Source organism: Cavia porcellus, unplaced genomic scaffold (genome assembly GCF_034190915.1).
Source record: "Cavia porcellus strain 051 isolate PalLab524CR breed Dunkin Hartley unplaced genomic scaffold, mCavPor4.1 scaffold_12, whole genome shotgun sequence".
Lineage (NCBI taxonomy): Eukaryota > Metazoa > Chordata > Mammalia > Rodentia > Caviidae > Cavia > Cavia porcellus.
Window position 1 is genome coordinate 40810268 of NW_026947495.1, and position 64289 is coordinate 40874556.

Below are 64289 nucleotides of genomic sequence, written 5' to 3' on the forward strand. Positions count from 1 at the left end.
AATAAAAACTGACTCATTAATATTTGGGGCACTAAATATATCACTTATAATAATTTTATGTCACATATTCCTTTCATTAAAACTCATTTATCCAACTCTGAGCCTCAAAGCAACTCTTCCACGTCAGTTACAGCATGAATCCAGGTAAATGCATTTTATGCCGTATCCTCCATTTAACAAACTTGTATTAGCATATGCTGGTTGTACCTGTTCTCAGTCTAAAGATCTTCCACTTCGAATGCTTACCTTTATCTCTTCCTGTCGTAGTCAGAATATCACCAAAATATCACAAAGGTAACAGAGTCTAGCAACTGAACAAAGAACTACCCCTTCAAGCAATTAGGGTCAAGACCAGTGAAATGGTATCTGAAATTGCCAGCTCTGGGATTTCTCCAAAAACTAATGAAAAGTCTACATCGAGCATACATTCCAGGGATTATGAACTCATTTTGGCTCATGCACTTTAAAAAGGCCTACAGCTGCATTCAAAACATATCCAGCTCATCTGCAGTCCTGGGGCCTGACATGAAGCCAGGAGCCCCAGCTGGGACATACAGGCAGGAATCAATTTAAGCCTTTCTGGCAGGACGTGGGATGGTTTGCCATAATGAATGTTAAGGAGGAAAACCAGACCATGGAGAATTAGGTGTTTATCTTTTCTGAGTATTAAAGAAATGATAAATTGATGGATAAAAGTATGTAGAAGACTCTCAGAAAGCTATCGTTCATGCTGGGTAGGTGCTATGTCAACTTGACAATGAAGACTTAATAAAAATAAATCAGGATTTGAAGGTTGAAGAAGTCCCAGCAATACTGCTGAGAAAAGAAAGACCACCTTGGCCCCTTGGGCTTCCATCCCAGACTTACCAACAGAAAAGAGAAGGCATTCATTTGTAGACACCTCTACTTCAGCATAGCAATAAAGCTCTCAAAGTTCCATTTTTATTAGCAGTCACTAACAAGGGAATTAGAAACTGCATTGGAGAACCATAATTCAACAATAGAAGGGTAGAAGAGGGAAATATTTAAAGCCTGAAGTCAATTTTATAAGTACCCAGTGAAGTAATCTATAAATATAGTTATAGCCCAAGATGTGCCTATTCAGCTTACAAGAATTTAAATTTATGAAGCATTTTGTACAATATTCTTTATTTTGGCTTCTGAAACATTTTGTCCCATTAAACAATTTGCATTCCCTTTACCTTCTATGCCTCAAGCAGTCACCTTTGCAGACGTGCTTAACTTATATTACATTAACTTCTCCTCTCAGAGAACTCATAGTTTGCTAATATATAGCAGGAGAAATACTCAGGCAGCATGCTGTTTATGACTTCAGCATGTCCAGTGTGACATCATGTGCGTTTTCTTTTGAGCTGGATTTTTGGTTATTACATGTTTCTTTGGTTTATAGTAAAGTTCATATTGTACAAAAAAACCTACAATAGTAATAATATTAATAAGCAATTTCTAAGCACTGTCAATGTATGAGGTACTGTGGGAACCGTTTTGAAAATTTTTCTTTATTAATTCCTATACAATTCTACAAGGTAGTGCTATTGTTATCCCTATTTTTCTGCAGAGGAACTGAGACACAAGATTAATTTAACTGAGGTAATAAAGTCAGTAAGTGACAGAACTGGAATATTTTGTTTTTAAGGGTAGTCTTAAGTATACTATGGTAAGAGCTACGAAGGTGCTTAAAAGGAATAAGTTAGCAACTACTTTCTAATTAAAGGGAAAACATCTTATGAGGGTTTTTCATAACTTACTTTAGTAACTATTAAAATAATTCTGCCTAATTCAATGGTATATTATATGTTTCAGTGTCAGTTAAGCAATGCTCAAAAAACACATAAATTTATAAAACATGCAAGATCTGAAAGCTGAAAATTGGAAAATACTAGTTTTAAAAAGTCACAGACAACTAGAGAAACATATTTTTTAACATTGAAAATTTTGACATAATAAATTGTCAATTCTCCCAAAATTGATCTATAGGATTAACAGAGTTTCTATTAAAAACCCAGCAACATTTTTAGAGACTTACATAACTGATTCTTGAATTCAACTGGAAAAACAAAAAAAAAATAGAGAATAATTAAAATACTTTTTAATATAGTGGCAGAAGTCATTATACTACATAGAGGTACAGTAGTCATGAAAGTTTCCCCTGGTGGAGGAAAACATATGGACTAATGCAACAGCACAGAGACAAAGAAATGATCAATGCAAGTACATTATGCCCAATCGATTATTGACAAAAGTGCAAATGCAATTCAAAGGAGAAAGGATGACCTTAACAAATGCTAGACAAAAAAGACCAAATATTTAATATAAGTATCAATAAAAATGGATCAGAAATTTAAAATCTAAAACTATAAAATGATATATTCATAGAATATCTTGAGGGCTACAGCTAAGCAAAGTGTTTTCAGACTTGATCTCAATAATGCAATTCATAAAAGAAAAAATTGATAAATTGAACTTAATAAAAATGTAGAACTTTTGCTTTACAAAAAGCTCATTTAAGAAAATAAAAATACAAGCTACAGATTGACAGAAAATATTTGCAAACTACACATTGACAAAATGCAAATATCTAGAAGATAAAAAAAGACCTCTCAAACTTAATAGTAGGTGTAGGTTCCAGGAGGAGAAACAAGAAACCAATTTATCTTTCTTGTGGGCTGACTGGCATGCAGGCTGGGAGACAAGAACACCATCCCTCACCCCACTGTACGACTGATTAGGAGGAATGCAGGCTGAGATCCAAAAACAACTTAATGCTTGTATCACTTGATTGACTTTGCAGGTCTCAAACAGATAGTCTGGGCATCTATTAAGAGGATAACAATATGCAATATAGCAAATACGAGGAATTTCCTTCTGTCTTGTCTTTGAAATCTAATATTGCTCTCACTACACTGTTTTGTCTCATTCTATTGTTTTGTTTTATTTAATGTTCTGTTTTCTTTGTATCTATTCTGCTCTTTTTTGTTTCATTTTATTATGTCTGATGATATGGGAAGCAATTCTAAAGATAACAAGAGGCATTATTGTAGCCATTATTGATTTCCCATTGTCTTGTTTTGAAATCCTGTATCATTATCACCATTTTGTTTCGACTGGCTTTGTTTTGTTTGATTTTATTCTCTTTAGAATAAAATCTTGAAAAACTCAATAGTAAATGCAAACAAAAAAGCAATACGATTGGAAAATGGGCAGAAGATACAAAAATATTTATAGATGAAAGACACAAATAGTAAACAAACTTTCAAAATTAATTCAACATTGTTAACAATTAAGAAAATGCAAATTAGGAGCAAAACATGGTATCATTACACACCTATGAGAATGACTAAAATAAGAGGGACAAAACCAAATTCTAGCAAGTATAGCAGAGAAATTATATCATCATTACATTGCCACTAGGAATGTAAAATGATACCACTCTAAAAACCAAAGTTTCCTAATGAATTACACATTAAACATGCACATATCATGTGACCCAGCAATTTCACTCTTGGCATTTAGCCCAGAAAAATGAAAATGTGTACCTGGATGTTCATAAATGCTTTATTCACATCAACAGAAATAATCCAAACATCCTTTAATGGGTGAATTACTACATAAATTGTGATACACTCATACATGGAATCGTGTCTAGTAATAAAGTGAAACATGCTGTTGATGTGTGGAACAAGAGAATTATGCTTATGATAGCATTCTTTCACTGGGACTAAATAGTCAAAACAGCTTAAAAGGAAGAAAGCTTTTATTCTGGTCCACAGTTTTGGAGTTTCAGGCCATAGCTGACCCACTGCTTTGGGCCTTACAGTGAGGTACAATATCATTGTGGGCATGCATGACAGCAGAAACTGTTTCCTTTCTGGAATCCAGGAAGCAGAGAGAAAATACAAGGGGCTGGAATCCCAACATCCACTTCCAGTGCACACAGTGATCCAATTTACCTTCCATGAGGCTCGACTTCAGCAAGATCCCATCTACTTCCCGTAGCACCAGAGGATGGAGGATGAGCCTTTGACACATGGGCCTTGGGAAAACACTTAGCCAAACCATACCAATGCTGAATGAAAAACAGAAAAAAAATCAGATCTCAAAAGGCTACATACTGTATGCTTCCATTTATACATCAGTGAAATAACAAAACTAGGGAAATAGAAAACAGGTTCATGACTGCCAGAAGTTAAGTTTGGTAGGGTATGGTGATCGGTGTTTCAAAAGGACCAAATGAGAGTCTTGTAGTGATGGAGCAGCCTTGTATATGAATTATGATTGTTGTTCTGTAAATTAAGGAAAATTGCATGCAACAACAGGTGCACACATACAGAGAGAGAAAAAAGTAAATGCACAAAATGTGTTCCAGTGTCAATATTTTAACATTGGGTTCCCACTGGGGGAAACGGGGTGAGGGTACCCAGGATCTCCCTTCACATATTTTGACACTTCCTATCCATCTATAATTATTTCAAAACAAAATATAAAATTCCATTGTTTCAATAATTAGTAATTATATTTTTTAATTTTATTGAAAAAGCTAAAACAGAATTTCATACTACAATAATAGGAGAATAACAAAAGTTAATACAATATATATTGTCATCTTCAAAGTTGTTACTCAGAGTGCAAGATATGAGCACAAAAACTTCTATAATCACTAATAGCGCAAACCTTTCTTTTCAATGATCTAAGAGATACTAATAGTATAAGTAACTGAATTTTATCCCTTTTCCTTTCTTTCCTTTTTTCCATCCCCCCTGTTAGTTCCTTTTAAACAATTTTGTCCTGTTTCACAGTATCTATTGTACATTTTTACTCTTTCAACTTCTCAGTTATTTCACATCAGTAAAACAATATGATATCTACACTAGAGTCTGATTTATTTTACTTATAAATATGGTATCAGGTTGCATCTGTTTACCTGAAAGGTCTCAAATTTATCCTTCTTTATGGCTGACTAGTACTCCGTTGCATGAAAATATTACATCTTTTATACTCATCCTTCAACTGAAGGGCATTTGGGTTGTTGACAAAATTCAGTTATTACAAATTGTGCTGCTATAAACATGAGTGCACATATACCACTATGTTATTGTTTTTAATTCTTCAGGGAAGATAACCAGGAAGGTAAAAGAACCTCCATTCCTAGTTTTTTAAGGAATCTCCACAGTGATTTCCACAGTGGTTGCACCAGTCTACACTCCCATCTACAGTGGAAAAGAGTTCCATTTTCCAATCACCCCTCCAGCATTTGTTACTGGCTGATTTTTTTCAATGAAAACCATTCTTTCTGGAATGAAATGGAATCTCACTGTTGTTTTACTTTGTATCTCTCAAATGACCAATGATGTGAACATTTGTTCGTACATTCATTTGCCACTTGCATTTGTTCATCTGAGGAGTGTGTGTTCAACTCATGCCCATTTGTGGATTGGGTCTTTGAATTCAGGGGTTTGAGTTTTTCAATTCTTTATATGTTCTAGATAGAAGTCCTTTGTCTGAAGAACAAATGGCTAAATTGTTTTCCCAATCTGTAGGCTGTCTTTTCACTCTGTTGGTGATTTATTTTGATGTGTAAAAACTTTTTAATAAGATGAGATCCCAGTTGTTGATTCTTTGATGTGCTTGCCATGCAGTTTGGGTTTTGTTCATGAACTCTTTGTCTACCACTATGTCAGCAAGATTTCTACCTATTTTCTCCTCCAGTAGATTTAGTGTTTCTGTTTTAATATTTTGATGTTTGATACATTTTAACTTTAGTTTAGTGCATGGTGATACACAAGTTTTAATCTTTTAGTCTTTGGCCTGTAGAGAGCCAGTTTTTCCAGCACCACTTATTACAGAGGCTATATCATTCATCCAGTGAACATATTTTCCCCCTTCATGAAAGATAAGGAGGCAGAGTGCCTTTATAGTTGTGCTTGCATCTTCTAAACTGTTACACTGACCATCCGGTCTTGTTTGGTTTTGGGGGGTTGTTTTTTTGTTTGTATTTGGTTTTTTGTTTTGTTTGGGGGAGGGGTGTGTGTGTGTGTGTTTTGTTTGTTTGTCTGTTTGCCAGTTCCATGCTGTTTTTGTCACAGTAGCTTTGTAGCAAAATTTCAAGTTGGAGATGTGATGCCTCCTGTCTTCTCTTTGTTGTCCAAAATGCCTTTGTTATTACAAGTCTTTTCTGTTTCCAGATGAATTTTAGGAATGTTTTATCTAGTTCTGTGAGGCATGCTAATGATATTTTGATCGAGATTGCATTGACTCTGTATAACAGTATAGGGAATATGGCCATTTTAACTATGTTGGTTCTTCTTATCTTTGAGAAAGGAACATTTTTACGTTTTCTGATATCCTCTTCAATCTCCTTTTTCAGAGTACTGTAATTTAAAATATACAGATCTTTTACTTACTTTGTTAGATGGATTCCTAAGTATTTTGCTTTTAGAGGATACTATTGTAAAGAGTGTAGTTTCCCTAATTTCTCTCTCAGTGGGTTTATCATCTGTATACAGGAATGCTATTTGTTTTTGAGTGTTGATTTTGTAAATGGATATGCTACCAAATTTACTTATTAAATCTCTAAGTCTTTTAGTGGAATTTTTAGGGTTCTCTGGGTATGATATCATGTCATCTGAAAATACTGATAATTTTAGTTCTTCCCTTCCTATTCTTAGTCGTTTTATTTCTCTCTCTTGTCTAATTGCTCTGGCTAAAGTTTCCATAACTATATTGAATAGGAGTGGTGATAGTGTGCATCCTTGTCTTGTTCCTGATTTTAGACTGATAATTTTCCATTTTTGTCATTTTGTATGATGTTGACTTTTGGCTTTTCATGAATGATTTTTATCAAATTGAGGTAAAGACTTTCTGGAGGGTTTTATCATGAAAGAGTATTAGACTTTATCAAAAGCTTTTACTGCCACTATTGAGATGATAATGTAATTTTTGTATCTGACTCTATTGATATGGTTCCTTTAGTATATTACATAATATCCTTGCATTCCTGGAATGAATCCCACTTGGTCATGATGTATAATGTTCTTGATCATTTGCTGCATTGTGTTTGCTAGCATCTTATTGAGAATTTTTGTATCTATATTCATTAGGGAGATTGGCCTGTGATTTTCTTTTTTGGTTGGGTCTTTCTCTGGTTTGTGTATCAGTGTAATACTTGCCCAAGAATAAGTTAGGGATTATTGCATCCCTTAATTTCCATTAAAGAGTTTGAGGAGTATTAATATTAAATCTTCTCTAAATTTCTTGTAGAATTCAACAGTGAATCTATGAAGACTTGGGCTTCTCTTTGTTGGTAAATTTTTAATTACATTTTAAATTTCATTAACAGATATTGAGTTATTCATAATTTTTATATTTTCTTGATTCAGCTTTTGTGGCTCATACATATCTAGGAATCTGCCCACTTCTTTTGAGTTTTCCATCCAGTGCAAGTAAAGGATCTTTTAAAGTTCCACAGGATCTATAGTAATTTCACCTTTTTCATTCCTCAATACATGATTTTGAGTATTTTCTTTCCTTTTTTTGACAAAGTTGTTCAGGGTTGTATCAATTTTATTTATTTTCTCAAAGAATCAACTCTTCAATTCATTAATTCTTTGTATTGTTTTCTTAGTCTCAATTGTGTTCATTTCTTCTCTCATCTTTATAATTTCCTCCCTTATATGGACTTTGAACTTCACTTACTCTACTTTTCCTAAAAGTTTCAAATGCAACATTATGTTAATGATTTATGATCACTGTATTTTCCTGATGTGAGAATTTACACTATAATTTTCCTGTCGGACTGCTTTCATTAATTCCTAGTTTCTAGTATGTTGTTTCTGAATATTTGTTCAATTATAGGTATTGTTTAATTTCTTCTTTAATTTCATTTGTGATCCATCGCTTTTTCAGGAGGCCACTATTTAATTTCCATGTGTTCATAGAGTTTTTGCAATTTATTTTGCAATTAATTTCCAATTTTACTGCACTAAACTCAGATAATTTGCATGGAATAATTTCAATTCCTTTACATTTACTTAAGCATGTTTTATGGGTTAGTGTACTAGGCCTATGTGCAGCAGAGAAGAATATGTATTCTTAAGTTGGGTGGAAAAATCTGTAAACATGTACTAAATCACTTGTTCACAGGTTTGGTTCAGTTCTGATATTGCTTTGCTGATTTTTTGTCTAGTTGTTAATCTCTTTGTGATATTGGGGTATTAAACTCCCATTAAAATTGTGTTATTATTTGATTTTTCGTGTCTATTAATATTTGTCTTGTATAGTTGGGTGCTCCTGTACTTGGTACATATATATATTTACGATTGTTATTTCTTCCTTTTGAATTTATTCCTAAAAAGTATCTTGACTTTCTTTATCTCTTTTGATCATTCTTGGTTTGAAATTCACATTGCTGCAAACAAAATAGTTACCCTTGCTTTTTTCTGGGTTTGTATTACATAGAATATCATTTTCCATCCTCTGACTTTCAGTCTATGAATTTATTTTTGTGTTAGATGTGCTTCTTGTATACAACATAATACTGGGTATTGTTTCTTGGACCATTCTGCCAATCTGTTTCTTTTGATTGGTGAATTGAAGCCATTTACATTGATGGTTATAACTGATACGTATTGGTTTATATTTGTCATTATATTTTCCTACTGCTAATTCTCTGCTTTTCTCCTCTATTCAATTGCTTGCTGCCCTGACTGGTGGTTTCTATTTGTTGTTGTTCTTGGAATCATGGTCATTTTTATCTGTCTAGAATATCTTTCAGTGATTTTTGTGGGATTGGTTTGGTAGTCATGAATTTTTTCAGTTGTTCTTTATCATGGAAGCATCTTATTTCTCCATGAATCTTCAAAGATAGTTTTACAAGGTACATCAGTCTGAATTAGAGGTTGTTTTCTTTCAGGCCTTGAAATTCCTCACTCCAACCTCTTCTTGATTGGAAGGTTTGTGTTGAGAAATCTGCCATGACTCTAATGGACTTTCTTTATGGGTAATCTGTTTCTTTTTTCTAACAGTTTTTAATATTCTGTTCTTGTGCTAAATTTCTGTGATGTTATTATATGTCTAGGTGTAAGTTTATTTGTGGTCAAAGTTAATTGGAGTTCTTCTATATGTCTCACTTATCTGTATGTCAGATTCTGTTCCCATGTGTTGGAAATTTTCTGTTACTACTACAAATAGTCTTTATGTCATTTTTTTTACTCCTTTTTCATTGACATCTATCAATTACATCATCTTTCAGCTGTTGAATTGTTATTTCCTGATCCCTTGTTATTTTTAAGAGGTCTTTCCTTTCTCAATCACCAGCTACAATCCTATCTTTAAGATCTGAAAGGCTATCAAGTGGTTTTGCCAGCTATCGAGGCAAATTTTGACTTCTTAGATATCTGTCTGACTCTGTTTTATTCATTACATTTCTTTCCTATGTTGTTTATTCAAGGTTTCCATCATTTTCCTATGCTCTTCTATTTTTTAATCTATGTATATTCTAGATTTGCTGAGCAAGTCCTTCATTACAATTGTCATTTCTCTTTCTTTTTCTTTTTGCTTTAGAATTTCTTTGTGGAAGCTGATTAAGGATGGCGGATAGGTAACAGCTGGCTACAGAAGCTCCCTGAGATACTAAATTTAGAATTCAACATAATACAGTGTGGGGAGCCTTGAACAGAGGGAGATGAATTCTCTCGTCCCAAGAAGAAACTAAGGTGAAAAGAACCAATCAAGCATACAGTCCTGGTGCTATTATCGGAACAACTAAAGGTTTAGTGCTCCCGCCACAGCGGGCGACTTGCTGAGCCATCCAAGGTCCCGCTGCTTTGAATCACTGGAGGCACAGTCACACAGGTTGGGGGTCGGCCAGCTGAACAGAGACCTGAGCTGGTGGGGAGCCTGCATCGACCTGTGGTGAGTGACAGGAATGGAGACATTCCACAGAATGGGGGCCTCTGGCAGAGGACATTCTGGGAGCAGGCAGGACTGGCAAGTACAAGGGGCAGTAGTGACTTCAGTCAGTTGTTCCCTTCCTGAATGGGATTGGTGGAGTGAGATAGGCCTGGGCCACATGACTTGGCTGAGACCCAATAGGTTATTCAAAATCAATTCCCTATGGAGGCAGCACACACTAATGCAGTGAAGCCTCAGAAGTTTGACTGACCTAGAGGGGAGGCACTGCACAGTAATACAGTGAAGGCCTCAGCAGCTTGATTGATCTGGAGGGGAGGGGCCAGCATATGCTGCCCCTGTTTGCAACTCACTAGCACACTGCAGTGGGAAGGGTCACCTAGCCAGCACACTTCAGAAGAATTGTAACCAACAAAGAAAGAAACTGGGGCCTACTGGAAGAACAAAAAAGATGGGAAGAGGAAGCAACAAGAAAAAGTCCCCAGGTCCCAACCCTGAGAACACTGACCCAAGACAGGTAAGTACAAAGGAGAAGGAGAACAGCAAACACGCAATATCAGACATGGCACCAGTGAACATAAAGAGATATATTCAGGACCTCATAGATAAGTTCAACAGTGAAATATTTAGCCAAATAAGGCAAGATAAAAGAAGATTAATAAAAGAGATGCTAAGCATACCTCAAGCAGACACAGACAGAAAAAGAGAGGAACTCAAACAAAGGAGAGAACCATTTGATGAAGAATGTAAAGAAAATATAGAATACATGAAGCAGATTCAAAGAGATCACCAAGAAATTAAAAACTCTAGAGAAAGATGGCAAATCAGTTTGAAAGAAACTAAGGATAGACTGTCCAAAGTGGAGGACAGTTTTGCAATATGAGATTATGAAAGAAAAACTTTTTAAAAATAACAAGGAAACAAGGAGTAACAATACAAAGGCTAGAAGATGACAAGAGGATCTACAACTTGAGAATAAAGAATGTGAATGAAGAAGCAGGGGTACAAACAAAGGAACTAAAAAGGCTATTCACAGAAATAATTCAGGAAAACTTCCCAAACATAGGAAGAGGAAATGATATTCTGATACATGAGGCATACAGAACCCCAGCCACCTACAACCAAAACAGAGCTATACCCAGGCATATAATAAACAAGATCCCAGAAATTCAGTATAAGAACAGAATATTAAAAGCTGTTAAAGACAAGCAAGAGATAACCTATAAAAAAAAGCCCATCAGAATAACGGCAGACTTCTCAACACAAACCATCAACTCAAGAAGAGCCTGGAGTGAAATATTCCAAGCTGTGAAAAGAAGATAACCTCCAACCCAGATTGATATGCCCTGCTAAACTGTCTCTAGAAATTAATGGAGAAACACGATGCTTCCAACACAAAGAGGAACTTGGGAAATTTGCAACCACCAATCCAACTCTACAGAGAATACTGCAGTGCATTCTAGAGAGAGAGAAAAGTACTATGATTCCAGAAACAGTGGCAGAGAGGCCTCAATGAATGGAACAGAAAGCAGAATGAAGAAGATAAGCAGACAACAGATGACAAAAAGAGCATAACAGTAATGAGGCAGAGAAGGTTGATTATAATTTCTAATATAGATGGCCTTGATACACTAAATTTAAAAAAAAAATAGAACCACAATGGAGTAGATCAGGAAGCAGGGTCCACCAAGATGCTATTTATAGGTAATATAATTAACATGGACTGAAAATCAAATATGAGAAAACAATGTTTCTTGTGACAGAGAACTAGAAAGTAATAGGGGCAACTAGACCAGTATTTTTGGATAGATTGGAAAGACACGCTTTAATAGATAAAGGAGATCAAGTCCAGGAGAGAGAAGGTTTGGAACTACCTAGGTAAATAGCAGGTTGCCTTCCCCTGCCACCCCCAATTTAAAACCAAGGGGCTTGGTCAGACCCAAAAATGCACAGTGTAGCCTGAGGAAGTGAAAGGGGAAGGAGAGTCTTAAAAAGCATGGCAGAAGATACTGTTAATAGTGTATCAGGATTTTAAACCCACATTACTTGTACCATTCTGCTTAGATAGATTCTACTCTGTCCGAGTTTGTCTACTTCATTAGATTTGAGGGCACACACAGCTATCCCAAAAACATCAGGATATAGCACAGTAATCATCTTTAATTTGCTATTGTCTTAATCTGGAGCCCTGTATGACTTATATTGTTTTATCATGATCTTAGTTAAATCTGGTTTGCTTGATTGCTCTTTGGTATTGACAGATTTTATTTAAAACTGGTATTTTACTCAAAATGGGTTGATAGTATCAAGTCTGAGAGTATAGGCAACTACACTGAAGATGACATGACTCTAAAATACACATTCTGGTTTCATAACTGCCGGTTTTTGAAGGTTTATACTATATACAAAGTTGTGTTTTTATTAATACTGTTATGTACTGATATATTCAATTGTACTATGTCTGATGATATAGCCAATTCTATTGGAGATAACAAGAGACAACACAAGAACCATGGTAGAAGTCTTTGTACAAGGGCCTTATAGGTTTATTTCATTTCATGTGTTTGTAGGAATATGTTTTGTTTTTCCCTCTAATATAGAAAGGATAGAAATGCATGTTAAGACTCATGCATGTGTAGAACCTATAAACAGTTTATGAGAACTGATCTTATGATACATGATGAAATGAACAAATACTCTGAAGAAAAAGACACACTAAAGTACCCAGCGCTGATCCTGGAGTGTCATAATGTGAAATCCAGAAACAGTACTATTCTTTGTTCGGAGTGATGTTAGCCTGCTTGGGTTTGTTCAGTCTCAACATAATTGAAGATATGGATAACTACATGTATGTTTAAGTGTATAGGATTGATAACCAGATTTCTAAGTTTTTGTTGAATAGTTGAACAGAACTGGTTGCAGTCTCACTGTTTGAATCCCCACTTTATATGCTCCACTTTGCTATCTTGAATAACTATTTGTAAGAGGACAATCTCTAATCAACTAGTAATTTCTACTGTTTATTTTTTTGTTTGAAAGAATATATTATTCCTATCCATTTTCTGGTTTGTTTCGTCATTCTTTTTTTTTTAATGGATTACATATTGCCATCTTAAAAATAATTGTTCAAGTCACAAAACTAAAGCTTGTAGAGTGGACATTCCAACAATGATACTGCAAACAGTTCTGTTCAATGATCCAATAAAACTCTGTGATATCATTTTCTTTCTTATACACTAAATATACATGCAGTTATATAGTTTAGAGCACTTTCTTTTCCTCTCTTTTGTACAATGACTATTACACATTTTGGGTTTCATTGCTCCCACAGTTCTTACTGCTTTTTTGGAAGAGAGTAAAACCAAATGAGACATAACAGGACAGAATCGGTCAAGTCAAAAGGGTGGACATAATAGATAATATAAAAACATAATACAAGGTGATCATCAATGGTTACCATAATGCCTCCCGCTATCTCTAATAGAATTGCCTATATCATTAGTTATAATACAATCGAACAAAATAGTAAAGAACAAAACCGACAAAACCAAAACATTGGAGACATTGTAGGTCTTCAAAAGTAGATAAAAGTCAACGAGAATGGGCGTTATAATGAATCTCATTATCTTCTCAGCTGATGCCTAAACTTTCAAACCTGGTACTATCCATCAAAACAGAATAGGGGAACATCAGTCAAAAACAAGATGGTGAGAGTAATACAGGGCTTCAAATCGAGATAATAGAAAGTCAAAGTGGGTTACTATATTATATCCTGCTATGTTTTTCCCTTTAATTAAACGGATAAAAATAAAAAAGTAAATAACGGAGCGGAGGTTGAGAAAAAAGGGGGGCATAACAGCAAAACAGCGCAGATGAAAACATAACCATTTAAGCAGAATAGTGTTTCACCACCAGATAATTCCGACCTAAAAGTAGTTACCATATTGACTCTTTCCTTGAAGTCCTTGAGTACAACTTCATATACTGTAGCATTAAGTATATCAAAACAATGTAAAACCATTTAAGAGAATGACAGCGTTACAGAGTATTTAGAATCGACTAATGACCGGAGCCGCGGGAGACAGGAGACCAAACTCGAGCAGGATCAGCTCTCAAACTTTATTGCGTACAGCGAACCGGACCTAACAAGGTCCGCCACACTCAACGTTGGTTCCTCTTCCGCCCGTTGGGGGCAGGAACAGCCTCTTATAAGGGGAAGCAGTATCCAATCACAGAGAAGCGCATCTAACAAGCTGATAGGCTAGTGTCACGGGTAACTGGGCAGACATGACAATTTGGCGGGCTTGTTCAGGCCAGGAAGAACCCAGAAGCAGGAAATGGGCGCCATCATAGGCGGCTTCCCACAGACTAACAGAAAATGAACAATGGTTTCTGTATAATCTCCTTGTCTTTAAAAGGTTTTTGCTTATACTATCGTACATAATAAAATCCAATAAGATACAACCTGTTTAGACCATTGGAGACAGAAGAACAAAAGCTAGATGAGACTTCAAAACAAGATGATACTAAATCAGTATTACCTATTAAGATGTCATTTTCTCTAAAATAGCTGTTCCTATCATCCAATCTTCTCTGTCTCATTTCTGTTGAGCTCTTTTTCTGTCTGTAGCTGTCAGTTTGTCTTCTTCATTTTGTTCTCTGCTCCATTCGTTGTGGCCTCCCCGCCACCATTTCTGGGTTCTTTGTATTTTTCTTTTTTTTAGGATATCCTGCAATACTTTCTGTAGGGTTGAATTGGTGGTTGCAAATTCCCCCAGTTCCTCTTTATCCTGGAAGCACCTTGTTTTTCCATCAATTTCCAGGGACAGTTGTGCAGGATATCTCAATCTTGGCTGGAGATTATTATCTTTCAAAGCTTGGATTATTTCCCCCCACGCTCTTCGTGATTTGATGGTTTGTGCAGAGAAATCTGCTGTAATTCTGATGGGTGTTCCCTTGTAAGTGGTCTGTTTCTTGTCTCTTACAGCTTTTAATATTCTGTTCTTGTATTGAATTTCTGGAATTTTTATTATTATATGCCTGGGTGTTTCTCTGTTAGGGTTGTAGGTAGCTGGGGTCCTATATGCCTCAAACATCTGAGTATCTTTACCTTTTGCTAAATTAGGAAAATTCTCCTGGATTATTTCTGTGAGTAGCTTTTGTAGTTCACTTGTTTGTGTCCCTACTTCTTCTTTTATGTTCTTAATCCTTAAGTTATGGCTCCTCTTATCATCTTCTTGTCTTTGTATTATTGCTGTTTGTTTCTTTGTTATTTTTAAGAAGTTTTTCATTTCATTCTCCCATATTACAAGTCTGCCCTCCAGCTCAGATAGTCTGTCCTTAGTTTCTTTCAAGCTGTTATGCCAGTCTTGGATAGACTTCTTAATTTCTTGATAGTCCCTTTGAACCTGCTTCACGTACTCTATGCTTTCTCTGTTTTCTCCATCAAACAGTTCTCCCGTCTTTTTCTGTTCTTCCATTCCACCATCTGTTTTTTCCTGGGTGGTGCTTAGCATTTCTCTAACTATTCTGCATACTTCTAGCTTCAGGTCGTTGATAACTTCATTCCTGAATTGGTCTATGAGGCTGTCTATATGGTGCTTAATGTCTATTGGTGTGGTGTCCGCTATTGCCTGTTTCTCAGAATTGAGGGCCGAGGAGCCTTTCTTGTTGCTTCCCTTCCCCATTTTCTCTGTTCCTTATAAAATTCAAGCTTACATAGGAGGCCCAGCTTCCCTGCCTGTCAGCCACAGCCTGATCAAATTGCACTGGCTAGGTGTTCCCGCCCACTGCTGCGCACCAGGGAGTTACGGACTAGGCAGCCTACTCGGGAGTCACCCCTCCGGGCCACCGTCAGGCTCTGGGATCTGGGTTAGGCCAGCCTACCAAGTCCGCCCGCAGCGTCACGCAGGCCAGGCACTTTTCACCAATCCCGTCCGAGAGGGGAATGTGTGGCTGGAGTCGCCACCGCGCCCTGCTCTTACAGGACTGCCCAGAAAGTCCTCCACTGGAGTCAAACTGTGGTGGAGTGTCAGTTTCTCTCACTCACCTCGCCACCAGTCAGTGTACGCCTCCTTGTCCGTCCTGTTTTCGACTCCGTTCGCAGACTCCCGTTCCCAGAGCTTCTGCGCGTCTCTCCTTGCCGAGCCGCTGTGGAGGCAGCCAGCCGCTGAGCGGCGGGAAATCCAAACCGCGGTTTCCAATAGCGCGGGGTCCAGCCTCCACACCGAGACTTTTCTGTTCCTATTTTAGCACCAGGACTGCATTCCAAGTTGGTTTCTCTCAGCCCAGTTCGTTCCTGAGTCAGCAGAGCATATCTCTACCAGCTCATGTCTCCTTAGTCCGCATCATTCCTGATTTCTGAGCCGAGCCTTTCAGAGAGCCTCCGGTAGTTGCTGTTATCTATCCGCCATGTTCTCCCGGAAGTCTGTTTAGTCATTCTTTAAAAATAAAATTTTAAAAAAGAAAAAATACACTATAGTACCCAGTGCTGATCATAGAGTGTCACGATGTGAAATCCAGCAATACTATTATTCTTTGTTCAGAATGACTTTAGCCTGCTTTAGTTTGTTTAATCTAAACATGAATAAAGATATGGATAACTGCATGTATGTTTAAGTGTATAGGATTGACAACCATATTACTAAGTTTTTGTTGGATAGTTGAACAGAACTGTTCTTGCTGTTTGAATTCCCACTTTATATATTTCACTTTTGTATCTGGAACAACTATTTGTAAAAAGGACAGTATGTAAACATTAACTAGTGATTTCTTACTGTTTTTTTTTCTCTGAACATATATATTATTTCTACCCATTTTTTATTTTGTTTTTCTTTAAATAAAATTTTTAAAAAATCAAAAAAAAGACATTCTTTCTGATCTGATTTCCTCTAAGGAAGGATTCATTTCCTTATTTTGATTGCTATCATTTCAGAAATTTCAGATATGTGTCTTCCATTTTCCTCTGTCTTGGTGTCTCCTGGACTTATTCTGGTTGGGCTAGATTTCTCAGATTGAATTTTGCTTCTGAATCATGTTATTTTCTATTTCAAAGATTTTTTCTTTTGTTTTCTGTGTTGATCCTTGTAAGTTTTTATAGTATGTAGCTATATCACTAGCTTCAAGAAATCTCTAGGAAAAGTCTGTACTTTGGTTATGTCTTCTGTGTGTAGGAGATTCTCAGTTTGTGTCTGTCTCAAGAGCCTACCTTCTCAATAAACTAAGAGTGGGATGTTGGTATCTATTTAGCTCAATCCCCAGGCCTTCGATGTTGAGTTATGGTGAGGTTACTACCTCTGAGCATCCCAGTATTTTTACAGAAGGCAGAACCATTGATTAAAATGGATATGATATCCTGACTAATGTAGTATAATTAGCAATGACAATGCATCAAGCACAGTTTAAAAGCTGACAAACTGTAATAACCAGCAGTTTTTACCTTAAATCACAGAAGCAATATCTGTTTAATTATAAATTATAATATATAATATAAATTAGGAGCTTATACAAAGTGCTTTCCCTTGGTAGATGATTTTACTCTGTGCTAGGGAAACTTAAAAAGGATAGTGGATAAAACAAAATAACTGAAAAGGAAGTAAAAGTAAGGATGGAGGGCAGAGGATGATCATACAAGCTTTTGGAAAATACAGAAGAGATCAGAAAAGAAAATGAAGGAGTAAGCAAGGGGCTGGCTGAACTTTGTCTCTGAGTTTGAGGGATGGGATTAGTTTTCTGTGACTGGATTTCTCCCCAGTCATTTAGAAAAGAAAAAAGATAAGAAAGATGAAAAGGAAAAGAAAAAAATATAAAAATAAATTTAAGCCTTCTACTGCAGCAATTCTTGAAAAGTAGCGGCCCTGCCCTCTCTTCTTATCCAGCCATGGCTCTGCACTCTACCTCAAGGCCATGGGCCTCAACAAGAACCACACATTGATGAAGAACATGAGCAAACCAAGGCACAGTTGCCACTGCAAATGCCTTATCATGCACTCCAAGATCGTGTGGACATGATCTTTGAAGTGGATGGCTTTACCCCCCATGAGTGGCACGCCATGGAGATGCTCAAGGTCTCCAAGTACAAATGGGCCCTCAAGTTCATCAAGCAAAATTTGAGGGCCCACACCCATGTCAAAGGGAAGCATGAGGAGCTGAGCAACATGCTGGCCACCATGGGGAAGGCAACTACCAACAAGGACTGAACCCTGTGTGAGAAATAGACCTTTGCAAAAAGTTAAAATAAATAAATTTTAAGAAAGGGGTAACCCTACTCACCTACTTCTATTGCATGTATCTTTGTCCCCAAGTATAATGTTGGATCACCTAACTTACCACCTGTTGGCTCCTATTGTTAATAGTGCTTCAAACTTTTCCACTCTGCTATCTCATCTGTCCAACATGTGATGCCCTCACCAGGATTCTCCTGTGTGGCTAGTGTTCCCCTGGTTGCCTGGTCCCACTGATACAGCAGGGAGGAGCCAATCACCTGGATTCCTTCTGCCAGACCAGTTGCCAATTCTGCAATGTAATAATGTATCTTTTATAGATTTCTTTCATATATTTCTTACAGACTATGACTTCTGGAAGAACACTGATCATACAATCTTTGCCTCTGATCATGCTCACAGTAGTAGCTAGTGAAATGCACAGGACTCATGCAGAAGCTACCCAGCATGCAGAGGCCCCCATTCTGAAGCAGCATGGTGGCAGGACACCTGTGGGGTCGCTAGCATCACTAGCTTCATCTCCATCAAGAGAGTGGTAATTATACTTTTTACTTATGATGATTTAATCGTTTAAATTTTTTAAAGAATGAAATTCCTTTGTAAAATAAAAGACTATTCAGATAAAACAAGCAAGTAAAAATTGTTCATTTCCTTTGAGCAGAATCTTCTCTGGAGAGGACTAAGACACAAAGTACGTTGTGCACTGAGTGTCCTTCCCTAAAGCAACCACATCATTGACCATTTTTAACACCAGAGAAATCAAAATCTATTCGCCTGATGGAAAAGCTTGAGGAGAAAACAAGGCACCAAAAGACAACACTCAGGCTGGGAAAAATATTTATTCAGAATCAAAAAAAAAATCTTGAGGTAGTGATATACACATATAATCCTATCAGACAGGAGGCTGAAGCAGAAGGACTGCAGTGAGTTTGAGGACAGCCAGAGCTCCACACTGAGTTCAAAGCCAGCCTGAACTATGTAGCAAGGCACTGTCTCAAAAAACAAAAACCAAAACAAGCAGAACAAAAAAATCAAAGATAAAATTAACTGTAGGACAAATTTAAAAATCAAATATACTCTTATAAACTTCATGACAGATTTCTGTCTACATATATCTATACTCATATAATTATACATCTATTTATTTTTACTTGGCATATTCCAACATAGTTTTTTAGTTTTGTTTTGTTTTGTTTTGTTTTGTTTTGTTTTGTTTTGTTTTGTTGTTAAACAGATGATCTGGTTTCTTCCACCAGTAAGAAATGGTGGCTTGAGATGGGCAAATCCTTGAAGAGTTTATGAAAATAGAATTGAAAATGACTCCCATATGTACTCTTGCTTTTAATAAACATTGTTTGAAAGATTAACAGTTAAAGAGCAGAAACATCAGATCACATTTACCACTGAAATTCATGTGAGCATAAAAATGAAGACAAATTTAGCAAAGCTGGAGACATTTTCTCAATGGTTTGGGGCATGTATAAACATCAAGTGTGTCTGGAATTTTTTACTGAAACTTTGCTCTGATGCATATCGTTAGTTTCCTGAAAGATGGTTTCAGAACTTGTAATAATTTGAAAATATATTAAAATCAGAGTCCTCTTATATTTCCCATAAAATTAAAAAGAAACAACTTGCTCCTGGAGCCAACAGAGACAGCAGGCAACAGGCCTACCCGTCTCTACACCTTCCACTCCAACGCATGACCCAGTGCAGTCTAGGCTGGTTTGCTATGTCCAGCATTCATTTGGTTTCTTTGTCATCAAACCCAAAGCGCTCCACCATATGGTGTCATTTTTGAAATGTTAATCTGAATGGAGCTTGCAATGCCAGTTAGGTTCCCAGCTGGTCTCTGTATTGGCTATTTCACAGACATTAGCCCTGTTTTGAATTAAACTAAATTAGAGAATAAAATGAGATATTGTCATGCAAAGTCAGGCAATATTATCTGACATCTGCACCATCTACAAGAGTTCTATTCAGTGGTTATTTTTAAATGTAAACTAGAAAGGAAAGAATATATAAACAAGTTAGGGATAGATACTGGCAGCATACTGGTATGGCATCTTAGGAGGTAGTAATAATAGCCATGTTACTTGATGAGTGACCTCCAGCTACACACATCTCTAATTGGGCTAGATAATAGGAAAGAAATGGCTGTTTAAGGCATTCAGAGATCCAAAGCATCAGTTTTTCAGCCTCAGAAAAAAGCATGAGATAAATGTATGTGAGTCAGAAATGCACCTGTTTGCTTTTTTGTTTTTCTCCTCCTCTTGTCATTTGGAAAGAGTGCTTATTTGAAAGTAGAAAAATGAATAAAATGAATTAACTCTGCTTAACCAAAAACTATAACACACTAATACCTCCAGAAGAGATGAACTTTAGTAATAACCATGTGGTGTTGGAAGTTCAAAGGGAGTGGCTAAGCATTTCTCACTGTCTATAACTTTAAACTGGCCAGAAGCCACTGTCAGTAGCACCTGTGCATATGTGCATTTTTCCCACACACATGAGTGCACACCCACACTATGTTACTTGTTGGAAAACTAAAAATGAAAAGTTACTATCTATAATTTTTACTGGAAACAGCCCTTGCAAAGGGAATGCTGGAACTCCTTTCCAGTAACAGGTTTTAGACAGGACTGGGCAAGTAGGAGGTCATTAAAAACTATTCTGTCATAGCCACAAATCCCTGGTCTTGGAGGGAGATGGGTTTAGTAGACACAGTCTTACGGTGATTTGATTTGATTTTTCAGTATGGAGAATTGAACCTAGGGTCTTCATCCTGAGCTACAACTACATCCTTTTTACTTTGAGACAGGGTCTGACTAAGTCTCTAAGTTGTTTAGACCAGGTTCAAACTTACTCTACTCCGACTTCGGCTTCTACAGTGCTGCAATTAAAAACATGCTCCACCATGCCTGGCGTAGCCCAAGGAGTTTGAATAAAGACTGTCTCACCTACCAAATATCCTAAAATAAACATAGAATCAGAGTTGAGAGATTCCGTTCTGTTCTACCAAAATTATTCAACTTACTGGTGTGCCAAATAAAAGTGCAAAATTAATTTTCCAGAAAGAATAACAACAGCACTAAAAATATCTATCTCCATTTGTTTGACTGTTTTTCAACCTAAGGAATCCTGGCAGTGGGCAGAATAGTGCAGTGGCTGAATGATGTCATCAGGATCCACCCTTTCCCTATCATCTGTTCTCCTGTTCCTGGTGCATTATCTCATAAACTATCAATGAAAATTCCTGTTTCTCCACCATACTTACAAATTCCAAGCTAGACAAAACAAAACTGGCAAATAATTGAGCCTGGTATACCAAATCAATTTCACCAGAAAAGGCAAAGATCAGAAGAACTGTCTGTGAGGTCACATTGCCCAAAGCTTCTTCGCTTTACATCCTAAGTCCTAAAGAAAACCAGGCATGTACGCAGTGAGCTTTCCTAGTCTCCATCATAGGAAAGGCAAGGGAGCAAGATGTTTGGAATTGAAGCATAGACAGAAATTCTGTAATATCTGTCTTTGCCTTGTCTTAAATGGCAGATCAGTTATCACTGGCTTGTGTCATGAGTTAGGTAGAGAACAGATGATACCCAAGATGATTCTGAGACCCATGGTCAAGGTTCCATAGCATGGCCCCACCTGGATTCTGAGGAGTGATAAGATACAAGGATGTAGTAGGATTCAGGCTGCTGGGAAGATAGGCTGGGATTGTGACAGAAAAAAAAGAACACTGACATGATCTTTACTCTAGAAAGTCCTAAATTGTTGGCAATTCCTTGGACAACTCTCCCTGCTTCCCCACATCAGGCCAGTAAGTCTTTCTAAGCACTATGAATCTATGGTTTAGTTTGTTAGGGGTGCTGTGGGCCTGAGAGGACTTCTAATGGAAAATGCATCCATATGGAAATGCAATCCGAAAGCATCAAGGGGCACAGACGATGCATTATTGCAACCTTAGTTCATTCTGTAAATCAGCAGAAGTGTATATCACAGTAAATTAAAAATGACTAAACAGTAGCCTTTTTGCTCATTTTAAGTAATATTCTTTAATGACCTTAAATGAAACAGAAAATTAAAAGTCTGTGAGATGAAGAGAAAAGGAAATTGAAATACTTACTCAAATATGTTACGGAGGCAGAAAAACGTTAATACTTATTGCTATGTTTAGTACACTAATGAAAAAATGAGTTTTTATAAGTTCTTTACAATGTTACAGCATGAGTGGTATTTTTATGTACTCTTCCTTTAGAAGTAGAATCCAAGAGAAAAAAATAAGAAAGTAATACAGAGAAAAGAAATGACTCGGTATGATCCAGGTCATAACTTGATACATAAATAAGTGTAATTGAAAATTACAGCGAATGTTTAAATTTTTAAAAATAATAATTACAGCAAAAGACACATTTCTATTAATCCCTCCTCAAAAACTCCCCTTTGCTTCAAACACACGATTTTGCTCTTGCCACTTTCTGAAGCTGTTCTGAAGTGCTCTGTCGTGGATGCCTTTACTTACACTGTCATGACGACTTCTATGTCCAGAAACAGGTTAAAGTGTTTACTTTTCCCGATCACTGTGACACTGGGGAAGAACCAGAAGTTGCACAGTGCTAGATTTGCTGAATAAGGTAGATGAGGATGCACTGTAGGGTTCTGACCAGCCTGCCTTTCCATTGGGTGGCACCCAGCAAGTCCACTCTTCGTATGTTTTTATTACATCTCAGAAACACACAAAAGTAGACTTTTAGAGTTGCTTCAGAAAGTGGCAAAATGACGTTAAAATGTGATTGAATCAAGAAAAAGTGTTTTCAGGGAGGTTAATGGCAATGTATTCTACCATGATAAATGTTTGTGTTTAAGTATTTCCTATTTGGATTGTCTCACAAGAAACTAGCTTCTTCAAGAAGAACAAACATGAAATGACATTTTAGATCACAACATTCTTCATACTTATTAAAAATATATCAGACAAATTTTTTCACATAGTCACAATGGAAAATTCAGATAGTCACAAATGTATATTCAGTAACCAGTTTATTCAACAAATCTATGTCTATGTCTACTTGTACCTATTTTTTAATTTATTTGCTTGAAAGTATGCATGTTCATTTTTAAGTCAGATAGTGTTAACAAGTTTTTAGGAAACATTATCAGTAGCACACCAATATTATTCACAATACCCCAAAGCCAGATGTCCATTGATAGACAAATAGATAAACAAAATCAGGCATATTCACATGTATTAGCTTCCTCATTGCTGGAAAACAATGCTCATCTCCAGCAACCAAAGAAGGAAAGGTTTACCTTGGCTCATGGTTTTAGGAAATTTAGTCTGTGCTTGGCTAGCTTCAAGGCGTCAGCATCATGACAGAATGGCACGGCAGAACAAAGCTGCTTAGTTTGTACCAAATGGGAAGTGGAGTAGGGGAAGAGTGCCAGAGATGCAGGACCGGACATGTACTCCAAGACCATGCTTTCCTGACCCACCCAGACACTCGCAGAAATGTCCTCCACCTGTCTCTCAAGTGGATCCCAAAGATACTCTTACCCTAACCACCATACCATATGATAGAGTAGTATTCAGCCTTAAAAAGAAAGGAAATTCTAAAGCATGCTACAACTTGGATGCAATTTGAGGACAATGAAAAAAATAAGCCAGTCATGAAAAGACAAATATCATATAATTCCATTCATTTGAAGAACCTAGAATACTGCACTTCATAGAGACAGAAAAAAAAATTGTAGTTGCCAGCATTTGGAGAGTTATCACTAGGGAGTTAGAGTTTAATGGCCTGGAGCTTTTAGTGTTGAAAGACAAAAAATTCTGAAGATGAGTGATAGCAATGGTTGCACAACGTGCATATACTTAACTAGACTGCTTTCTTATGGTTGTCTTGGTTTATTTTCTCTTGTTGCTGAGACAAAATACTTGATTTCCAAAATTAAGGTAGGAAAGGTTTATTCATTTCACAATTTTTGGAGGTTTCAGTCATATTTAGCTGGCTCCAAGGTGGGGTGGTGTGGCTAAGGGGCAGCTAGCTGTCCATGGCCAAAAGCAACAAAAGCAAAAAGGGAAAGGGGGGAAACGGTGCCTCCTTCCTTCCCTCATACTGTATGCCAGCTCCCCACCCCTGGGCAGGTGCAGCACTCACACTGCCAATCCCAGCACTAGACAATGAACCAATCACAAATCCTAGATTCAGCTGCCTTTGAAAGGCCAGCCCACCATACATGACTGCATGAGGCTTTGGGGGGACCTCCAGACTCAAACCATAACAATGGTTAAAGTGTTAAATTTTGTTATGTATATTTTTACTTATCACGCTTTTTAAAAACTACCAGTTTACCTTACTAAACATTGAATAAACACAATTTCTGGCTAAGTAATCCTTGAAGAAACTCCTTAATTTTTCTGCATCACATATTGTTGACAAATGTTTTAACATTTAGTGAACTTCCCAAATAAAATTCATAGCATCATTTAAAATATCTACTATATTAGGTACTCAAATTTATATCAGCATTATTATGAACATATTGAATATTTTACCTTAAATTTTAATGTATTCTTTGAGAACTGAGGAAATGGTAAGATAAGCTATGAGAGTTAAAATTAATACTAGTATTCGGGAACAAATAAATTACAATTTTGAGAAATAAAGGTATGTGCCCCTATGCCCCAGGCATAGGGGCACATACCTGTAATCCCAATACTCAAACTGCTGAGGCAGAATTATTGCGCATTTAAGAGGAGCATGGCCTACCTAGTGAGTTCAAGGTAATCCTAGGCTACAGAGCATATAGTCTATATCCTATATAGACTATGTAAGAGGCCCTGTGTCAAAAAAAAAAAAAAAAGAAAGAAAATTTCATATACATTACTTACATAGGGTGAGTCAAAATGCTAAAAGAATTACTGTTTCTGAGAAGAATGAGAATAGGATATACTATAATAGTGCAAAAGGTTCAACTTTCTTCTTCTGGACACGAACATTTGGTTTCCGCTGCACTGACTGTTGAAAGAGCTGCCCATCAAATGGTCTTAGCACTCCTGTCAGAAATCATTTGATTATGTATGAAAGGGTTTATTTCTGAACTTACAGTACTGTATGTCTTGTGTGATTTTCTTTCTTCAAGTTAATAATAGACTCATTCTTTCATTTCATTCCTATACTATATCACTAAGTCATACCCAGTTGCTCCTAGATAACATTAATTTCCTCTCATCACACTTTTAAAACTTTGGCAATAGATGAGTTTGGTGTGTTTTCTTGGTTCTCTTCAAGAGGTGGTACTTGAGGAGCCCTCTGCTTCCCACTTCAATTTTGTGGTCTTCTCAACAGCTCTTAGCTGGAGATTTCCTTTTCTTCTCTTTCTAAGAAGATGCAAGCACTCCTTCTGGTAGGTCCCATTAACAGACTTTTCCATATATTGTCTCTTTTATTCACCTGTGTTGGTGAAACACATCATTTGGTAGCTTCCTGAGTATAGTAATCCTGTCTTCATACTTCAGTTTTAAAATGATTGAGTACAAAATTCCAGATTTGAAATACATCAGTTGAGAACATCAGACTCGGCTCCACTGACAACTAACTTCCAGTGTAACTGTTAAGAAGTCTCCTTTTAGATAACAGACACCACTAAAGGATTTGGGGTGGGAAATTTTATGGCCATGTATTTTTAAATTATATCACATCACTGTGCAAAGTATTAGTTAAAAACTAGTTTGCAGACCAGCAGAATTCTAAGACAAAGAAAGCAATGCCTAAACTAAGACAAGAGCAACAGAGATTGAAAGAGTATAATGCAAGAAATATTTAGGAGACAAAATGAGCAGCATTAAATTATTATTGGTAAGGTCTAAGATGATTCTCTATATTTGGGCAAAGGCAGTGAATTTCTGGAATTTGGAAATATCTTCTAATGGTGACATATTTTAAAGAATAGAATTAGCTGAAATTTAAACATCTCGTTTGTGGAAATAGTTAAGTAAAGACCAAAGAAGTACTTTGAAGCTTTAAGTTAAGGATGTCTTGAGAATTAGATGGAAACAAAATTACATTCATGTGCATATATACATACACACACACACACATATATATGCACACACACATACACATGCAAACCTCTACACACACATTTTCATATATATTTTAACCATTAAATTAATCAGGTTATGAGAGGTCAAGTAAATGATCTCCTGCAAGGTAAAATGTAGGGAAGATTCCTGCAGTGACCATGAGGTAGGATCAATGATCTCTAATTAACCCCTCTCTGTCTCTCTCTCATTATCCTGGTTCTATAAATAATAAGGTAGAGTTTATTACCTTATATCCCAGCACCAAAAGTGTATTGCCAAACTCATCTCATCATATTGCCATTAATTACTTCCATGTATTGACCTCCTTGAGATAAAGATGATTCTTTTACTCAGATTAATATTCCCATTGTGGAGTACAAGGTGTACTTTTTAAAATATTGAGAAGTAACAGCTTGGGAAAGTCAAAGAATAGGGCCTGGGTCTCTAGCAACAAAATCTGCTCTTTTTCTTTACCTCTGTAACTACTAAAGCAATCATTATCCATAACAACATAGTACCTCTGCAAGTTGAATTTTGTGCCCTAAAAGATGGAAGATGACTCCCTGAACATACTATTAGGGAGTCATGTGGGCATGTTCTAGATTTGCTTTTCTTCTTTGATTGCTAGTGAGGAGGGAATATTGGGGTAAAATAGAAGGCAGTGGTACTACCCTGTAGGGCTTAATATCCAGATATAACTTAAACTTTGAATCCTATGATTAGTTCTCTTTACTCCCTAGGCTTCAGGTTTTTCTCTATAAAGGAAAGATCTGATTCACTCCTAGTAGTAATTGGTTTTCTTCTAGGCTTTCTCTGACTGCTTGGTTCTACCTCCCTGGCACATGAACTGTGGAAGGGAGGGCGGTGAGAACTGCATCTACACTCAGGAAGGAACAGTGCCCAATCTGAAAAGTGTCCACTAAGGAAGAGGCAGGTGTGTGCCAGCCTTGAGACAGATGATCTCTAAAGTCCCTTTTGCCTTTTAGGTTCTGTCACTAATATGCCTTACTTTTCATATCATTTACCTTTTTATGTGCTTCAAAATAAAGTGTCTCCAAATGTAGCATGTCCCTGTTTAGTTGAGGAGACCAAAGTAAATAAAATTCTCTTGAAAAATTACTGTCTATCATGTCAGTGTTCTTAAATTTTATATTTTATGTGCACTCCACAATGTTCTCTTTGTTAATTAGAGTCAAAGGGCCAACTCCTGACATAAGAAAGAGATGACATAAGGAATTTCTAGCTCACAGGAAACATAGAAAATAAAACAACTCAATGTAAAATGTCAAATTTGTTCTCTGTGATTACTATAGCAAATGACCACAACCAAGGTGAGTAACTAAAGCTACAGAAATTTATTCTTGGTGAGTGAGCAGCAGACACGCCTGGAAGAGAACAAGCCGGCATCTCCCGAGATCCAACCATGTTGGAACTTGGGGTGCTGAACAAGAAAGCCACAAGCCATTCCTCCTGGTAAGCAGTGGCTTGAACAAGCAGCCTGCACATCAGGAAGAGAACAAGCCAGTGTATCCCATGAGCCTACCAGCATGCAGAATGAGAATCAAATGTCCCATTTCCCCACCCCGCCCCACTCCCCATTTAGCAACTGAAAAGTGTGGAGAACAGCAAGAGTTGATAGCAATTAAGGCACATAAAGCAACTAAATGCTTGTACTGTTGCGTCGATGATGCTGACCTGGGGCCAGAGGTCTGAGCATCTATTGGGAGGGTGACCATATGCAATATAGCAAATATATGGGGGATTTCCTTCTATGTTCTCTTTGAAGGCAAATATTTTTTTCACTGTTTTGCTTTGTTCTGATCAATTATCTTGCTCTATTCAATATTCTGTTTTGCCAGGTTTCATAATGTTCTGTTTTGGGTTTGATTTTGCTATACCTGATTGAATGGACAACTATTGTGAAGATAACAAGATATACTATAGAATCTACTACTCTTATCCTGGTATCTTACCCTGAAGTTCTGTACCAATTTCACTGCATTGTTTGATTGCTTTGTTCTGTCTTGTTTTGTTGTATTTTACTACCTTCAAAATAAACACAAATAAATAAATTTACTCTCATCATCCCAAGGTAAATGTCCAGAATCCAGGTGTCAAGTGTTAGGTCCCTTCTGTGAACATCGTGAAAGGAGTCTCTTTGTGCTCTTCCCAGGTACTGTAGAATGTCAAGCAATCCATAGTGTTCCTCAGATTGTAGTTGTATCTTTCTAATTTTTGCCTCCAAATTCACAGAGCTTTCTCCACAGTGTGTCTGTGCCCAAATCTTTCACTCCTCAAAAGCAAAACCAGTTGTTGGTTTAGAATCCATTATGATTCAATCAGATATCAGTTTAAGTTGATTATATATGCAATTTCCAAATAAAGTCACATGCACAGCTTACACTGCATATCAAAGCAAATTTTTATATGCTCCAAAAAATAACAAATCATTAAATCATGACAAAGAATCACCTTTTATGATGGAGATCTACAGTTATTTACTTGGAATGTTATCCATAACTTATTGGTGAATAAAAATAGCCAGGCTAGCATATAATGGAATCTTATATAGGATATTACATTAAATATCTTTTGGTGCATACGTGCATTGAAATACATTTGGATAAAGCAATTATTTTATTACAAAATTAAGCTTTATATTTATAAGCTGGCCACAACTTACATAACACCAACAATAAAATATTTTATATTATTTATAAGATTTTATGTTTTTCTAAAATAATAAAGGCAAAAGTGAAAATAAGTATGTTAAAAGACATATTCTTAATGAAAGTGGCTTTTGTTTTTATTCCTTTAAGAAAAACAAAACAAAACAGGGTCTCACTATGTAGTTCAGGCTGGCCTTGAACTTACTGTGTAGCTCAGGCTGGCTTCAAATCTGTGAGGATCATTTGCCTGTGTCTTGAGTGCTGGAATTACAGACATGGGCCCCTACATCCAGCTTTTTTTAGTATTAAAGGTTCCAGCTTTGTGGGTCTTCACACTTTCTATCAGAAGAGTCAGTCAGAAGTACAGAAACAAATCTTTTTATTCTTATGCGAAACACAAAGGGGAAAGCCATGAATAGACAGAAATATCAGGTTGACCCTAACAAAGAGCAAAGGAATACCACTTTTATGATATCTAAGGGTAGGCAGGCAGGAGTCTCTTGCTATCATCACATGTAGAAGTGCAGTTTTAGCTACACATGTCCACTTTTTATCATGCCATTTCATATGGTGTGTATTTTATTATCATCTGAAGTCTCCTTGGCATGCATTTTTGCTATGCTAATAAAGTAAGTGCAAGCTGTAGGTTATTTTAGTAATTATTCTATGCATGTATTGTTCCTTACCACCTGGAATTTGTTTCTTATCATCTGGGAAAGTTCCTAATTGGGACTCCTTAGCCCCAGTGGATTTGATTGTAATGATTTTTTTCAACTCTGATTGCTTCATATCTGTGCTGAGTACACAGTCTTTGAAGCCTGAGTTTCTTCCTATCTTCCTTGTGTTATCTTAATTTTATAGTCTGTTTTACTTTTTAACTCTCAATTCCCCATAAGGCTGAGGACTACATTTGCTATTTACTAAGCCTTAAAACCTGTAGCTAGTCAAGGACCAAAGATGAAATCTTACTTTCTTCCCCACAAAGGAAGAATTCCTTCAGCTAAATCGAAAGTAACTTTATTCAGTGGGTCACTTTGTGTCACTTAACATTATGTAAAAGACCGCTCCAATTATGTAATCTCTTAAATTGCGGCAAAAATTAAAGTGACATCAGGTAAGCCTGCAATAGAGAAATCAGAAAAGCAATGTGAAGAAAGGAGCCGAGCCAAACATGAGCCTGGGGCTGAATGGAGACCTGTGTACACCCTGCTCAGCAGATCTGCAGGGACATCCTTGGCTAAGAACTGAAGTCTATGGTCAGTGGGGCATGAAGCTTCACTACTTTCTCCTGTCTCTTAGTGTGTTATTATTGCAAATTAAATAATTCAGTTGAAAGCTAAAACATTTGCTACACTGGCAGCAGGATCTCTTGACTCCAACCTGTGACATACTTAATTGAGTTCTCTTCCACTAAAAGTCAGAATAACATGGAGTTCAAATCCAAGTCTCAGACCTTCTCTGCCCCATTTAAGAAGGATGAGTATGGAATCTGACATCGCTGACTTTTTCACTGCAAAGGGAGGAAGTTTCTTTAAGCCTAAGAAAGCAAAACCATCTGGTATTGCACAGCTGTGGAAATATTGTGCATCTAATTATTTATGGTGATACCTATGATTTGGCTTTGGTATATCCCAGAAGACTTTGGAAAAGCAGAGTTTCATAGTGAGTTCAGATCAATAGTGTCTAAATCATTATTCTGGTTCAAGATTTTTCTCATTAGAATGAAGAATGGGAAAACTCTGTTTGCTCAGGAAACCACAAAAATGTCACCCTCATTTATGCTGAGGTATCAGGAAGGAAATGCCCATGTAGTGCTGTAGGAAAAGTCATTCTGACAGTCAATCCATACCTTTGACCTTCAGTTGCATCAGTCAGTAGAAATGACAGAAATATATACAACAAATATGGCAGACATATGTTCAGCTATTTGTTAGTTATACTCTCTGGGCTAATTACCGAGAAATGATAATTCATCCTTTTAAAATAATGCTGCAAAACTTAGAATTTTAGAGCTTAACACTTAAGAAAGATTTCCTGCCTCCCATTAAAGAAAAAAGCACATTTGTTTTTCTTCTTGCTAGTCCACCCCTCCCTTTGTGAGCAAATATAAAACTAGAAATATATTTTCAAATTTAAATGTCTAATGCCTCAGTGAGATTTGAAAACAATGAAATTTTGACAAACTAAGACTCCACAGAGACTAGGAACAGAGATAAGAGCTCTACATTGACCATATTACTTTTACCCTCAAATCTTTTGCCAATTTGCCAATGACAGTTTGGAGACTAAAAAGCTGAGTAGAATTTCGTGTCTGCAAGGATATGAGGGCTCACAACATTTTCAACCATTTTAGGAGACTTGAGGAAAGCATATTGGAGTTCATGGTATACCAAGTCTTGTACCTTTAAAATTTATGGGTTTGAAACTTACCCTTCAGTGCAACAGTGTTAAGAAATGAGGTCCTGTGGAAAGCATTCATATCGTGGGGCTCTAATCTTGTAAATGGATGAACACTCCTATGAAAAGGGCTTGCAGGAGTGGTCTCTCTCTCTTTCTCCTGCTCTTCTGCCACAGTACTCCTCACCTTCAGAGAACACAAAACTCTTGGTGCAATCTCGGTAGCAAAGAAACAAAGCTCTACTCTACCAGCACCTTGATTTTGGGTTTCCCTGCCTCCAGAATTTTAGGAGAATAAATTCATGTTCTTAATAAATTATCTACTCTGCAGTATTTTGTTGTAACAGCACAAAATGCACTAAGGCATCCAAAAACAAGAAATCTTGATAAATGATCAAGACTTTCAGTTAAGAGTCCTAAATGTTGTGAATGTTGTGAACCCCTGCCAATGGGGTAAAGCAGATGCAGTGTTAAATCAACAGTCATGAGTGCTACAGCTCAGCTTTTTAGATCAGCCCAATTTCTGGACAGCTGAGGGAGACATGCTCCACACTGCATTTTTGAAACAGATCAAATCCTCTCTCTGAAAAAAAAAATCATTCAGAACCCAATTTTCCATATATGATATCTGCATTAAAACCAAATTAACAAAAAGCAAAAACAGTTGACCAAAAATAAAAAGATTAAAAGACAAATAAGTCTACCAAAAAATGTACTAAAGTCATTGTACATACGTGATAAACTGTGATTGATGGCTCAAAAACTTAAATGGCAAATGGGAGAATTTCAGAAGGAAATAGAAATTATAAAAAATAATCAAATGACAAGTTTAGGACTAAAAATGTAATATGTAAAGTTAAGAACACAATTGGTGAGTCTAATAGCATGATTTATGATACAGTATATCAGTAAAATACAGATTGATACATAACAAATAATGGATTGAAAATTTAGAAACAAGCATAAAAAGAAAGGAAAGAGAAAATGCAACAGAAGCAATATTTTATAAACTGATCAAAGAAGCTAAGTCACAAATTTGGGACATGTTACAAACTGCAAAAAAATTAAAAATAAATCAAAGAATAACTAGTTACATCCTCATAAAACTGCTGAAAAACAAAGACAAAAAAAATAAGTAGAAAGAGGAAATCATTCAAAGCAGCAAATATATTGAGAAACAAATTGACAGATGACTCCACAAAGAAAAACTAAAGCCAGGTATAGTGATACCTGCCTGTAATACTAGCTGCTTGAAAGGCTGAGACAAAAGCATCATAAATCTGAGGACAGACTGAGCCACACAGTCAAACCATGTCTCAAGAATAAAAATAAGATATTTAAAGTGTAAAAATAACTCTGCTCTTTATTTAGTCCCATTTTTCCTCACCCATCTCTGATAAGAAAATTACATCCAAATAGATTAAATATCTATCAAGGTAACAAAGAATTTGAAGTTGCCACCGCTCTCCTAATTTATTCTGACTGTTCTACTCATATACCCAAAGAAAAACATAAAATAGAAAAAACATTCTACCCTAGCAAAGACACTGCTATTTTCTGTATACAACAAATGTATTTGTTATTTTGCTGCTAGTGGATATTATCATTTTGTCATTTTGAGAATTTAATTATTGTTTTTCTTTCAGTTATTAGACCCTAAATTTAGAACTATTTCTTTTGTTGGTTTTTTTTTCTTTACAGCGCTGGGACCATACCTAGGGTTTCACATGTGCTAAATATGTGTTCCATCAATAAACTACATCTACAGATCAACTCCTTTTCAAATATGTGCTTGAGCATCCATCTGAAGAAAATGCCCTTTACATAACACAATTGCTAAGTTTTGTCAAGGCATATTAACATACCTGAAAACATTCAAATTTTATTTATTTTTGTTCTTTGTAAACTAAAAAAACATTCACCAAAAAGTCCCTGATATATAAAATGCACTGTTTTAGGCACCATGTTCCTAACTTGTTTGCAAATTAGGAATGGAGAAGCATCATTTTGCTGTGTGTGACCCATTCATTATTCAGCTGAATACCTCCCATTCCAAGATCTCAAACAGGACACACCTGCACATTTATTCAGCCTCTTTAGGCCCATTTATTATAAGAAAAAAATATTGAATGTGCACAGAAAAAAGATCTTTTGGTGCTGAGGAATCTCCGCTTGCTTAAGTCATCATTTTGGAGCTATTGCAGTAAGATTTATAAATGCCATTCTTAATGCCACGTAAGAAAATGTGCCCTTTCAACATGCACATTTGTGCAATTCAGAACAATAGGGGGTCTCCTTAAATGTCTTTCCCTGAATACATTCAGGGACACAAATTGCTCTGCATGATGAAAGGAGTATTTCTCCACTTTTATAAAACATTATTTCTCTTTTTTTACATGTCTGTAATATAGAGGTTATAGCAAATAAAGCCAAGGTAGTTCATAATTTAGAAATACGAAGATGATCACACATGCTATGGGAATTTTCTATCATAGTTACTGAAAAAAATCAGACTATAAACCCTGGAGAATTAATTCTGAGACTATGAGAGCCATCACTATAATTAACCATGCCGTCGGGTTTCCTCATGAAATACTACAGAGCACTCAGGACCAAAATGAACAGAAAAATGTTCGTTTTGCTGTTACTAAATACAGAACATTATATCCCTGAAAGATGTTTTAAAACTACTCATTACCTTAGAATGGTCTCATTGTTTTTATTCATTGCAGCTCAAAGTTTGCCCTTTAACTTAGGCCATAAATGGAAAATCGTTGCCTAAAAATTCTTAACTTGGCAGTAGCATCTATTTTAACATCATCTTGCCACGCTAAATATCTCGGTAACCACCCGTGTGTGTGCCAGATGGAGGTGACTGCTCTAACTCTGCATGGTACCTGTCAGCAATCCAGCAATCTAAAGGAGTTAAATTACTCCATCTGCTCTTTCAAATTGCCTGGAGACTGCCTCTCAAATGTTAATGTTTTTGTTTGTTAATAAATAATAAAAGGGCACTTTGTCAATTACACAACTTGACTGTTCCATAATTTGTGCTAGCAAATTTCTGTCAATATTGAGTGAATCAATAAAGAAGCATTTATTATGTATCCAGCAAACATTCTTACTGCACTAGTTGCTGTAGGATGAAATATACAATTTAGGAAAGGAAAATATCCGGACAATAATTATGGTTCTAGAAGAATTGTGCATTACACATAATGCCTGATATAACATTATACTATACTGACAAAAAAGATATAGACAATAAATAAAAGAGAAATAGAAAAGCTAAGAATTAAAAATAGGAAGTGAACATGGTATATATTCAGTTGAAAAATACTCATCTGCAGAGTCCTTATTTAATTAATAAATACTTATTAAATATGTATTATACACTGCAAACTAAGCTAGAGAAAATAACGGTGCAAAGAGGAATAGGGCATAGTCCCTCCCTTTCAAGATTATTTATTCATAATGCACAGTCACAACTATATTATCTCTTAATTTAACAGTTAAAATTGCCTACTTCAGAGTTAAATGTCACCTTAAAATTTGAAGGGAAGCTGCAGAACCATCCTGCACTACCAAGTCTGGCTCTTTTCGCTAAATGTGGAACGATACTTTGAGCTCCAACATTTGATTTGAAGGCCCACAGTACTGTCTATGTATCTTAGCCTGACCATTTGCTCAATGATTCTTATAAGTAATGATAATGGTTCACAAATTGCTTTGTAAATGTTCCTTTATTGTGATAGGGATACACAAGATCTTCTTTAAACATTATCTCTATCAACCTGCCAGTGTTCAATGATTGCTGTAAGCTGTGCTAAATCTAAAATAGAGACAGAGTCTCATGAAACCATGTTAAAAGTGAACACAGGCGAGAAGTCAATTAGGGATTGTAGGCCCTTTGAAATCTAAATACTGCCATAGTCCCCCTTATCCATGGCTTAACTTTCTTCAGTTTTGGTTACCCATGGTCAACCATGGACTATAATTATGAAACAAAAAAATCCAGAGATAAAGAATTCAGTTTCAAATGATTTTATCACAGCATATTATCATAGTTGTTCCATTCTATCATTACTTTTTTCTATTAATCTTTCACTGTGCCTAACTGATAAATTAAACTTTATCTTAGAGATACACAGAAAAAGTATTGTACATATAGTATTCAGTACCATAGTGTGTGAGTCTGATTTCAGTCTTTGTAGCAGTATAACTGAGATAAACAACTTAAAGAGAGGTTTGAATCAGCTCAGGTCCAGGGGACAGCAGTCAGCTCTACCCCTGTGTGTGCTCCAGCTGCCACTGGAAAGGCTCCCCACGGGTAACCAGCTGAGGTTAGTGACAGTGGCTAGCCCCACCCCAGCACACACTCCAGCTGCCCCAGGGAAGCTTTCTGTCACTGGTAGCCAGTGTAGGCTGGGAAAAGCAGCAGCCAGCCCCACACCAGTGCACCATCAGCTGCCAGTAGCCGGCACTAGCCAGGAGAACCAGTCATGCTTAGGAGAAAGTGTAGCCAATGTGGGAAGTGCCTGGGACTCCACTACCAATTTGTCCAGAAAAACCCAAGAAAATGTCAAGACAAAGAAACAAAAGGCATTCTCCTGCTTCCAACCCAAGCAGAGCAAGTCCAGGAGATATAAACACAGAAGAGATCAGGAGTCACATACCTGAAGTTTCTGAAGTGATAGCAACTGAAGTAAAGAAACAACATCATGAGGTTATAAAAGAAATTAGAACAGAAATACTGTCTCATGTAAAAGAAGAAAGGAAAACATAATAAAAGAATTGCTAAGCACCTCTAAAGAAGACATAGATAAAAAACAAATAGAGGAGCACAGGAAAATGAGGGAAACCTTAAATGAACAATATAAAAAAGATTCAGAATATATGAAACAGAGTCAAAGAGATGTCCAGGATATTAAAAACTCCATTAAAAGCTGGCAAAACCACTTGAAAGACCCAAAGATAGACTTTCAGAACTTGAAGACCAATTTGCAGCCTGGGTTGCAAAAGGACAGATCTCTTAAAAATAACAATGAACCAGGAAATAACAATTTAATAGCTACAATATGACACAAAGAAACATAACTTAAGAAAAACAGGTGTGAGCAAAAAAAGCAAAGGTCAACACAAATGACATTAAAAGTCTATTTACAGAAGTAATCTCAGATAACTTCACAAGCATAAGAAAAGGAAATGACATTCAGATAAGTGAAGCATATAGGATGCCAGTTAGTCATAAATGAAATAAATCTACACCAGACATATTTCAACCAAGATTCCAGAAATTCAACACAAGAACAGAATGTTAAAAGATCTTAGAGAAAATAAACAGATCAATTATAAAGGAAAACCCATCAGAATAATGATAGACTTCTCAAAACAAATTATCAAATCAGGAAGAGCTTGGAGTAAAGTATTTCAAGTCCTGAGTGAAAACAACTTCCAACCCAGATTGACGTACCCTGAAAAACTATCCCTAAAAATTAATGAAGAAACAAGATACTACCATGACAAAGAACAACTGAAAGAATTTATGGTCACCAAACCAACTCTACAAAAAATACTTAAGGACATTCTAGAGGAAGATAAAAAGACCATGGTTCCGGGAGCAGTGACAAAGAGGGATCACTGAACAGGGCAGAGAATTGAATGGAGACGAAAGGTTGGCAACCAATGGCAGGAAAATACCAAGGTAGAGATAAGCCAGTAAATGTTGGCCATCACCATTAATGTAGATGCCTCAATTCACCAATAAAACTAACACAGGTAGAGCAGATCAGGAAAGAAGATCCATCAATATGCTTCATATAAGAAACACATTTTAACTAGAAAGAAAATTCATAAACTGCAATTCAAAGGAGAGAGAATGCTCTATGTGACAGGGATTAGCCATCAACTACAGAATGGATAAGAAAGACATGGCATGTTTATACAATGGAAAGTTACCTAGCTATAAAGAAAGATAACCTTGAGGCACTTTTGGGTAAATGGATACAACTTGAGATCATGCTCATTGGTGAAATGGTTCAGAGTGACATGGGTAAACATCACATTGTCTCCCTAGTACAAACAACTGAAGTAGTTAGTAGGATCCAAAATACACAACAGATATAGTAAAAGTGAAAGAGGAGGAAATGTCTAAAAAGGGAAGGCAGTGGTCATTGTTAATCTATTATTGTGTTTTGAAACCCTATATTGTTTTCACTATCCTGTTTAGTTGGTTTTATTCTGTTTTGTTTTGTTTTGTTTTGTTTTGTTTTGTTTGATTTTATTATATTTGATGACATGGAGAGCTATTTCAAAGTTAGCAAAATATATCATGGTAGCCATTATTGATTTCCTATTATCTTGTTTTGAAGTTCTGTAATGCTTTCATTGTTTTGCTATGATTGATCTTATTCTATTTTGTTTTGTTTGATTTTATTATGTCTGATAGTACAGGCAGCTACTCTGAAGATAACAAGAGGCATTATGGTAGCCACTGTTGTTTTCCTGTTGTCTTGTTTTGCAGTCCTGCATTGCTTTCATTGTTTCGTTTTGATTGGTGTTAGTCTGTTCTATTTTGTTTCATTTTGTCATGTCTAATGGTATGGGCAGTTATTTTGAACATAACAAAAGGTATTATGGTAGCCATTATTGATTTCCTTTTACTGTGTTTTGAAATCCTGTACCACGTTCATTGGTTTGTTTTGATTGACTCTATTCTGTTTTATTTCATTTAGTTTTATTCTCTTCAAAAGAAAAAAAGAGAAAGGTTTATTTTGGCTTGTGGCTTCAGAAGTTTCAGACCATCACTGGTTGACTCCTTGGATTCTGTCGTGAGGCAAAACATCATGGCAGGAGCACATGGTAAAAGAGGTCTGTTTACCTCAAGCAGCTGCAAAATAAAAAGAAAAGAATAGGTTAGAATCCCAGGATCCCCTTCAAAGACACACGTAGGTGTGAACATTCCACAAAATAGGGTCTTCCTTCAAAAGATGGTGGAGAGTTTCGTCTGTCCAGAGATGGGCATTCTATCGTCCTTACATGGACACGTAGAGTTTAAAAAACAGGCTTCAGAAACAGAAAAACTAACATTTTCAGGCACGTGATATTTTATTTATAAAATTAAGACACTAATACCGAGTCCACAGTGTTGGTTTGAATTAAACCATGTCTTTTCTAATTCCAAATACTATGCCTAGCACACAGTAACTAAATTTGAATATTATTTGCTTAGTAATCAGAGCTCTCTAGAAATGCTCTCTGGTTGTCTGCTTGCATTATAATGATCTTCATCCTGTATGTTAAGTGGAGACTCAGCTGTAAGGCATGAGGAGTGTTTGAAAGGCTTCTCCCTGGAGTCCAGATAATATGGGAGATTTGCCTCCCCTGTGAGAGCGGAGTGTGCACATCCTGAGTAGCGCACAAATATTAGGACTTCTACTTACATTTATTTACATTATTTCCTTTCAAAAGTTATTTCAAATGTTTTACAATTTACATAATACTTTAATAATTACTTTTTCTAATGTGCTTATAGAGAGCACATTCAAAATTTTTGATAGGTGTTTAAACAAGTTCCGAGAACACTGCTCTGAAAGCAAATTAGAAAAGTCATCACTAAGTTTAGATTCAGTACCACAAAATGCCTATAATAGTACACACTAGGGTACCCTAAACATCCTGTCAGCTCCGTTGCACTTGCTCAGTTCTACTACCCAGGTACACATACAATATCCTCCCCCATCACTTTGCAGGTGCCAGATCTTCTTTTATATTAAGTTGTGTGAAACTGTCCTGATTGTTCTGGTGATTTATTCCTTTCTTGGCATTATGACCTCTGACCACAGTAAAAACCAATTAACAGTTATAGAATATGATTGGAATACACCTCTTTGTTTGGAAATATAACAGCACAATACTAGGTAAACTATTGATAAAAGATGAAATAAAAAGGAAATTTAAAAGCTATTTGGAATTAAATGACAACAAAAACACAACATATTAACATTTGTATAAAGCAGCATTTAGAGATTTATAGTTCACAATGCTAATATTGAAGAAAAACATTCAATAAAAATATAAATCACCTCCACTCCAACTCTAGAAATTTAGGGGGGTGTATTAAGCTTAAAATAAACAGAAAAAGTAATATTAAAGATAGGGATAAAAAAATCAATGGCAGCAGGACCAAGGCCATGAGGAAAATAAAAGCAGCCCAGTGATGATGGAAAGTGACAAAGCATCCACCTAACAGAAGAGGAATCAGCTTTGAAGTGGGAGCCCAGTTGGAAGGCCAGGATCATTTTAAAAACTGATACAAAATGGGTACAGTGATAATAATCACTTACAAGTCCTCATGGGATGATGGTAAGGATCAAATGAGACACTTAAAGATAGCTTACAGCTGCTATGGGCCTGAAGAGAAGCCACACACACCCTCCCTCTGTGAGCCCGCCACTGTGGGACTGCAGGAGAGCAGGCAACACCCAGCGTCCCCACTGCCATGAGGGGAACATCGATGAGCTGCCACCCCACACCTCCCCACCACTTTGGAACCTCACATCCGAGGAGCCCAGGTTCCCAGGCCAATCGCCTTCACCACAGCATGGGCTGTCAGTTCAGGAAGAGCCCAGGACTCAGACAAAGGAGCAAGGTGCAGTCTCAGGCCTCCAGCCCACCCAGAACAAGTCCGGGAGACATAGACAAGAAGAAATGAGAAGTCACACACTTGAGATTTCTGAAGTGTTAGCAACTAAAGTAAAGAAACAACTTAGGGCTTACATTGTTGATTAACTTTGCACGACTATATCTGAGCAACTATTTACAGTGTGCAATATAGTAACTATTACTGACTTCCTACGTTTTTGAAATCCAAAATTGTTCTCATTGTTTTGTTTCATCTAAAAAAATCAAAGAATATACTATAGAGAACTCTATGAAGCCAAAAGTTATCAAAATAAAAGATGAGATAATTTTATGAACAACTTCAGGCCAATACTTTTGAAACATGAAAAAATTCCTTCAGTGTCTCAGACTATCAAGGCTTTCTCAAGTAGAGCATGATAGTTATTTTATCTATTAAAGAAATTCACCTCATAGTTTAAAAGTTTTTTTTATTTTTAAAATTCACAAATATCTTCATTGGGGAATTCTACAAAACATTTTTAAAAAAGAATAATATCATGTTTACCCAAATTCTTCCAGAAAACTAAAAAGAAGAACTACTTCCTCAGTCATTCTAGAGGGCATTTTACTCTGATGCCTCATTCAGAAATAGACTTTACAGTAAAAGATAGCTGCAAGCCATCATAAACACAGATGTATATATCAAGAAAAATATTAAAGATAATATATCATTAACAAGTTGGGCTTGTCCCAAGAATGCAAAGTTGGCTTGACACTAAAAAAATCACGTATTGATTTTACTAATATTCAAAACATTATTATTAATGCAACAATTATTACATTAACCATCTAAAAAGAAACATCATATGATCATTTCAATAAATGAAGCATATGACAAAATCTAACATCTATGCTTTTGCTTTTATGTAAGTAATGCTTTTATTTAAATAAATACGTAGCATCTTTTTTTTTTAAAGGCTGCTTTATATGCTACAGGCTTCTGGGCATCTTACTTCCAAATCATCAGCCTAGATTTGAGTTTCTATCATTGTTACATAGTTCCAAAAGGATGTACAAAAGCCAGAGAACACAATATCCTATGCTTGGTTACATATTACTTTGTCATTAATTTCAAGGTAGAACTGACTCTTTCAGAAACAGCTACTGAATGATATTACTATTGTACATCATAGAGGAAGAATCTATCGTTGTCTGAGACTGGGCAGAGATGTCCTCTGGAATGTGGAAATAGATACTTTTCTTCATGGCTGAGTTATACTTATACTGCAAGTGGAATATGCAGTGCCAAAGTTCATTCAATTTGTAACTTTCAACCCTGAGAACAGGTTGTATACCCTAGTCTCATCCTTGAACAATGTTAGCAACATTCTAAATGTTGGAAATATGAGTTTTAAAATTTTAGCTTCATTAAAATAGCATCTACAGTTTCTTTTTTTAAATTTTATTTAAAGAAAGACTAAACAAAACAGAAAATGGGTGAAATAATACATACGTTCAGAGAAAAAATAAACAGTAAGAAATCACTAGTTAAGGTTTACATACTGTCCTGTTACAAATAGTTGTTCAAGATACAAAAATGGAATATATAAAGTGGGAATTCAAACAGCAAGATTGCAAACAGTTCTGTTCAACTATCCAACAAAAGCTTAGTAATATTGTTATCAATCCTATATACTTAAACATACATGCAGTTATCCATATCTTCATTTACGTTGAGATTGAACAAACTAAAGCAGGCTGAAATCATTCTGAACAAAGAATAATAGTATTGCTGGATTTCACATCATGACACTCTGGGATCAGCACTGGGTACTGCAGTGTCTTGTTTTAAAATTTTATTTAAATAAAGACTAAAAACAGAAAATGGTTAGAAATAATACATAATTTCAAAGAAAAAATAAACATTAAGAAATCACTAGTTAATGATTACTGATTGTCCTCTTACAAATAGTTATTCAAGATGCTAAAGTGGAGCATATAAAGTGGGGATTCAAACAATGAGACTGCAAACAGTGCTGTTCATCTATCCAACAAAAACTTACAAATATGGTTATCAATCCTATACACTTAAATATACATGCAGTTATCTATATCTTCAATTATGTTGAGATTGAACAAACCCAAGCAGGCTAATATCACCCTGAACAAAGAATAATACTATTGTTGGGTGTCACATTATGACCTTCGAGGATCAGTACTGAGTACTTTAGTGTCTGTTTTTGTTCAGAGTATTTGTTCATTTCATCATGTGTCATAAGATCAGTTCTCATAAACTGTTTATAGGTTCTATACATGCAGGAGTCTTAACATGTATTTCTATCCTTTCTATATTAGAGGGAGAAAAAAACAAAGCAAGACAAAACAAAACATATTCCTATAAACACATGAAACGAAAAAGACATATAGGACCGTTGTACAAGGAGTTCTACCATAGTTCCTGTGTTGTTTCTTGTTATCGTCAATAGAATTGGCTATATCATTAGACATAGTATAATTGAATATATCAGTACATAACAGTTTAATAAAAACACAACTTTGTATATAATATAAACCTTCAAAAACAGGCAGTAATCAAACCAAAATGTGTATCGTAGAGTCTTGTCATCTTCAGTGTAGTTGCTATACTCTCAGACTTTATACTATCAATCATATCAGTTTTGAATAAAATCTGTCAATACCAAACAGCAATCAAACAAACCAGATTTAACTTAGATCACTCATGACAAAACAGTATAAATCATACAGAACTCCAGATTAAAATAATAGGAAATTAAAGATGATTACTGTGCTACATCCTGATGTTTTTGGGATAGCTGTGTGTGCCCTCAAATCTAATGCAAATAGACAAACTGGGACAGAATAAAATAGATTTTAAAAAAAGAATAAAATCTATCTAAGCAGAATGGTGCAAGTAACGTGGGTTTTAAGTCCTCATACACTATTAACAATATCTTCTGCCATCTTTTTAAGACTCTCCCTCCCCTTTCATTTCCTCGGCGTACACTGTGCATTTTTGGGTCTGACCAAGACCCTTGGTTTCAAATTGAGGGGCGGAGGTAACCTGCTATTTACCTAAGTGTTTCCGAACCTTTTTTCTCCTGGACTTGATCTCTAATTGTTTTCCTTTACCTATTGTCTTAGTTACTTTTTGCTCGTAGCTGAGACAAAATACCTGAAGCCCAAAGTTGAGAAAGGAAAGGTTTATTTCTTACAGTTTTTGGAGGTTTCAGACCACACTCAATTGGCTCCAAGACAGGCAGGCATGGCTGGACCGCCGTTCATGGCGGCTGCAAACAGCAAAGCAGAACCGGCAAAGAGAAAGAGTCACCTTCTTCCTGCCATTACATCACATCCTGGCTCCACCCCTTTGTGGGTGGAGCACTGACACCATCAATACAAGCACTAGACAATGAATGAATAACAAATACACAATTCAAACTCATGAGGCCTGGGGGACACAGACATAAATCATGATACCTATTAAAGCCTGTCTTTCCAACCTATCCACAAATACTGGTCTAGTTGCCCCTATTACTCTCTGATTCTCTGTCACAAAAAACATTGTTTTCTCATATTTGATTTTCAGTCCATGTACTCTTTTTCATGTTAATTATATTTCCTATAAATAGCATCTCGGTGGACCATGCTTCCGGATCTATTCTACATGTGGTTCTTTTTTTTTAATTTAGTGTATCAAGGCCATCTATATTAGAGATTATAACCAACTTTCTCTGCCTCATTTCTGTTATGCTCTTTTTTTGCCATCAGTTGTCTGCTTATCTTCTTCATTCTGTTTTCTGCTCCATTCATTGAGGCCTCTCTGCCACTGTTCCTGGAATCATAGTACTTTTCTCTCTCTCTAGAATGCCCTGCAGTATTCTCTGTAGACTTGGATTGGTGTTTGTGAATTTCCCAAGTTCTTCTTTGTCTTGGAAGCATCTTGTTTCTCCATTAATTTCTAGAGATGATTTAGCAGGGTATATCAATCTGGGATGGAGGTTATTTTTTTTCAGGGCTTGGAATATTTCACTCCAGGCTCTTCTTGACTTGGTGGTTTGTGTTGAGAAGTATGCTGTTATTCTGATGGACCTTCCTTTATAGGTTATCTGTTTCTTGTCTTTAACAGCTTTTAATATTCTGTTCTTATATTGAATTTCTGAGATCTTGATTATTATATGCCTGGGTATAGCTCTGTTTTGGTTGTAGGTGGCTGGACTTCTGTATGCCTCATACATCAGAATATCATTTCCTTTTCCTATGTTTGGGAAGTTTTCCTGAATTATTTCTGTGAATAGCCTTTGTAGTTCCTTTGTTTGTACCCCTGCTTCTTCATTCACATTCTTTATTCTCAAGTTGTAGATCCTCTTGTCGTCTTCTAGCCTTTGTATTAATACTGCTTATTTCCTTGTTATTTTTTAAAAGTTTTTTCCTTTCATAATCCCACTTTGCAAATCTGTCCTCCAGTTTGGATAATCTAACCTTAGTTTCTTTCAAGCAGCTTTGCCATCTTCCCATAGAGTTTTTAATTTCCTGGTAATCTCTTTGAATCTGCTTCATACATTCTATATTTTCTTTATAGTCTTCATCAAATGGTTCTCTCCTTTGAGTTCCTCCCTTCTTCTGTTCGTGTCTTCTTGAGGAGTGTCTTTAATTAATCTTCTTATATCTTGCTTTACTTGGCTAAATATTTCACTTTTGAACTTGTCTATGAGGTCCCGAAGATATCTCTTTATGTCCACTGGTGCCATGTCTGATATTGCATGTTTGCTGTCCTCATTCTCCTTTATATTTACTTGTCTTGTGTCAATGTCCTCAGGGTTGGGACCTGGGGACCTTTTCTTGTTGCTTCCTCTTCCTATCTTTTTTGTTTCTTCCAATAGGCCTCAGTTTCTTTCTTTGTTGGTTACAATTCTTCTGAAGTGCTCTGGCTAGGTGACCCTTCCAACTGCAGTGTGCTAGTGAGCTGCAAACAGAGGCAGCATATGCTGGCCCATCCCCTCCAGATCAGTCAACCTGCTAAGGTAGTGTGTGCCACCTCCCCTCCAGGTCAATCAACCTGCTGAGGCCTTCACTGCGTTAGTGTATGCCATTGCCATAGGGAATTGATTTCGGATAACGTTTTGGGTTTCAGCCAGGTCAATGACCCAGGCCTAGTTTACTCCACCAATCCTGTTCAGGAAGGGAACAACTAACTGAAGTCATTGCTGTCCCTTGTTCCTGCCAGTACTGCGCAGTCCCAGAATGTCATCTGTTGGAGCCCTCTTCTCTGTGGAATGGTTTTATTCCCGTCATTCACCACAGGTCAATGCAGGCTCCCCATTAGCTAAGCTCTCTGTTCGGCTCACAGATCCCTGACCTCAGTGTGACTGCATTTCCAGTGAGTCTAAGCTGCGGGATTTCAGACAGCTGAGTAAGTTGCCACCACTCAGATATGGGCACTGCAGCGGGAACATTGAACCTTTAGCTGTTCCAATGGTAGCACCAGGACTGTCTGTTTGATTGGTTCTTCTCACCTTAGTTTCTTCTTGGGATGAGAGAATTCATCTCTCTCTGTTCGGGGCTCCTCACACTGTATTATGTTGACTTCTAAGTTGACTATCTCAGGGAGCCTTTGTAGCCTGCTGTTATCTATCTGCCATCTTTGCTCCTCACTCAGTACTTAGCATCTTATACTGCCTTTGGAAAAGACTTTCAGTAAAATGAGAATTGTAAGAAATGTCTCAACTGATAAAGCCATCTATCAAAACTCTACAGTTAACTTCTTCGTAAAGAGCAAGAATAGGAATATCTACTACCAAAACACTTTCATTGTACATGGTAGTGAAGGTCTATAAACAAAAATACCAGTACTACAAACAAAAATATGTATATATTAAAAATGGCATTTAGATTGAAAAAGAGCATTTGTTTACAAATTTTACATGATTAGCTATAAAGACAATCATGTAAAATTTACCAGAAGTGCTTAATACTAGTAAATAGTTCACCAAGGTCCAGGAACAAGAGCACTGTGTAGAACACAGTTGCATTGCTATATACTAGTAACAAATATCAGAAATTTTACATTTTAAAAACTTTTTTGTCTTTTTGAGACAAGGTCTCACTATGCAGTTTAGGCTGCCTTGAGCTCACTTTGTAGCCCAGGTTAGCCTCAAACTTGCAAACATGCTCCTGCCTTAGCCTCTCAAGCACTAGAATTACAGGCATATGCCATCACACCAAGCCCTAAAACATTTTTTATGTTAACACAAAGATAGAAAATACTTAAGAATCTTTTTAAAAGGTTTGCAAGACCTACATTCAAAAAAACTACAAAATGGTTCTGTTTTGTATGTTTTTTCCTAGATTTAACAAGTTTACCCCAAGTCTTTTCCATACCACATGACTGCATTTGCTGCCTCCTGAATGACAATAAACTGGTCATCTGAATCTCCAAATGGCTATTCTTATGTTTCTCAGCACCCTCTGTGATGAACTGAACTAATTTGCTCTATGAATAGTTTAATTTAGCCCAATATAGTAATATTTTGGGGCTTTGGAGGTAGCTATGTATGCCTTCAGTTTTTGAGGAAGTCTTTTCTCCAGATTTTACAAGTTACCTGTTTCTAAGAAAAAAATATATTCATCAACCATCAAGGAAATTCAAACATTATTCCTATCTGCTATACAAGCAGTGATTGATGAATACAATAAATGTTGAAATTTTTAAAAACTTACTACTCATTGCCAAAAATGAAGAATGTGTTCTAAAAGAGAAGTATTATGAATTGTTTAAAAAGGATTTATGTCAATGTGTCTTCTATTATAATAAACTTCTTCTTCTTCTTCTTCTTCTTCTTCTTCTTCTTCTTTTTTTTTTTTTTTTTTTTTTTTTTTTTGTGTTTTTGAGACAGGTGTCTCTATGTAGTTCAGGCTGGCCTTGAGCTCACTTTGCAGCTAGGCTGACCTTGAACTTGCAACAATTCTTCTACCTCAGCCTCTTGAGTGCTGGAATTACAGGTGTGCACCATCTTGCCTGGCTGGTGTAATAAATTTCTTTAAACATTGATATTTTTTATCATTCCTCCTTGATTTAACATCTACAGCAATTTTTTTCAAATAAAAACAATACAATGCACCCTCATCTACCTTATTCACTGGACTTGGCACTGTGTAACTTCTGGCTCTTTCCTAAAGTCAACATGATCTTGAGAGGCAAACAGTTTTAATTGATTTAGAATATTAAGGTAACCATAACAGTGCAATAAAAGACATGCATGAAAGAGGACTCTCAGAACTGATTTGGGAAGGTGGAAGAATCATGGGGTGAGCTTTGTTCAAAGCAAGTGGCAGTATTTTGAGGGAAATTAATGGCAATAGGTCTTTTATTATAATATTTTTAAAATGTAAATATTCATCTTATTTTTAGCATCCAGGATAGTTTGAATATGCCCCCTCAAAAGTTCATGTACTGGAATCAAAGCACAGTAGTGAGAGCTGGTGGAACCTGTGAGAAGTGATTAGGAAATTAAGAGGGGTTACCGACTCTGTCCTGGAACTGGGTGCAACCTTAACATAGTGCACTTTCATAAAGCAAGACTTCGCCTTGTGTTTTGTCTCTCTTACTGGCCCCCACTTGCTCTTCTACTGTCTGGCATGAGTTGAAGGTCCTAGAAGCTGAACAGATGACAGCTGCCACGTATTGACTTCCTACTCCCCAGAACCATAAGCCAAATACATCTCTCCATCATAAGTTCCCCAATTTTGAGTGTTTTGTTAAAGCAGCAGAAAGTAGACACAGTTCCAACACAAAGAAAGAAACACTGGTCCAGTTTTTAAAACCTAGAATTATAGAAGTAATCTTTAAATTATATAGCTCTTTTCAAATTTTGTTTTATTAAGATCTATTGATGAGAGAATGCTTAGATACTTTTGGAATTTCACACTTCCAGAGCTTTCCTCATAAATGGGTCACAGATCCAGTAACTCTAGCTCCAGGCCTGGATGGAGTCACTGTCAGCTGCTCCCTCAAAATTGCCCTCATGCTAGTTTTCTCTCAAATGTATTCTCATTAGCTGCTTTCACTTCAACAGACATAAATCAGGAAAACACTTAAGAAAACTATTGAAAATACGACCTGAGGGGTTTTTCTAGGTAAATTATCATAAAACTTCCTGACACAGATTGAAAAGCCACATGTGAGGACCTTTACATATTTCTACCTATAGATATTTTGTAATCAATTACAATAACATTATATACCTCATTTCTGCTGTAATAGATTCAATTACATAGTTAACATTTCCTGCTAACCTTTTCAAACACAGGAAAGCAAATTCCACCTACCTGATTGCTATGTTTGTCTAATGCATATGTTATTCTTGTTATCTTTAATTCAAGTAGACATTTGCTTTCTTTGGTTACATAGCTGGATAACTAGTTATTTACCTGATTTGTAGATGCACTTAAACTTCTATGCCTCAGGGGATTGATTCATACATATTGTTGTCGTTATACTTTCTCTTAAAATTTATCTCTCCCAACAGTCTATTAAAATAGGTTGGTATAACATTACCCCCTTTTAGAGGAACCTGGAGACATCACCATTACATTTTTGGGTAAATTTGTGCCAGCCAGTCAGAAGTGTTGTCTTAGCCCATGCAATTCTAATCTATTGTGTATTCCAACCTATCTTACCTCCCAGGAGAGCTACAATTTGGAGGGCTGTTACAGTATTTTTAAAAGCATTTATAATATGAATCATTAATAATTACCTGTATCAAGTAATTATAATACTACAGAGCACACAGAACCTTCTTGAAATATAAGTTTTCTTCCATAATTAAGATGTGTGATCATAAAGGAAGGAGAAATTCAATGAATATAGACTATTTGGTATGCAGTTTGGAATTTTTTGGGAATGTCCTATTTAATTTGGCATAAACAATAAACTCGAAGGGATCAGCATAGCCTGAAGTGCAAAATGTGCCTCTGGCTTTAATGAAAGGATTGCAAAGAGTAGATACTAAGCACTATGATTTCAGGGATCCGTCATCACAAAATGACCAAAAACTTAGTGAAGAATAAATTGTCCACTGATTGTGGACAATATCTATACTAAGTTTTGTTCTCACTTAACAGATTTTTGCCCAAAGAGGTTGGTAACAAATACTAAGAAATTTTTCTAAAGTTATAGGTCTTTGAAATGTAGTTCGATTTATGAAAATTAGAAAAGCTGTCCTAGGCTTTACATTACCCACATCAAGCTTATGTGCACAGTCACACAAGCTCCTAAGCCAAATTCTCTACTACCTCAAGGGCAGGGATTATGGCCCAAACAACTAGAGTAAAAAATTTTCGCAAAGTACCTCAAGATCTTTGATATTCATTTACAATAGGCGTAGCTACTGTTGAAACCCAATTATAAATGGGACACATCTACACATGAACACTTCACAAAACTGACATTTACCCAAAGAAACTTCACTTAAAGAGCATGAAACTGTTTTCAACAATGAGGCCATGATAAATCCATAAATGGCAACATACTTATGCACCTGTAAAATATATGAATAAAAATGACTTGAGGATTACCATTTGTTTAACCTACTGAAAAGTAAGAACTCTGCTGTCACAGAGAAACAGACAGATAGGGAAAGATTTATGACAGAAATTCTCCAGTCCTAAAGGAAAAGATTTTTTTAGTTTTTTTAAAATATCCTATATAATGAAAAAAGAACATCTAGTATAAAGTTGGGTGAATTTTCACAAGTTAAACATGCCTATTTAATGATCTGTTAAATCAAGAAAGAAAGAAGGTCAGTCCCCCAAGAACCTGTGACTGCTATCACCACCTAAGCGAGTCCCCGCTCAGCTCCACTTCCTGCTTCCTGTCACATCTCACTTGGGCCCAGCACTGGGTTGGACCATAATGGCTCCCATTGCCTGCCCCTCTGCACACCTGCTCCGTCAAAACTCAGTGTAGCTGGAGTGTGAAGGAGCTGGGACGAAAATCCTTAACTGACTGAGTTTGAGTGACTTTGTGTAAACTCAGAGTGTGGCACTGTGTATTCTATCACATGACAAAAGGGCTTGAAGTAACATTTAGGTTGAGTTAGAGAAGAATCAGCTAAATTATTTTTTTTCATATCCCAGACAAAACTTAGGGACAAAGTTAATACAGGATATTTATTCATAAATTTGAAACAAAGAAACTTTCAGTCATCCATCACTTTCCTTTCATCGGGAGTTCAAAGGTGTCAGGAGGAGAGTAAGTTTTACAGTAAAGTGAGGAAATGCTGAGAAGCCAGGGTTGGCAAGAACTTTAAAATGATGAGATTTGGGGGAAGCAGAAGGGACTTTAATTTATCTTCAAGTACAAGGAGTGATCAGACTGCAGCCCTTCCAGGAGGAGAACCAGCAGTGTCTCCTGAGATCCACACCATGTTGGAACTTAGGACTCTGGGAAGCCAAACAAGCACCTCCTCTCCCTGGTAAGCAGTGGTGGTCTGGCCGACTGCAGCCCTTCCAGAGGGAGAACCTGCAGCAGCTCCTGAGATCTGCGCCATGTTGGAACTGAGGACACTGTAAAAACAATTGACCATCCTGCCTCCCTGCTAAGCAATAGTGAACCTACTGCTACATGGCCTAGAGTCAAATATCCCACTTCCCCTATCCTCCTTCTCCCCCCCCCCCCCCCGTCTGCCTCCGCCCATTAGCAAATGGGAAACAGAAATCTGAGCATCTCTTGGGAGGTTGACCATAGCAAATAAGGGGGACTTCCTCCTACCATTTCTTTGAAGGCAAATATTTTTATTACTCTTTTGCTCTTTTCTGATTAATGGTACTGCTCTATTCAATATTCTACTGTGATAAGTTCTATAGTGTTCTATATTTCATCTCATTTTGATATATGTGATTGAAAGAACAATTATTATAAAGATAACAAAATATACTGTGATACCTATTACTGTTATCCCAGTAACCTACTGTGAAGTTCTGTACCAGTTTCACTGTACGATCTTAGTTGGCTTTATTCTGACTTGTTCTGTTGTATACTTTCAAAATAAAATTTAAAAAAAAGTGCAAGGAGTGATCAAAATACATAGTGAATTTTTAAATGTATTACAGTTAAGATAGTTTCATTAATCCTCCTCAAAATACTCCCCTCCCTCATATGTTTATCCCATTGTTTTTGCCACCTTCTGTAGCAATTCAGGGAAGTCCACTTTAGTGAATGTCTTAAGGAATGTGATCAAGAATATGATGAGAGACCACAAACAGAATCATCAGACAGCACCTCCTGAGAGAGAATCGGCCATGCTGGGACTGCGAGGGGCAGACCAACAAGCCAACTAGCCAGCCTTTCTGTTAAGCCACACAGGCCACACAGGACCAGGAAGACAAAAGTCAGTGTCTCCCCTGAGCCTACTGGTGCCCAGGCTGAGAATCACAAGACCTGCTTCTCATTTCCCCTCTTCCTGGCCCCCATAAGCAACCAGCTGGTTTGGAGGACAGGCTGAGTTGACAGCAACTGAGGTACAAGAAGCAACTAAATGTTTATACTGTTTGTTTGAATTTGCAGGCCTGGGGCTGGTGGTCTGAGCGTCAATAGGGAGGATAACATTATGCAAAATAGCAAGTATGGGGCATTTCATTCTAAATTGTTTTTGAAATCCAATATTGTTTTCACTGTTTTGTTTTACTCCATTAATTGTTTTTGCTTTATTCAATATTCTTTTATGATTGGTTTTATTCTGTTTTGTTTTGTTTTGATTTTGCTATAGCTGATGGAATGGACAACAATTGTGAAGATAACAAGATATACTATAGCAACCACTGTTGTTTTCCTATTGTCCTACTCTGAAGTTCTGTACCAATTTCTCTGCTTTGTTTTGATTCAATTTATTCTGTTTTGTTTTGTTTTGTTGGATTTTATTATCTTTAAAATAAAATGTATGATGAATACTGAGGTCAAGTGCCATCCGACAGAAGGGCATGCTCCTACTAGTGTGTCCTCTTCCAACTTATTCACTGGATCTGCCATTGTGGGACTTCTGGCTCTTCCTCCAAAGTCAAAATGACCATGAAAGATAAATGATTCAAATCAATTCAGGATGTAGAAGCACCCCACAACAACACAACTAAAGATACTCACAAAAAAGAACTTCCAGGACTGCTTCAGAAAATGATAAGAATAATGAGCTAAGTGTGATCAAAGAAGGGGAATATTTTCTGGAGAAAATACAAGTAATATGTCTTTTACTGTAATAATTTTATTTGATTTAAACCTTCACTGTAGTTTTCAATCATACTTCTTACATTTCACAGTCCTTGGTTTGCTACCAGAGACAAATGAGCAGCTTAAAAATATTTCAATGGATGAAAAACTGCACAGAGTTGGAGGTGGAGGGATTTCAGTGACCAGGCATTTCTTGAAACAAGGGAGATTAGTGAGGTGTCTTGTACAGTGGGGCTGTCATCATGGTTCTTATGGGGAGGAGGATGTCATGGCAGACAGTTCCTCAGCTAAACACATGTTCTGAAAAGTGAGTTAACAACACATTTGCACCTTTTTTTATATGAGCAGTACATATGAAAATTATGAAAACTTGATTGCTATGAGTATAAGAACTGTTCAATAGTTAACAAAGAGGTTCTAAGTAGACACTATTAATCCATCATGCACTCATTATCTACTTTCAGGACTAACTTTACCTTTCTGAAAGATGCTATTTTTTAATTTTTATTTTAAAGAGAATAAAACAAAATGAAACGAAACAAAACAGAACAAAGCAGAGCAGGGTAAAACAATGCAAATACCACAGGATTTCAGAAAAAGATAGCAAGAAATCAACAGTGGTTACCATAATGTCTCTTGTTTTCTTCAAAATAGTCACCCATATCTTCACACACAGTAAGTTAATACAAATCAAAATAGCATAAAAGCAATCAAAACACAAGAATGAGAGCCTTAAGGGCTTTCAAGACCAGACACTAGGAAATCAGTAATGGCCACCATAATGTCTCTTGTTTTCTTCAAAATACCTGTCCATATCTTCATACATATTGGAATCAAATCATTGAAAACAGAGTAAAACCAATCAAAACCAAGAACAAAAGCATTATTGGCTTTCAAATCAAAAAGATAGGAAATCATCAATGGCTACCATTGTGTCTCATTTTCTTCTGTGTAGTTGTTCATACTATCACACATAATAAAATCAATTATAAAACTTTTCCTTTTTTGGTACTGGGCATCAAACTCACAATATCACTCTGGCCAAGCAGGCACTTATACCGCTGAACTAAATCCCCAAGCCCCTCCTTAAGATGCTTTAGAAGTAGCTCATTGAAAGAATTTCTCCCTCTCTATCTCTCTCTCTCTCTCACTCTCTCTCTCTCTCTCTCTCCCACCTCCACAACAAGAATTTCTTGTACATAGATTTAAAAGTGAAACACATTGTCAATTAAAATTCCACATTAGGAAATGTAATTTCAAACTTTTGGAACATGTGTCCCTATTTAATTAAAATTGTAGTACATTCAATAAATATTTTTCAGTCTTTGCCTTTTTTGACCTCCGGTCACTAACATGCTAAGCAATCATTCAACTTGAAATTCTTTTCCTGCCCTCCTTGACACTGCTCTTTCTTGGTTTTCCTTCTATTTCTGTGATCTCCTCCTTCCTAAACATCTATGAAAACAACCTTGTCTTTCTTAGAGCCAGGCCACAAACTCCTGCCCTTCTATTTTCACACAGAATTTCAAGATAATTTCAATCACTTCCTTGATCTAATTTACAATACACATAAAATCATTTTCCAAATAAGTATCTTTAGTTCAAATTTCTCTTTTAAATTCCACACATTTTTATCTAGCTGTTCCTTACACATTTCTGTGAACCATTCATAGAATTTCAAATTTATTATCTTTGGTCTGTATCTGAACTTATCAACCCAGCACAGCTTTAATACTATGTGCGTATGTGAGCTGAGATAGGATGTCACAGAAATTATAGTCTTCTGTTGTCAGATGCTTTTTCTTTCAAATCTCAAGTCAAGTAAAGAAGTTTTGGAAATGCCAAACCACATTTTAAAACATTACCTTAAATATTACATTCTTTAAAAAAAACAAGTACAAATAGTTCTGTTTAATATAAAATTAATTTAAGTGAAATATTGTTCTTAATCACTTTGACAAAAATAGGAAATATGAATTTCCTTGGTTGAAATTCTAATAAAACTTATCCTGAAGGATTCTTTTTAATTTCTTCTTTTCAATATAAACCATAAATATTAATATAATCCCGATTTCCTTTTTTTAAAAAAACCAAACAGAATATCAAGGGACACACGCAATATACTAAGAATCATTTGTGCTGGATTTGCCACTATCATTCTAGAACCTTAGAATCCAATCCTAGCTTCTTTTTGTCTCCATATGAGATCTTGAGGCAATTGTTAATCATCCCTACTTTCACCCTTGAGATGACTGAGCTTGGGTGATAAATTATATGGTCATGCGTATACCATGTAGTCAAATTGCTCAGAAATCCAGTACATAATCAAAATACCCTGAGAAGCTTTTTAAAGTTATTCTTTGCCCCCTTTTTAATTTTATTTAAGGAGAAAAAGAAAAAAAAAAACAAAAAAAGGGTACAAGTCATACAGAATTTCAAAAAAAATAAACAGTAGGAAATCGCTAGCTAATAGATTACATATTGTCATCTTAGAAATAATTGTTCAAGTTACAAAGTTAAAGCATATAAAGTGGACATTCAAACAGTGAGACTGCAAACAGTTCTGTTCAATGATCCAACAAAAACTCAGTAATATGGTTATCTATCTTATATGTTTAAATATACACACAGTTATATGCTTTAGAGCACTTTCTTTTCGTCTCTTTTTTACAATGACAATTACACATCTTGGTTTTATTACTCCCACAGTTCTTATTACTTTTTTTGAAGAGAATAAAACCAAATGTGACATAACAAAACAGAGTCAGTCAAATCAAAAGGATAGACATAGTACATAATGTAAAAACAGAATACAAGGTGATGAACAATGGTTACCATAATGCCTCTTGCTATCTTAAAAAGAATAGCCTATATCATCAGTTATAATAAAATTGAACAAAACAGTAAAGAACAAAACCAATAAAACCAAAACACTGGAGACATTACAGGACTTCAAAAGATAATAGTCAAACCAGAATGGGCATCATAGTGAATCTTATTGTCTTCACAGTTGTTGCCTATACTCTCAAACTTGGTACTATGGAGCAAAACAGAATAGAGTAAAAGCAGTCAAAACAAGATAGTGAGAGCAATACAGGGTTTCAAATCAGGTGAATAGGAAATCAAGGTGGGTTACTATAATATATCCTGCTATTTTTTATTTATTTTTTCCTTCATTAAAAAAATAAAAATAAAAAAATAATAAAAAAAGGAGATTGAGATAAAAGAGGACGAACAACAAAGCAGCACAGGTCAGAACATAACCATTTAAGCAAAATAGTGTTTCACCACAAGGTATCCCAACATAAAAGTAGTTACCATATTGTCCCTGTCCTTGAAATCTTTGAGTATAATTTTGTATACTGTAGCATCAAATATATCAAGCCAATGTAAAACCATTCAAGAGAATGACAGTATTACAGAGTATTTAGAACCAACTGACAGAAAATGAACAATGGTTTCTGTATTATCTCCTTGTCTATAAAAGTTTTTGTTTATGGGCTGGGTGTTTAGCTCAGCGGCATAAGCGCCTGCCTTGAAAGCAGGCAGTCATGAGTTCGATCCCCTGTACCAATAAAAAGGAAAAAGACAAAAAAAAAAAAAAAAAAGAAAAGAAAAAAAAAGTTTTTGTTTATATTATCATATATAATAAAATCCAATAAGATACCACATCTTAAGACTGATGGAGACAGGCACCGGCCCCCGCCCGGCCGCCCGCCCACGCCGGTCTGGAGCTGCGGGCGGCGCCCCACGCCTGCCGCTCGCGCGCGGGGTCCGGGCGATCGCCCCCAGCTGGCGGGGCGGGGCGGGGTGAGTGGGGGCGGGGCGGGGTGAGTGGGGGCGGGGCCCGGGAGGCAGGGAAGAGTTAAGTTTGGAAGGCTCTGCAGACACGTTGAGGGGGAGTTACCGAGCCCAGGCAGCAAAAACATCCCGGCGCATTCCTGGGGAGTCCTCAGCTGCCAGCATCTGATTAGAACCATATCTCTCGCCGGGAGTGGCCGCGCGGCTCGAGCTCCGGCCCGCGGCTATTTAAGCGGGGCCACCGCGGCGCTGCGCTGCAGCCCGGAGGCTCCGCGCGGGAAGTCATGCTCGCCTCGCACAGGCGCTAGGAGCTGGTGTGTGCCATAGGTTATGTTCATCTGAGACTCAGCCATCAGGGATCACGTGGTATCACTAAGTGTCTGCTGGGGCTGGGATTTGCTGCTTGCTCTCTTGCCATGTCCAACGAAGTAGAAACGAGCACGACCAACGGTCAGCCTGACCAACAGGCTGCACCAAAAGCACCATCAAAGAAGGAAAAGAAGAAAGGCACTGAAAAAACAGACGAGTATCTCTTGGCTAGGTTCAAAGGCGATGGTGTAAAATATAAGGCCAAGCTAATCGGAATTGATGACGTGCCAGATGCCCGAGGGGATAAGATGAGCCAAGATTCTATGATGAAACTCAAGGGCATGGCAGCAGCTGGTCGGTCTCAGGGACAACATAAACAAAGGATCTGGGTCAACATTTCCCTTTCTGGAATAAAAATAATCGATGAGAAAACTGGGGTAATAGAGCACGAACATCCAGTAAATAAGATCTCTTTCATTGCTCGTGATGTGACAGACAACCGGGCATTTGGTTACGTGTGTGGAGGAGAGGGGCAGCACCAGTTTTTTGCCATAAAAACTGGGCAACAGGCTGAGCCATTAGTCGTTGATCTTAAAGACCTTTTTCAAGTTATCTATAATGTAAAGAAAAAAGAAGAGGAAAAGAAAAAGGCTGAAGAAGCCAACAAAACAGTCGAGAATGGAAGCGAGGCTCTAATGACTCTAGAGGATCAAGATAACAAACTGAAATTGGGTGTTGACCAGATGGATTTGTTTGGGGACATGTCTACACCTCCTGACCTAAATAGTCCAACAGAAAGCAAAGATATCCTGTTAGTGGATCTAAACTCTGAAATCGACACCAATCAAAATTCTTTAAGAGAAAATCCGTTCCTAACAAATGGCATCACCTCCTGCTCTCTTCCACGACCAAAACCTCAGGCATCCTTCTTGCCTGAAAATGCCTTTTCTGCCAATCTCAACTTCTTCCCCACACCTAATCCTGATCCTTTCCGTGATGATCCTTTTGCACAGCCAGACCAATCGACACCCTCTTCGTTTGATTCTCTCAAACCTCCAGATCAGAAGAAAGAGAATTTGTGTAGTCTGTCTACTCCACTGAGTAATGGGCCCCAAAACGGTGATGTTGATTACTTTGGCCAGCAATTTGACCAGATCTCTAACCGGACTGGCAAACAGGAAGCTCAGGCAGGCCCGTGGCCCTTTTCAAGTACGCAAAGCCAGCCAGCAGTGAGAACTCAAAATGGGGTGTCTGAAAGAGAACAGGACGGCTTCCATATCAAATCTTCCCCAAACCCTTTTGTGGGAAGCTCTCCCACAGGACTCTCTGTACCGAATGGCATAAAGCAGGACTTGGAAAGCTCTGTCCAGTCCTCACCACATGACTCTATAGCTATTATCCCACCTCCACAAAGTACCAAACCGGGAAGAGGCAGAAGGACTGCTAAGTCTCCAGCAAATGACCTGCTTGCATCGGACATCTTTGCTCCTCCCGTCTCAGAACCTCCAGGCCAGACATCACCCACAGGACAGTCTGCAGCCCCCCAGAGCAACCCCTTGGATCTCTTCAAAACAAATGTTCCTGCCCCGGTGGCACCTCTTGCGAGTCTAGGTAGTGTCCCAGTGTCCCCTCCGCAAGCAGGACCGTGGAGCCCACCCATTGTCTTTAATCAGTCCACTCCCATGGTCCCGGGAGCCATGCTGGGTAGCCAGCCTGCAGCTTTCAGCCAGCCGGTTGTTTTTGGTGCTAGCCCAGCTGTTCAGTGTTGGAACCAGCCTTCGTCCTTTGTAACCTCCACCTCGCCCTCACCCCCTGCAGCTTGGGGTTCCTCTGTATCTGTGGCACCCAATTGTTGGCCCACAGCAAGCTCCTTGGGGAACCCTTTCCAGAGCAATGTTTTTCCTCCACCACCTGCTCTGTCCTCTTCCATGCTGCCCTCGCTCGTGGTCAGCCCTCCTCAGCCACCTCCCAGAACTGCTCCAAAGGACATCCCCAGTGATGCCTTCACTGCCTTAGACCCGCTTGGGGATACAGAAGTCAAAGAAGTGAAAGAAATGTTTAAGGACTTCCAACTGCGGCAGCCACCTGCCCTGCCCTCCAGGAAGGGAGAGCAGCCTTCTTCTGGCACTTCCAGTGCCTTCTCCAGTTATTTCAACAGCAAAGTCGGCATTCCCCAGGAGAGTGTGGACCATGATGATTTTGATGCTAATCAACTGTTGAACAAGATCAGTGAACCACCAAAGCCAGCTCCCAGACAAGGTGCCCTGTCAGTTACCAAATCTACCAACAGAGCATTTGAGAATCCTTTCTCTAAAGATTCCTTCAGCTCACCACAACCCTCTACGGCTTCTCCTCAACCTGCATCTTCTGATGTATATAGGGACGCTTTTGGAAATCCTTTTGCCTAACTCTGAACTTGGGATGCTGACTATCCAGAGGAAGGAGAAGATTGGCTTTAGTAGTCAAGGACAAAGCTAATAGGCAGACACGTGCTGTCCACTGTCCTTGTTCAGCTTTAATGAGTTATCTGTTGCCTTATTTCTTATTGCCTCTTCCACTTGTAAAATTCCTTTCACTTTCTGCCTAGGCTAAAAGCTAAGCTGAATCTATGGCTTTAAGTAAATGAAGATCCTAAACTCTTTAGCACAAATGTAAATGAAGTAGCCTTCCACCACGTTCTTATACCTGTGAAGTTCCTGCACCCTCAGAGACAACATCACATCTTCCGCTGTCTGGTTGGGCCAGGCAGACACTGCCGCCCATTACTGTTTTGAGTAAATAGCCAGCTCCTTGCTTAATGTGAGCATTCTGTTTCCTAAAATTCCGGTAGAACAATACCTTTCTTAAAAGAACTTCCTTCCAGCCATCACTTACAGAAAATGTTTTGAATAAAATGAAAGTCCAGAGTCTCCTCAGATACTCTGAAATCTAATTCACCTGAGGACCTTTTTTAAAAGATAGTTTCTCTTCTTTCTGAAGACCAACTTCTCTCACAGCCAAGACTGTCCTTTTGGTAACTCTCTAGCTCTTGCAAATAAGGGGAAAAACATTCATCTCTTTACCTTTCTCCTCTGATTCTTTTTTCAGTCTCTTCCTGGTTCAAGTACCCCTCCCCCTCCCAGGCTATTTCATTCATTTGTTTGTTTGTTTGTTTGCTTCTTGTTGTTGGTTTTACAAACCATAGATTTTCATGGGGTTAAAACAATATCAAATGATTCACAGATCTGGAATCAAATGGTTCACATACCTGGAACCTGTCTTTCTCCTGAGTAATGCTAGTCCCAGTAACTACATGTGTATACCCTATAACCTTCCCTGGACCGGGGGACCATCCTCAGGCTGAAGTTCATAACAGCAGTGAATGTGAAAGAAAATTTGAGCTCCACTCAACACTGAAGGACCGTGCTCTACAGAGCAGCACATGTGACTGTGCCCAACACCCTGGTGCTTATTGGTGGGGGAAGTCATGCCGGACCTTCATCAAGTAACTGGAAAACTTTCCTGAGGCCATGCTTTCATAGTTAGCAGGAAGATATATGGGAGGGGAGAAGGTGACAAACAAATATTTGGGGTTATCATCAAAAATCTAATGCCTGCAATATTTTTCTCCCATAACCTTGGAAACTTTCCCAGTTCATTTTCAGTCCTATTGTTAGCATAGTTCTGAGGGATTTGTTCTTGCCAAAATGAGTTTTGTGTGGGGTTTTTAAAATGTTGTCTCTTGACCCTTAATGCTCAGGTTCTTGTGGGTGTTAATCAACCACATCCAATGTTACCTTTTTTGGGGAGAAAGAGGATGACCACTCAGGATTTAAACAAGGTGGCCTTGGGAGCCTGTATAGATTAGCTCCAAGTAATCCAAGCTGAAGTCCTGTGGTTTTGCATTTAATGGTAATAGTTGATTATACGTGGCATAATTTTTCTGTCTGGCTTCCTACTCAGTCATAAACAGAGACTTGAAATAGTACTTTAAAGGTCCAAAAACCTAAAAGTACTAAACTGGAGGTATCTATTTCTAGGTAGTTGACTTTTTGAAAGAGATGATCAGCCATGCAACTGTTTTGTACATACTGAATTTCTCTTTTACTTTTCTGTATGCAAATTAAAGCTATAAATTTACTCATTTCAATAAACTGGAATGGCAAAAAAAAAAAAAAAAAAAAAAAAAAAAAAAAAAAAAGACTGATGGAGACAGAAGAACAAAAGCTTGATGGGACGTCAAAACAAGAGGATATTAAATTAGCACTAGCTATTATGTCTTGTTTTCTCTAAAATAGCTGTTCCTACCGTCCAACCTTCTCTGCCTCATTTCTGTTGAGCTCTTTTTCTGTCATTAGTTGTCAGTTTGCCTTCTTCATTTCACTTTCTACTCCATTCATTGTGGCCTGTCTGTCACTGTTTCTGGAATCTTGGTATTTTTCTCTTTTAGAATGTCCTGCCATACTCTCTGTAGAGTTGAACTGGTGGTTGCAAATTCCCCTAGTTCCTCTTTATCCTGGAAGCACCTTGTTTCTCCATTAATTTCTAGGCACAGTTGTGCAGGATATATCAATCTTGGCTGGAGGTTATTGTCTTTCAAAGCTTGAATTATTTTGCCCCAAGCTCTTCGTGATTTGATGGTTTGTGCCAAGAAGTCTGCCATAATTCTGATGGGTGTTCCCTTGTAAGTGATCTGTTTCTTGTCTCTGACAGCTTTTAATATTCTGTTCTTATATTGGATTTCTGGAATTTTGATTATTATATGCCTGGGTGTAGTTATGTTTGGGTTGTAGGTGGCTGGGGTCCTGTATGCCTCATAGATCTGAGTATCTTTACCTTTACCCATATTAGAGAAGTTCTCCTTGATTATTTCTGTGACTAGCCTTTGCAGTTCATTTGTTTGCACCCCTGCTTCTTCCTTTACATTCTTAATTCTTAAGTTGTAGATCCTCTTATCATCTTCTAGCCTTATGTATTGCTACTGCTTGCTTCCTTGTTATTTTTTAAGAAGTTTTTCCTTTCATGCTCCCACATTACAAAACTGTCCTCCAGTTCAGATAATCTGTCCTTAGTTTCTTTCAAGCTGTTATGCCAGCTTTCAATAGAGTTTTTAGTTTCCTGGTAATCTCTTTGAATGTGCTTCATGTATTCTATGTTTTCTCTATTTTCTCCATCAAACAATTCTCCCTTTTTTTCTTCTGTTCTTCCATTCCACCATCTGTTTCTTCTTGGGAGGTGCTTAGCATTTCTTTAACTATTCTACTTATATCTTGCTTTACTTGGTTAAATACTTCACTTTTGAACTCATCTATGAGGTTCCAGAGATATCGCTTTATGTCTATTGGTGCCATGCCTGATATCACATGTTTTTTGTCCTCATTCTCCTTTGCATTTACCTTTCCTGGATCAGTGTTCTCAGGATTAGGGACTGAGGATCCTTTCTTGTTGCTCCCTCTTGCCATACTTTTTGTTCCTTCCATACAAGCATATATAGGACGCCCAGTTTCTTTCTTTGTCGGTTACAGCTTGTTTGAATCATGCTGGTTAGGTGTTCCCACCCACTGCAGTGTACTAGGGAGATACAGACCTGGGCAGCCTATGCTGGGCCTGCCCCTCCAGGTCAGTCAACCTGCTGAAGGCTTTCTGCATTAGGGTACACTTACAGGTGCAGGGACCTGGTTTGGACTAGCCTACTGGGTTTAGTCTGCAGCGTCACCCAGGTCAAGTGCTCCCACCAATCCTACTTGAGAGAGGAATATGTGACTGAAGTCACTGCAGCGTCCTGTTCCGGCTAGTCTGCATGGTCCCAGAATGACCTCTGTTGGAGCCTCCTTATCTATGGAAAGGTCCCCATTCCTCTCACTCACCACAGGTGGATGCAGGGCTCCCTGCCAGCTCTGCTCTCAATTCGGTTTGCCGATTCCCATTCTCAGAGCTTTTTCATCTCTATCCCTGATGTGCGGATTCAGATGCAGCTGCGGTGGCAGGAAATTCAAGCCACAGTTTCCAGAGGTGTGGGTTCCAGCTTTGGCACTGAGACTTTAGCTGTTCTAGTCATAGCACCGGGATTGCATTTCCATTTGGTTTCTCTCAGCTTAGTTCATTCCTGGGTTGGCAGAGTATATCTCCCCCTGCTTAGGACTCCCCACACCACACCATTCTAAGTTGGCTATCTCAGAGAGCCTCCATAGCTGCTGTTATTTATCTGCCATGTTCTCCCAGAAGTCTCAATTCTTTGCCCTCCTTTTATACATCAAAATGTTTGTGACTCGGAAGTCTGGGTCTTATGACGCTTTTTGAAGCCATTCAGATAGTCTGCCAGTAGAAGAATGTCCTGCTCTACTTAGTCTCTTCCTTCTCTCTTCTCTCCCAAGGCAAAAACTTTTCTCAGAGAAAGCTGAGAGAAATCCAAGTATATTGGTATAATTATGGTGGTCCACTTCCTGAGATATGAAGGAGCCAGAGAAAATAACTTGGAAAGAAAAATATTATTCATTAAAGCATAAGCCTTGAGACACAGCCTCCAGTAGCCAATAAAGAAGACTGCACACCTAACAGGTAAAGGGCAGGGTTTTTGTGAAACCGCAAACAGCTGCTGGTCTCACAATGCAGGGACGGTGGGGGTTTGCGGTGCACTACAGAACAGGAACATGGCAGTTACATTTCTTGGAAAGAGCAAGGTTCAGCTGGGCTAACAAGCAAGTTTAGATTAGGCAAACATCCTCTGGGGAAGGCACATCTTGTTAACAAGCAAGTTATCCTGCAAACAAGCAAGTTTAGATTAGGAAGACCCCTGTTCTGCTCTTAGAGTTACCTCTGATCTTTCTCTTGCCTCCAAGGAGACTTATGAGGGTTTTTTTATATAGGTTACAACAATAATGTTTCTTTATTTAAATTTTTTTGGAAAAATATTGATATGATTTTCTAAGAATGCAGATGTGACATCAAGCTAGTCTTTATAGATAGATTACTCAGGAGGATTTCTACATTCTAATGATGAAAAAGCTAAAATTTATTGAGACTTTGCTATATGCCAGGCACTGCACATAAATCTGATTTGTATTTGTATTGTTTTACTTAATACATCTTTTAAATTTCTTAAAAGAGGATAACCAGCGCTCCTGAGATCCAGCCATGGTGGGACTTGGGCAGCTTATTCTTCCACCCTCTTGGTAAGTGCCCCTGGTGTGGGCCAGGAGGAGAAACAGCAGCTCCTGTGAACCTGCTGGCACACGGGCTGAGAATCAAACACCACCACCACCACCCCCATAGCAACTGGGGATGGATGTCTCAGCATCTCTTGGGAAGATGACTATATGCAATATAGCAAATATGGGGATTTCCTTCTGTCTTTTGTTTGAAGGCAAAACTTGTTTTCACTGTTTTGTTTTGTTATGTTTGTTTTGCTCTATTCAATACTCTCTTTCAATTGGTTTTATAATGTTCTGTTTTTGTTTTGATTTTGCTATACCTAATTGCCTAGACAGCTATTGTGAAGATAACAGGATATACTATAGCACCTACTGCTACTATCCCAGTATCCTGCTGTGAAGTTCTGTAACAATTTTACTGCATTATCTCAATTGGCTTTGTTCTGCCTTGTTCTGTTGTATTTTTACTTCCTTCAAAATAAAATTTTTTTTTAAGTTTAAAAAAATTCTTAAAAGAGGACAAGAAACTAGAAAGTAGTCTTCTAGTGACAGAGAAGGAGACTGAGGGCAAGACAATGAAAGAAGGAAGGAGATACCATGAATAAAAATAAAATATGTACACACATACCAATGATACCAGCATGAGTCTCATTATTCTGTACTACTCATATACACCAATAAAAAGAAAGAACAACACTTAAGGCTTCAAGAAGGAAGATACATAGATAAAAAAATAAGTGTATAGAAAGATATTCACCATCATTTGCCATAAAGAAATGACAAATGAGACAGAATTGCACATCTAAAGAAACAGCTAAAATGCAAAGTACTAACAGCACCAATTCCTGGCCCAAATGTGGAGAAACAGAAATTCTCATTTCC

At 37.3% G+C, this 64289-nt stretch overlaps 1 protein-coding gene across 2 annotated transcripts; it reads left to right on the forward strand.

The window, feature by feature from the left end:
• The first annotated feature begins 56019 nt into the window (after positions 1 to 56019).
• Positions 56020 to 59964, forward strand: LOC100725073 (disabled homolog 2-like). Of its 2 annotated transcripts, XM_005007697.4 has the most exons (2): positions 56020 to 57009; positions 57073 to 59964. In XM_005007697.4, exons 1-2 carry the CDS (start codon positions 56385 to 56387, stop codon positions 58683 to 58685), a joined length of 2238 nt encoding a protein of 745 aa, XP_005007754.1. In that variant the 5' UTR covers positions 56020 to 56384; the 3' UTR covers positions 58686 to 59964. The 2 variants fall into 2 exon arrangements, with proteins under 2 accessions (XP_005007754.1, XP_003478747.1); XM_003478699.5 differs by having other exon boundaries at positions 56020 to 59964.
• Positions 59965 to 64289: the final 4325 nt, after the last annotated feature.

What these genes read in the sequence shown, in the direction of transcription:
- LOC100725073 (XM_003478699.5), top strand. Translation starts at nt 56,385, where the DNA reads ATGTCCAACGAAGTAGAAACGAGCACGACCAACGGTCAGCCTGACCAA.